Below are 52,118 nucleotides of genomic sequence, written 5' to 3'. Positions count from 1 at the left end.
CGGGCAGCGGGGAGCGGTCGCTGCCGGTAAGGGTGAGCGCGGGCAGGGTTGGGGGGGTGGTTTGCTCCCCTGCCCAGACAATGTGCAACAAGAAGCAGGCTTTGTTTGCCCCGTGATGCTGCTGGTGTTGCCTGTAGAACCGTTGTGCCAACAGTGAGTTGTCCTGATTGCTGCCGTCAGTTTTGTGGGTTATGGCTTGGGATCAGAAGTGAGTGAGGACATAATTTCTTGACTTTCTGTGCTTTCATAGCCAACATTGTCCTGTGAGAGGTGCTGACTGTTCACAACACAACTAGGTTGTCCACAACACAAACTCTAGGTGATGGGGAGAACAGCTGTCCAGTAGGTGTCTGTTAAGTTTTAGTCATAGGTGTCTTTAAGTTCCCTTCTTCTGCATGCCCTGTTACTACTCTTACTTGCAAATCTGGTCATTTTTAAGGGAAACAGTGTGGAACTATATTGGCAAGAACTTGGAAACTTTATTGCAGCAGTAGGTTTCCGCTTTGTAGGTGAAGCAGTCATACCTCCAGTCAGCCAGGTCCCTGAAATTCAGCATTTCTAGGACACAGAAATATTATAAACTTTGTTTTGTTTGTTCTTTTTTTAATCTATCTCCACATTCGTTCTTCATCTCTCTTCAGGGACTCCCAAACACAAGAAATTCATTTTTTCATTTGAAGATTTTCTTCACAGTGTAAAAAAAATCTGAACTCTGAAGGCCATTCTGTTTTAGGAGAGTGATGGTGTCCTTAGAACCTTTGGGGTTTTTTCCCCTAGCTGAGTAATCAGCTTGAGATTCAGCTCAAGTCTTCTATAGACAAAGGCAGAGTCTTTTCTTTCTTCTCTCAGCTGAGCTTCATGTTAATCAAGGTTGGTGTCCTCTGCCTGGCACAGAGTTCGGTAATCCAAGCTGTGATTTACAGTGTTGCAACCAGTGTCTGCACAGGGCGGAGCACTGTCCTCTCATCTTTGTGAACATGACAGTTGTCTTTTGGGAAAATGCATTCATCAAATCGCTTAATGTGCCTTGTGGGTCAGCAAAAATGGCTCGGCAAAGAAGTCGTTAACAGTAAACCCTACAAGTTTTGAAAGTCTGGACACCACAAACGGTTGTTCACTTGCTACATGTTCTAAAAAGGAATATTTTGTGTTCAGCTGGAGAAAGGATTTGAGTTTCAGGTCCCTGCTGGGTGCTGTCCTTGTTTTTATGAAATCATATACATGTCTTCTGGTCAAATTAGTGTAAAAGATCCAAAAAACATCTGTGATTTATTTATTTATTTTCCCTTTCTTTCTAGCACAAAAGCTTCAGTTTGGTTTAGTTAAGCTGGTACTTTATTGTAGTGAAGAACAGTGCTTTGTTCTGATAGTGCAGCTTGTTCTGTTTCAGTATAGCTTCATAAAATACATTTATGTTTGCTCCATGGATCCATCCATGCTGCATCTGACACTAGGATTATTGGAGCTTAACTCCCACCAGAAACAGCTGTTTGAGGTCCAGGATGTCTGTGAAGACAAACTAAAAGTTGCTTCTACAGGGTTAGCAGCTCAATTTTGGGGAGCAAATCCCAGGAAAGAAGAATGAGATGTGGCCTCCTCCAGATGGGCTGCCAGAATTCAGGAAGCGCCACTGGTCAGTTGCCTGGAGCATGCTGTGCTGGGCAGACACTGACGTGGGCTGGTCTTGGAGCGGGAAGGAGTGGGCTGTCATCTGTGTTTGGGAAAGGGTGCCTGGACAGGAGAATGCTGGCACAGCATGGAGCATTCCATGGCTGCCTATTCCACCTCTGGGAGAGATAATTTTTATTCTATTGTATATACAAGATGTGTAGAAAACGTAAGTAACACAGATAGGCATAAGGAAGATTGGATAATGTCTTCAGAGATGTCAGAATGGATTTCCTGCATTTAAAATTGTGCTGTTTAGGTAATACAGTGAGTACACTAACACTTAGGAGATCTCTGTTACCCATTTTTAGAAACAGATATGCCGTTTATTGGACAAGCATGTGGAATTCTCTGCAACCCTTTTCAAGATGGTGTTTGGAAGAGATGATGGCTACTTTGAAATTTCTGTAGTGGCTTTATTGAAGGAGAATTCCTAGTAAAAGGTATTATTCTGTCTGCAAGGATAACGCTTCTTGTTAGACTCAAATAATCAAATCTCTGCATATAGTCTGTTTAGGATCATTTATTGTAAAGCAGTGGCCTCTTTGAATTGAGTAACCAGTCTTTGTGTCTGCATTGGTGAAAATAAGTAAGTTAAGAAAACTACATATAAATACTTCTTTACTATGTGTAAGATGATAGACATATGGAAGTATAGATGTTATATGTAATAGAGCCTAAAAAAGAAAATAAATTCTATTGAAAACCTGAAAACTAAGGGAAAAGTGTGTTCTAGTGAAAGAAAATGTCTTAATTCAGTACAAACTTTGTTTCTTGCAGAGGCAGCAGGATTGTGACTTGCGCTTACACAATCAGCAACCAGAAAAATGCCTGAGCCTAAAAATAACCTGTCTTTACATGAGGATGTTATAAATGGTACTTCAGACTTGAGTGAAGTGAAAAAGCCAGATGGAAAAGAATCTGTTGTGAAAAGAACAATGACTCTGATTGAGAAGACTGGCTGTCACGACATCGTATACATAAACGCAGCTCAGATTTTCCAAGGCATTCACACTGAAAAGTCTAAGGATAGAATGCTGGTGCGGTATGCGGGCGGCTCGGCAGCGCCCGTGCTGCCTGTTAAAGATGTGTCTTCCCAGCGTCTGTCTTACGAACTGGCTTTCAATGCTCTAAAATGTAAGTACAAAACTTTTCCAAGAACTGCCAACAGAAACGATGCAGCAGAAGAAATACGGCAAAACGGTGTTTAGCTTCTGTCTGACAGCACAGATCTTTTGTTAAAGGGTTTTTGTTAACCACGCATTACTACTAGACTACTCATATCCCTCATATTTAAATAAGTATCAGCATGTTGTGAAATCAAACATTTAAACTCTGTACTTTCTCATATAAAAGAATTATGCTTATTTGGAGTTGCTGCTGTTTGTGATTGAATTTGCCCTTAATTTTCGTAATGTTTAAACGTTCAGCTTTTTATTTAATGATTTTCTATTTTTCTTTTCCTTCCACAGAATGTTGTAGATTTCACAGCATAACTTGTCAATGTTTTCATTTTTTTTTTTTTTTTTTTTTGCAGATCAAGAGCTCCTTGAAGAAATGCTGTTAGATAGTTGTGTCTACCCATGCCATTCAATAGTAAGTGAACATTTCTATGAGGAAGTATTTTTTTAAATGTAATTAGAATATTTTCTGAGAATTCTGCAACATTATTCAAAACACTTGTGTTGAACTATATGGTAGCCTCTGAGACAGAAATATTGGTGCTGTTGTTGTCTAAAGCATCAGTCTCCAAGGTACTAGGCACATTGTTTTTGAGTTTCTTGTTGCACCTTACTGCTTCAAATGGAGCAGCTCTGTGGAAAGGGACCTGGGGCTCCTGGTGGACAAGCAGCTCAATATACATGAACAGTGTGCAGCTGCAGCAGAGAAAACCAGCAGGCTGTATTAACAAGGGCACCACCAGCAGAGATAAAGGAGTTGTTATCTTGCTCTACTCAGTGCTTGTCAGGCCACACCTGGAATACTCTGTTCAGATTTGGTCCCCGCTATATAAAAAAGATGGGAACAGGCTGGAGAGGGTCCAGAGAAGGGCCACAAAGATGGTCAAAGGACTGGGAAGCTATATGGGGAAAGGCTGAAAGAATGGGGTTTGTTTAGCCTTGAGGAAAGAAGGCTCAGGAGACTTTATCACCATGTTCTGGTATTTAAAGGAACCAGGGGGTAATGGGTACAAGTTAATCCTGAGGAGATTCTGGTTGGACACAATGAGAACAATCAGCTGTTGGAATAATCTCCGTAGGGAAGTGGTGGATTTCCCAACATTGGGAGCTTTCAAGATTCAGCTGGACAGGGGGCTGGACCATCTTGTCTAGACCGTGCTTTTGCCAAGAAAGGTTGGACCAGATGATCCTTGAGGTCCCTTCCAAGCTGGTATTCTGTGATTCTTCAAAGAAAGAAGGTAGGAGAGTGAATCATAATGCTACTGCAGTGTAATACATGCTCACTGGTGGTGTATATGAGCCAGTGCATGTCCATGTTCTTTCATTCCCAGCTAAGTCCCCCTGTGAGTGGTGAAAAAAGTCATGTTCTCTTCCTGTCCCTGGGAGTTGGAAAGCATGAAGTGAACCCCATCAGACAAAAGAACGCATTGAACCTGTGTTTCATTTCCTAGGCAATGTACTGAACTCAAATATTGAACTGGCAAAAATTGGTCCAGTTTAGTCTCTCAACATGCTTTCCTGCTTTGACATGAAAAGAAAATCTAGAGCTAGCAGAGTAATCTGTTGCTATCCCTTCCAGTTTAGTCTTTGACGCCTTTGAAAATTGCAAGATGTTTGTGGAGATTGATGTGAGCAGGCAAATGATCTAACGTAATTTTTGGCTTGTTCTTGTAAGGAAGTAAGACTCATGTGGTAACATTTTGTTTGGTGGTATTCCCTGAATAACTTGAGTTTTCTAGCTAATTTCAGTCCTATTTGTGAGAGGGTAGGAATTTTTGAAGGCATGAGAACTATAGGAATTTCATGAAAAGAGAGAGACAAAAGTAACTTAATTACTGTCACTAACAGAGGAGATGCTCCCTGCTTTAAACAGTTAGAAGTGGGAAGGAGATTTTACATATGTCCCTACTGCAGAATGGTTGTTATAGCTGAGTTTATCGGTTGATACACACTGAACCATCCCACAAGAGACAAATTGATAGGCAAGAGGCTTTTGTTAGCATGGCTATTCAAAGAGCAACTATAGGAGGAGAAAATAATTTCAAGGTTTAAGTTCTGATAACATTAAAAGCTATTAAGATAGAGTGTATTATCTGTGTGTATGGAGAATGTTTTAATTTAGATAAGCTTAATGACTTTTAAATTGTATATTTGAGTTTTTAAAAAATTCTTCAGTGTTCTCCCAACTCTCCGTGAGGAACTATTCTTAGAAATCAGAGTTTCATTGGAGTTTTTAATGCCGCTCACATGGGAGACTGCTGTTCGGCCTGGATCGTTTTGCAGAAGTGTGGCATGCTTTGTGTCACTTTATCCAGTTGCTTTTCTGTTGCAGCCAGATGAATTAACCAGCTTACTGGTTGTGATGCTTTATGACCTACAAGACCGAAAGTTTCAAGCACGAGAGATTTCTGATGAAGATGAGCCTGTAGCAGACGTTCGGAAAGTAGAGCATTATCTATACAGGTATACCTGCAAAAACCTCTTTTTGTTGATATATATTAGCAGAAACACAGACTTGTATAACCAGTATCTTTGTTACAATAATTATTACAGAGGTCTTTGATCTTAATTATTACAGAGGTCTCTCATCTTCAAATTTTGCACCGTTTGTTTTTATTTTTAATGAGAACCTATTTTGGAGGGAAACTTTCATGTTCCTATAGTTAAGAAAAATGCAGCTAACCATCTTTTATTGTGGATTACTTTGCTAGAATCTTATTTTGGAGTTGCTGAAATTTTTTCATACAGTTTTAGAAAAGAAATTAAATACTCAGTATTTATAACATTCGTAACTCTGAGTGTAATAGTCAAGAGGCCGTGGAATGGAATAACATCCATTTGTTCAGCAAAACTTCTATTATGGAACTTGGTTCTAATTATCTAAAATAATAAACATTTAACAAAAAAAAAGAATGTATGTGAAATAAGCATTTTAAGTAGTGTTCAGGTATCTCTTTTGTCAGTCTGTTGATGAACTCAACAGGCATTTGTTGAACAGAATTGTGCTGCTGATGAATTTAGAATAGCCCCAAAAGTTCATAAGTGCAAGGTATTTCTGGAGGGCAGTAAGTAATATGCCTTGACATGTAAAGTAGTTCACCAGCAATTTGTATTTACTTTGAATTACCATCTATCAAGATTATGCAGAAAGATTGTGGAAAGAAAAGACTGGGAATATTTCTTCTGACATTTTCACATAATAATAATAGAACTGACTCCTGGTTGCCATCATGCTTGTATTGTTTCTGTACAGATTTAGAAGCCAGCTTTCATCAAGTGCTCATTCTGCACATATATGTGTTCATATCTTCAAACATGCCAAAAAATTTGATGATCGTATCCCACAGGTTGCAGTTCCAAAACATATTTGTGGCTTTTGCTTTTTTTTTTTTTTATTTTTTTGTAATAGTTGTCTGAGAAAACTGACATATTCACCTGTCATCATTCCAGTCCTGTGCATTTAGGTGAAACAGTCTTAGCTATGTGCTCTTACCTTGCATCTACTGTTGTCTGGGGTAGAAAATGTCCTATAACTTGTAGCAGCCTGCAAAACAAGGCCTCACTTTTGGTTTTGGTTTCTGAGCAAGATAGTAATATAATAGAAATGTTGCATGTTAATAGCTGATGTAAACACTTATAAAACTTACTAAACTTGTGACTATGTTTTTGTAGTTTTAAGACCAAATTGGCAGCTGCACTGGCAAGATATCGCATCAAACACGATGCTCCTTCAATTGAGCATGTGCTACCAGAAACCATACGGAAGCAGCACCAAAGGGCTTCTGCTTTACCATTGTGTGTTTGGATAAACACATTTAAAATCAGGTAAGGTCCTTTAAGTATTATCTAATATTGATGTTTTTACATGGGATGTGTTATAGTTTGCTACATGCTTGTTCTAGAATTTCCAGGTTATATTATTACCAGTAATTTAAGTTTCTTACATTAGATTCTGCCTAGTCCAGTGACATTGCATTATGTTTCTCTGTAGTTTTATACAGTGCAGTAATGGTATTCATGAACTGTAACAAAGTTGTGAAACAGTTTTTCTTACTATTCTGCTGCTTGTGTGGGTCTTTCACCAACTAAATAACGAAATAAAGTTAGAAAATACCATATGGGTGAGTAAATTCTGCAATGAAAAACAGAGAGAAAACTTCTTTAAAAGTGGGTGTGTTACTGTAAGCCATAACCTTGGGTAAGGGTGTTAAGACAGATACAAACCAAAATGTAAACTTGAAATAAAAATACCCTTTAATAATCCTTATATTCAGTGGTCTACTATATATGTTCCTAGTTCTGTAGTAACTGATGTGTGAACCATACCAGGTTATCCTGTTTTCTGTTTGGTTAGACAGGTAATCCATGGATATGGTTTTCAAGAATTTTTCTTCATACTCTTGTCTTGGACCAATGTTCTGTGTTTAGGTTACAGGCTCTTCAAGATAGAGAAGATGTCTTACTCTGGTTGTGATTTTGCAACCCTTAAATAAGACTGAACTAAAAGCTATTGCGTTGATCCTACATTTAATGTACCATATAAACTTGTGGTATTGTCTGAAACTGCGTTTCAGCAAACACATCTTGTATATGCGTTTAAATCTTTATGATATTTGATTTGCAAACCTCAGCATTTTTGCTTTAATTACACAAAGATTATTTCAATTATCAGCCATTAAATTCATTGGCAAGCTGGGCTAAATTGAAAGAACTAAATTATTCCAGCATAAATTTGCTACAGTGACTCCTGAGCAATGGACATATGTTTTGATGCTTGAATCATCCTCTGGAGACACATACCTCTTTCTTAATTTATCATCAAACTTGTTAACTTCATAGTTTCAAAACACGATTTAAATGCCTAAAATAGAGTGAATTCCCCTCTTGTATTAGGCAGTATTGCAATTATATATATGTGTATATATATATATATACACACACACTAAAAAAATATAAGGCAAAAATCCATGTAATCAGCGTGAACTGTATTGCTTAAGTACTGTTATACATTTAATGGTCTGAGTTGTATGTTAACAGCCTTGAAGATGTTTTCAGAGATTTGAAGGAGAAGGGGTTCACAAAAGTTGAGTCTGTGTCAGACTTGGACCATTATACGTACGGCGTGGACCAGCATTGCGGTGATGTGTTGTTTTTTCCTTCCTCTCTTAAAGAAGAACTGCTTAATTTAGATCTTTTTGCAGACTGCAAACTCTTACTGCAGGTGAGTTGATGTCACCCTTAAACCACAGGATCTGCAGACTAATCCTTTACATTAGAATTAGGTTATGTATTGTGTGTCTGTCCTATTACAGGTAGCAACATACTCATAAGGTTTTGGACGTTTTTAATAATTAGGAAGTTAAACTGTTTCGCTTACTAAATTTAGCGTGGAAATGTTAATGCTGATAATTGATAGCTATGTTGAAGTTAGTGGAATGTTATAAATTTAATCTTAAAAAATAAACATCAAAAGTTGTTAGAGGCAGTCTCACCGCTGAAAATGCAAGCAAAGTTTCTGTGTAAGCCCATCTGCATTACCCCAGTTAGCAGGTAACAGTGTGCCAGTATTATTTCTTCCTCTTCAACTGCTTATTCGTGATGGAATGATGACGCTTCTTTGTATTTTGTGCAGCATGGTTCCTAAACCCCCATCAGTTCCATTAGTCTTTTCCCTGACTTGCCATCATTAGACTCTCCAGGCAAGATTGGTCAGAGGTTCCTGTTGTAGAGTGGTGGTTTGGAGTAACAGTGCAACAACACACACTCACAAATAATCTGAAGTGTCTTGATGATTCTTGATTACCTAGCAGAAACATTTCAAAGGGCATTTTCACTTGAGGCTTAGCATATTCTGGAAATCCTAGCCTCAAAATATGTTACCCAACTTACAAAGTAATTCAGTATTCCATTTCAGTATGTATATTTTGAATAGAAGACATGCAGAAAAGAACTACAGATGAGAGCCCCATCGGTCACAGGGACAAATTCTGAGTATTACTACTTAAGAATATTCGAAGTGAGGTGAGCAGGATGGTACTTGAATGCTGTAAGTGTACACATAGACATGGACATGGATGTGAATGTAAAGGTTTAGTGCTCCCCCTTCCCCCGCTATCATCACTGTTTGCCAGGTTTAGTGCTAAACATATCTTCATTCTTTGACTTCTAAAGTAATTTGATGGGCATAATGTTTGGTTTATCTCTCTTTCTCTTCATCACTTGTAGTGTGAGATCATCTAGTCTTGTTGAGGTCCCTGTGCTTTCTGCATTCAAATTTGTCTCAGTGTTGCTCAGATTTCAGCAAAATCTTGGTCTTTGATCTGTAAGGGCTTAATTTCTTCCGTAATTATTGTCAAGAGCTATGTGAATAGTTTTGTATTTCTCTGTTAAGCTGCCTTTGAGGATGAGTTCTGCATAATGTGATCTACGTTTCTTCTGGAGTTGGCTCTTGCTAGAAGTTCCTCCTTATGAGGCTGATGCACACATTCTTTTCACCTATAGGTATTATGCTTTTATATGCGTTAGTTAGAATTAGATTGTTTAAATTTAGTGTGTGACTTCAGAAGGTGTTTGGGTTTATACTTTATTTAATTCTGTATTAGCAGCTATGCCTGATTAGTTTTTCTCCTGCCTTCTGTCCCATTTGTCATGAAAACAATGAAATACTTTCCTAACTTGGAAAAGAAGGTTGGCATTCACAGAAACCACACTAGTTGATGATACTTGACTTTTGTGTCATTATTTTCCAGGATAAGTCTCGCAGCCTTGCTGTACATGCTGCACAGGCACAGCTGAATTCAGGTGACGACATTATAGTGGCTCATGTAGGCTCCCATCTGACCATTGCCCATATGTCAGTGCTGACAAATCATAGCACATCCACAATTTTTGTTTGTGGTGTGAAATCTTCAGCAAAAGCAGCAGAACTGAGGAACTTTTTCAGTCACATGGAATGTACAAGTAGGTTTTAAAACAGTTGGTATACATAAAGTATTTTAATATAGACCTTTGTGATGCATATAAATATGGCATAAAGCTATCAAAAGTCAGAGAGCCATCCCTTGTTTAAGCACTTGGGAGGGCAGTAAGAATTTATTTTTTGTCACAAGGTGAACTGACAGCTCTTCAGCTACAATTAAGTTAATCAAAGGTTGCAGATTAACCCTGTCATAGGCTCCTGAAAAGTCAGGGTGAATTTTTCCGTATACGTAGTTACTGTATAGCAGTTGGTGTAGCTGTGTGTCTTCGAGTCAGTTTATTTGATGTCTTGGCTGTTGCTTTTGGTCTGATATCCAGCTGTTTGAGAGTGCTAATCCAAAACGCATGAACTTGTCCAGGTTACCTGAAGGACACAATCACAACAAAATGCAGCCAGACTCTGGAATCCCATTAGCAGTGTTTTCAGTGGAAGATGCTAAGGTCTAGGTAGTCCTTCCATCTGTCTGAAATCAGTGGGGCATACTTGGCAGCAGATGGGTCTAGCAGCTTCTAGCTCTATGAATGTCTGTGTAACATCAGTCTCTTCACCTTTTATTGCATTAAAATTAGGCAGCCTTGCTTGCATGTAGAACTGTAGAGTTTTTCCTTTTTTTTCAGATATTCAGTTGTTACATGAAGACTTTACTGAGACTGCACCAACAGACCCAAAACTTCAAAAGGCAAAAGTTATTTTGCTGCTACCACAGTGCTCTGGACTGGGTGCTGGTGACCCAATAGACTTTATTTTAAATGAGCATGGAGGTAACTTTTGATACAACAGCTAGCTCAAGCTTTCTGGTAGCAACAGTATTCAAGTATTGTGTTCTGGACATCGTAGCTGTTTCAGTAAATTGTATCATGTTATAAAAACCCCTGTCTTTATTTAAGTTACTGTAAGACATAACCATTAAATAACTTGGATAATTCTGTGTGTCTGCTTCACGTTGATAGTATGAAGTTTGAGGGTTATTCTGGGGATCAGAGTGTACACAGGCTCTCTTTTAAAGTAAAAAGACTGTAGGCAGAAAACTTATTTCAAGATACCAGTGTGAGTATAATTTTCCATTGATGACATGCCTTTATCGACTGTTTGTATAAGTCTACTCACTGTACAGTTCTCATTAAATAGAAGCAAGTAAGAGGCACTAGTAATCACAGGTAAAGCGGGAAGGAAGAATCACTTAGGCATTGTTGATTTGTAAAACCTTCCTTTCCACTGCACCAGGAATAACCAGGTCTGCTACCAAAGCATTTTTTGCAAACAGCTGTATTTAAGACACTAATACAAGTTGCAATAATATATCTACAACTCTTTGCATTTAGATGCAGGATTACTAAAAGACCTTTTCCGAGGAACTGTAGCCAAGGATAAACTCAGCGTTCTTTCTGAGAGGCAGCTTAATGAGTTGATTCATGCAATGAAATGTAAGTGTGCCAGCTCTCCAGTTTCTGGGAAGACCTTGTACTATCAATTCCATTGTGCTATCACCAGTTTCTCTGTAGTTAAAAATACACTGGTAATTCTATTAGTTAACAGTAAATCCATAACCAAAACCCCTAAATGATGGTCTCCTCCAGTCTGAAGGTGTTGCTGTGTCCTAGTGTTCACCAGCCATTAGTACAGGAATGTTTAGGATCGTGTAGAGAACCGGCTTGGTGGCTTGGTCATACCCTGCTTTGGAAAAGTTGTAAGTGTAGTCTGATTCCGTCTGCATGCTGCCACTTTCCTTTTCCCTCCTTTGGTAGCTGTGTGAAAAGCCTGGGTGCAGCTTGGAATTTGTGCTGAAATATGCAAATATTTGAGAAGAGTTTAATTATTAAAACCCACTAGAAATTGAATACTGATGTGTGCAGGAGGATGCATTTTATGTAGAAGTGCCTTCCAAGCATAAATTGTTGTCATGCTTTCAGTCCTCACTAACCCACTGTATGTATGGAGAATTTGAACAGTGGAAAAATCTTGTTTGTTTTGTAGTTAAGGAAGTACAAGCTATTGTTTACTGCACTTGTTCAATTTACCCAGAAGAAAATGAAAGAGTAGTGAAGAAAGCACTGGAATCTGGAGTCGAAGGAGATAAAGTACAACCATATAGGTATGGAATGAGTTCTGTCTGTGGAAAATTACAGTATCACTTTAAATTGTAGCATAATTCTTATCCTAGACTTAGCTGTCTTGCATAAGACTAACAATGTTTAAAATAGCTTTTCTGCCTCTCATTCCATTCCTTTTGATGTTATGTGTGTACTGAAGTAGCATTCTCTTGACTTTTCCATGTAATGTATTCGTTCATCTGAAATCAAGATGGGAGAAAAGCATCACTAGTTGGAAATAACATTGTGGTGAGCTTCTGCCAGAGCTATTGCTTTCATCCTATCAGTGTTCAGAGTAGGAAGCTAGTTTAAGGTAAAATGGAGACTAGAAGTCAGGCGACTTGCTAGCATGCTCTCAGCTTCTGACCCTGAATGGCCAGTTTCAAAGGAAAAAGACATTAAATCTTACAATGTGAGAGTAACATAGAAGAATGGGAACCTCTGCTGCAGGATAGTTCATCCCTGTATTTAGACAGAGGATTTTTTGGGAGGGGAAGGGAGACTGACATGTAACAAGTTACAAGAACATCCTGTGCAACCATAACAAATAGTAATATATATGAAAACATGTGATGTATGCTTTACGTGGAGTTAAAACCTGTGAGCTGCCACCCCTGTCAGCTGGAGCAGTTGTTAGAAGACTGATGGAAACTTCCTGTATTTTCCTGTCAGTCACAGCAGATAAACACAAAACAATTGGCACTTTCTTGCACATAGAGGTAACAGTCGATTACAGCATGCAGGTTAAGAGAGTTCTATGTTGCCAAAAGCACAGGAGAGCAATACTATGTATTTAGATTTTCTATTAGCTGATGTTAATGACCTGGCTATTGCAGGGAAAGGTTCCGTGGTTTGAGATACTGTTCAGTGCAGTCAAATTTTGCATGATTAAAATGGTAAATGTTAGCCATGGCCAGTCCAAAGAATTAGAGATGTTATGTGTGATGTTCAGATACAGTACAACAAAATGCATCTTTCTTGCAAATCACTGATAGGAAAGAGTAGCCTGTTTGAATTTTTATGCCAAATGGATGAAGTCAGGGTATGTCTTGCCAGTGATGCTACACTACTCCAAAAGCATTTATGGATTCTTGTTGTAAACTAGGTTTTCCTTTGGGATTTGAAATTTTGTCAAGTCTGTCACATCTTGACCTATGTGCAACTATTATTCTATGGGAAGAATTCAGGTGCCCTTGGAACAAAACGGTCTCTGAATTACTTGAACACAAATAATACATAAATTCATGACACATATAACAGTAAGTATATTTTAGAAAAAGAATAATCTGGGAATTTTTTTTCCTGGAGTTTTTATTTTTATTTTTTTTTTTTTTTCAGAAAAATTCCCCAATGTCTAAATGATCTCACCTCCCCCCAAAGCCAAACCAAAAATTTAGCCAGTGTTTTGCAGAAACAGCATGAAACTTGTCAAACCACCGAATGATACTTTTACTTTCAAATCAAGGCATTCTCAGATGGTAAGAAAGGGAGAATAAAACTACAGTAGGATTTTTGCAGACCTGAGCAGATTTGTGACTGAAGCCTCACTGACCTTCATAAATGACAATTCCAGATTCACTTCCTCCTTCACTGCTCTGCACATAGCTTGGATGTTCTCATGCATAGTTCTTGCTACAGTAAAGCTGCTGGTAACCAGCATAAACAGAGCAATAATAGAACACCATAAATATATCATGTGATTATGCTTAAGATGAAAGCTCAAGCTGTTTAAGATGCATGTACTGCTTATGACAGTTCCCTGTACGCTTTCCTTGGAGTTAATTAGATAAACTATTTGACTAAAAGCATGGAGGAGAGAATGAAAAACTCAGTTGCAGAGTGACAACCCCCTGCATTCACAGTAGTGTCTTTGAGAGGCAAGTTGCACTAATAAAACATCCTCTGTGGTCATCACGAAGCTACTTAATATTAATTTTCCAAGAAACTGGTGAGCTTTCAGGGAACTCTTATACCAATTGTGCTTATGTATATTATGTCTTTTGGAATTACTCTGCTGAGTGCTGAACAAAGTGGCGTTGAACAAAATAGGGCTGTGCTAGGGCGGGGTCATACAGCTGGCCTTTGGGGTGTGAAATTGTAAAGGCAATTTCAAACATACACACTAAAGCTGTGCTTACCTTAAAGATTCTGGCAAGCAGTTTATAGCAAAGGCTTTACCTTATGTAAAGGTGCACACTGCAAACAGGTGTGTGTAGAGGAGAATCTAAATCATTCATGCATTTCCCTTTGGCCTCTCCAATTTCCGCATCAATTTTCAGGGTCAGACCATCCGCTAAAGGGATTCCTGGTTAAGAGTAATTGGTTTACATCAATCAAAATAAAGAAAGATTATAACTTTCTTGCATTGAATCACCTCATCTAAAAGCAAAAAATCTCCTGTGTGTCCTTGGACACAGTGTTTTATATAAAATGCAAGAAGGATGTGAGCCTTGTAGTGTGTTTTATCAAGTTCTGAGGGACATACGCAAAATCAGGTTACGGTGAAAATTTGGGAACAGTTTTGAAGACTTCCCATTAGAAATGGATGAGCCAGCCAAGCCAGGGTATTGCTTACAAATACTGAATGTGTTTCTCTGAAACCGCCTTTGAATAAAGCTCTGTCTGAAGAGGATCAATGGAGCACTGGGGGGCTGTATAAAATCATAGAATGGTTTGGGTTGGAAAGGACCTTAAGATCATCTAGTTCCAACCCCCCTGCCACAGGCAGGGACACCTCACAGTCCTCAGCAATGTGAAGAGGAGGGAGTAGTAACATTCTGACAGCATTCTTCTGTACTGAAACAGCTTAGTACTAGTTTAGCTGCTTTATAGGCCAGGTCCTTGAGGCCTGTTTGTAACAGCTAGGGACTACTGAATACAGGGGAAACATGAGAGAAAGCTAGTGCTTCCTTCCTGACTGATGCACTGCAAAACTCAATTATCACAAATAGGCAAGTTTTCCTCACCTAAGATTTTTAGCTTAGGTAGATAGTTCTGATGAGCATATATATACTTAATAACTCTAAGTCAACACCTCCATAATTTCTTGTGTACTGCTTAGTGTTTTCAGAGCATTTCCCAGCTTCGTGAACAACTTGACAATGCAATAATTGCAGATCTGAGAAAGAACAAGGTTATTAATTATGTGCATACCTATTTATTATCTGGTGGTTAATACTTAGTTATGGCAAAAAGTTAAATGGCAATTATTGGAAAACATGGAAAAAAATCCCCAATTCTAAAAAGATGAGTTCTCATGTCTTTTTTGAATTGCAGTTTTTAAAATGAAGAGACGCTGTACAAGACTGTCATTGAAAGATCTAATTTGGAGATTAGTTTTACTATATCTTGTTTATTTCCTTATATATCTGTAAATATTATTTTATGGTCATTTGTTTATTTTTACAGGCTTATTCCTCCTGTTTTTGATACTTGCTCTGATTCAAATGTTTCCACTGAAACTTTTTTCAAAGCGGAGCCATCAGAGATTTCCAGTGGCTGTTTTCTGGCTGTTCTGGCAAGAAAGGTAAGCTGAGAAAATTACCACTTAAAGACTTCACAGAAGAAAAAGAATAGTACCATTTCCCACAAATGAATACATGAAATTGAACATAAAAAAAAAATTCCTGGCTGTTCTTTAGTTGTCTTAAGAACAAAGAATAGGTGAGCAGTTGAAATGTGCCACCTCTAAAGAGTTTTATGCTGAGCACAGCTTTCCAACATGTGCCTTTTCCTTCGGAGCTGTTCGTGAGCAGAGTTATCTCCTGATCAGCACTACAAACACCTAGAGGAAACATATGGTTGCTGTCACACCTTGGAAAGAAATACCCAGCTTGGTGAGACTCATGATAAATGGCATCTACTGAAGTTACTTGTTACGTCTATATGTGTCACCAAGCTCTTCCAGTATTCAAGCAGGCAGTGTCACCTGTAGGGATATATATAAAGACTTCATTGCAATTTGAATAACATAGGTATGAATATGTTTCCTTCCAAAACTGAGGCATATGCAAATCTGGCTTGAAAGGCAGGGGGCTTTTGCTGAGTAAATTTAAAAGCCTTGGCATGGTTCCTAAGGAAAGGCCTTAGAGGGCTAGTTTGCATCTTCAAGCATCACTATTTTCCTCTTGCATCTGAGAAAAGCAGGACTTTTTTTCACTGAAAGAGGAAGGGGGGCTAATTAAATGTCAGTAAAAATTAAAGATACGAGATCCTATTTAGTTGTTTGTACCACTTCCTGTCACGCTGCAATTACAGTGCTTGAAAGAAGCTTGTGTCTTGGGGGAAATTAGAAGATTCTATTAAGAGAATCAGACATGAAAAGCCTTTCAAGTTATCTGTTACTCACCTCTTTTCCAGGAAAAATAGTTTTTTTAACCTGGCTGAGCTAGTAAGTTGTTTCAGTTAATCATGCCAGGTACCTCTGTCTACCAGACTGCCTCCCTCCAGAGAAACACTTCTGTTTCAGGTAGCTAATTTGAATAGTTTTTTTTAGTCAAATTCTAGTGCACGGAAGCAGTTGCTCCTATGGCCAATTTTTAGGTGATTCTGGAAATGAACATTTTCTGCAAGGCAAAAACCATGTACTTAGAACTTAAGCTGAAATTTCTGGTTTACAGAAATCCTCTTCTTGGCTAGTTATAAATAGTTTCTTCCTCATTGCTTCTCTTTACACACTTGGATGTTGACCCGATTCCTAGCTAATCTAGTTCAAGAGTTCCTTGCTTTTGTATTATGTGCAAGGATTTTCATTATCATGAAAATTATTCACGTTTAATATTATTGGCAATATTTCTGTATTTTAGTAACTACTTCTGATACACACACCACTTATACGTACATGCATGTTATTACAGACACGTTACAGTAAAGGTCAATGTGGGAGACGTGTAGCAGGAAGTCCAGAATTCAGTTTCCCCTCTTCAGGCCTGTAGAGGGGGCAAGGTCTCTAAGAGCAATTGCTCAGACACCTCTTTACACAACAGTCACGTTCTTAATTTCCTGAATAAATAGTCTGGTTAGCATTTATCACGTGTCTTCCTGCTAGTTTCTCCTGGAGTTTGCAGTTCTGTGTTGTGGCTTAGATTCATTGTTTCCTTTGAATTTTCTAGAAAGATTCTTCAGAAAATATGTCTGCTGAAGACATTTTGGGTCAGGCTGCAGCAAAAGGACTACTAGAAGACATTCTTGTAGAAAAACCAAAGGAAGGGGAGAAAAAACAGAAAGTAACACAACTGACATGTAATATTGCTGGTGGTGTAAAGCCAAAGATTACAGAGCTCCTTCACCCTCAAACCGTGTCTAATATTAAGGCTGAAGTTGCTGTGTCTAAAGCAGTCAGTAACGTACAACAGAACGTGAGCCGAACAAAAGCCGGTGTTCAGCTGAAGAAATCCATCCGCCCCACTTCAGCCAGAGCTCTGCCTGAAGTGCTGAAGCACACACATCCGTTGTCACCTGTGGGCAAGGCCTATGGCAGGCAGACGCCCGCTAGAAAGGCACGTGCAGAGCACAAGCGGGTGGTACTGAAGCTTGCAAAAATTACATTCCCTCCAGAGGCAACACCGTACTTAAGTTCACAAGGAAACAAAGCTGGGATACCAGCTCATCACTGCTTCCACTGCTGGAGTGCAGCAGGGGGTTTCCGTGGCAGGGTACTTCCAGCACCTCGGCGTAAAACAGTCAGGCCAGCTGTGCTTCATCCTTGACCATGGATGTAGGAATCTCATACACTGCACTGCCTTTACACAGAAGGTAAAGATTACTGTAGGTATTAATCAATGCGCTTAGATTACAGGATACCTTTATGCAGCAGGACAATCTTGCTGTGGGAAGGATATATATTATGGGATACTTGCATAGAAATACCCATGTTAGTTGTTTTTAAACCAGTAATTACACTTCAAAGTGAATGGAGCTCAGCTGTGTAAGGCTGACTGATAGACTGTTGGGGGGTGTAAGGTCAAAAAACCTAGAGCTTTTTGCTATACACTTTAAAGTGGCAAGTCAAAACATACACCCCCCCCTCAGCTGCACAGATCTGTAGGAATACCCAGTTTCAAACTGATTTTTTAAAGCGAGACTGCATTTTTTAAGTGACTGTTTCTCATTACAAGTACTAGACACCATTTAGACTGACACATGGAAATTAAGGCTTGCATAGTGAGCCAGTTAGCTCACCTTTATTACTAAAACTAGATGTGAACTTTGGTACAGGCAACTGGCCAAGTGCACTAAAGCCCATGCACAGGTTTTCTAGTACTTTTTCTCTTGATGTCTACTCAGATGTGCCCCAAAATCCTAACACTGAAAACTGGATAAAATATTCTCATGCTAAAAATACAATTATAATAATCTCATGTCAGACTATATCATGTCTGATAACTGCTTTTCACAACTTAAGCATCTCTCAGTTGAAAAGAGCTGCTACTGTCAAAGTAGGTTATTTTTATAAGTGTTACTGCAAGCCAGCTGAATAATGACAACACAGAGTGGCTTTGAAAACAGCTGTGAGCTTCTAACCTGCTCCCTTTTGCTAGCAAATATAAAATACCTGTGAAATACTTACAATTGTCTTATAATCTGAGCAGGGGATAAAAGGGACACACAGAGATAGTTTTAACTATAATATGATTTAGTATTAAACATGGACAGTATAAAGAAGGAAAATGACAATCAATGATGGAATGACAGTAAGAGGAACCTCAGGAATTGTATTTAGAAGTGTAGAAATGAAACAAAGACAGCAGAGCAATATAGAAGGGCAGAAGTTGCTGTAGCCCAGAAAAGAAATGTTCCTCTAGGCAATCACTTAAGATAGTTGGTGGAAGTATTGCCGGTAGTGTCAGCGCTGCGGCATGGAATCTTAACCTGTGTGACATACGAGTCTGGATTTATACACATCCAGAGAAAATGTTTTAACATCTCTATTTTTCTCCCTCATCCACACCAGTCAATGTAGCTGGATCAGCTCTACCTTCAGAGGAAAGAATGTGAATGACACTATACCAGCAGCGTAACAGCTGCCTCTTGCTCCTCAGATACATATCTCTGCATTGCCAAACCAGTGAAAATTTCTTTTAGCATTTTAATCTGAGCTAGCTGTCCTATTCAGAGGCATCCATCACCTGCTGCATATCCCTGTGAGTATACCTGTGCTCTTTACCTGTTCCAGTAAAAGGATGAATCCTGCTCTTGTTTCCGAACAACTAACCATCTTAGAGGAGGAGAGATTCTGCATGTTGGATAACAGGAATGGGCAGCAAGATTTTGGTTTATTTTTTTCAATATGGTTGTTAAATGCTTAAAATATACTTAGACACTCTGCACTTAAGAGAACAAAACTATGGTTTTTTTTTTAATCGGAACCTGTATCGTTTGTTATTAAAAAGGATTGAAATTACTTGTAAAAGAACATACATGTGTCTGAAGACAGAGTTTCTGGGCTACTTACGTAATACGCGTCGTGACATCCCCCACTTGGCCTCCTCTTGCAACCACGAGTTTACATCTTTGAAATGTCCCAGAGGCTGAAGCCCTGAGTATCTTGATGTCGTCAAGAAGATCTGAGCGGGGCAGTGGAGATTTTGACTCTGCAGGTAAGCAGCTTGCTTTGCAAGCACCGAACATCACACAGGGCCAATGTCTGGTCCTGATGTGAGATGGCTTGTAGGCAGAAGCTTCTATGCTCAGTTAAATACTCGATGACTTTTTACAGCTAAACTGTATCTTGCATCACTATTATTCTGTAATCCAATTGTGTATTTGTTATTTTAAACTAGAAACTGTTGATTCAGCTTTCCAGAGACAAAAGTGTCCATTGCTCCGCCACTGCCTCTAAACCACTGGTGTGTTTTTCCCTCCCCTCAACCACAATTTGGAACCAGTAACAGTTGAGACCATTGTTTTATGCAGCTAAATTTATTCTCAGAACAGATTACATTTAGATGTGGAGAAGTGGGCAACAGCAGGGAAAATAGTCCTTTTTGCTGTCAGTCAAGTGCTTTACGTAAGACTGAGCTCTGCTAATAAACAATGGGTGCGTTTTCTTCTTTACCATTGTTAAAATAAACCAAACCTGCTTTCACTGACTGTACAGCACAAGTTTTAGCAATGTATTGATGAACCTGTCCAAGAAAGGAGTGCTGGGTTAATGGTAATGCTGAAAGGCTGAGCCCCTACTAGCTGTTGAAATAAGGAAGTTCTCTTTGCCATGGGTGACTTACGACAGTTTTAGATCCCTAGTTAAATGATCTATGAAATGCTTGGTAAAATTAAAAGGGATGTAGAACTTTTAGTGACACAGAACTGGTGTAAGGTATTGGGATACTCCATAGCATTTGGTCCTCTGTCATGGAGGGGCGTATTACTTCTGTGGGTACAGGCGACTCTGCCCACCAGGTACCTTACAAAACCCTCATTCTACTGAGAGTGGATTCTGTCCCCTTCCATGAAAGTTTTTGCTATTCCTGTTCCACCCTGCTGCAGGCGGCCTCTGCAGCCTTATGTCTCCCACACGCCCTTCAAACAGAACAGTAGGGGGCTTAAATAAAACCTACAGCCAGCACTGTGGATTTCAGAAGAATGACTTTTAGTCGTTGACTGTGAAGATGCATCCCCTTGCTTCTGCAAGGGAGCTCGTCATGACATGACTGACATGTGATACTTACCTCTAACTTACTACTTGCATTGAAAAAAATGAAGAAATTAGCTTTGCTTTACATGATTTTTCTACAGACTTCAATAAAAATGTGACTACAAATAATTACAAAGCCTGCCTTTTTTAGGCAACCTATAGTATACAGAGTGGAGAATGTTACAAGAGCACGTCCAGTAAAGACAATACATCAACATAACAATGCAGGGTATTCCAGTAAAAATAGAATAAATAAAATAAAAATATTTTAAGCTGTATTTAACAGGTTAATTTAGAATATGGCATCGGACATACAAGGCATAGTGAACACGGCTGCTGGCCTACGGAACCACTAAGGATTATAAAAAATGCATAGATAACTGAAGGGTCGCTGCAACATCAACTGAATCAGCGGCAGCTGCTCAAACATGCGCACCCCAGGCATACTTTTTTGGCCATGGTAAAGAGTGTTGTACTATATTGTTTGACAAAAGATAAGGGGCTTTGCAGTGTTAGGCTGGTTCTGCGAACACCTGGGTGTGTATTTAATCTGTTGGAGAGTATGGAGCTCTGCTGAAGCAAAAAGGCCACATACAGCCAGACGGTTAAGCATGCGACTGAAGTGTTGGCAAAATCAACAACGTTTTGTTAACAGACACAAAACTCAAAACATACATTGGCAGGTGACCTACAGCTTTTCAAATGCCCTTCTGCCTCCTCCTCAGCCCTTCCTGCTTCCGCACCCTTCGCCAGTGAAAGGCAATGGGATGATAGCAGCCTTGACAACCCCAATGCAGAACCACCTGTACATTGCGCTTTCTAAGTGTTGGTTTTGTTTAAAGACAGTCTGTATCTCAGCTGGGGAGAATCAGCTCGGTGCAGATGCAACTAGAGTTTAATTATATGGTTTAAAATTCACTGGTGTAGAACAGTTGCAAATCCCAAATCCTGGCTGGAATTTTAAAAGGACTCTGTCGAATTATTTTCTGTACTTTAAAATAAACTAAAGAAAAAGTTTGAATTACCGTCACAATGATAAATAAAGGAAGTTTTACCTCTCAACTTCATGGTCCTACCTAGAGGTATGGTGTTCAACAGCACATCTGGACATGCCAGGAAGTGAGTTTTTACCCTGCTCCCAGTAGGCGTCACTGGGATCAACACTAGAAACTGAACAAGCATTTGTGTAAGCTGCCATCTCTATGCTTCACGACCTGGCCTCATGGTCAGTTTAAACCTCTGGCACTGCTGAAAGGGGGTTGTTGGCATCCCCTCACCTCAGCTCTCCCTGCGTGGCATACACAGATGATCCTCCCCCCAGCTGCACCAGCAGTAAGTAGAGCCAGTGTGGAGGGGATAGAGGCAATGGGAGCCTTGGGCAGGGAAACAACTGCTTCAGTGCCGGGGGTGCAGAATCACGCTCATAAAGAGATGAGAGATGGTGGAGATCAGCTCTTCAGGGGGTGTTTTAGAGAGCTAAATGTAATTAGCACAGTTGCATAGCCTTAGCTGACACGTGCTCATACATCATGCTGAGCTTCGCTTAATGATTTTTCTGCATTTTTCAATGCAGAAATTTCTTGAGTCATCATTCTTTCCCCCTTGTGCTCCTAAGTTGCTTTGCCCAGTTGTTGCTGTTAGTTTTTTTAAACAAGGAAATAAAATGTTATTTTATATCAGTTTCTTGCATAGTAAAATAAAAAAAGAATTCTTGTAATTACAAACAACCTTGACAAGGTTCTTTTAAAATTACAGTGTGGTATGACCAGATTTGCAGACCTGGGAGGCAGTTACAGTCTGGAACATCTCTCTAGATGGAGGCAAAACAGTTTTAATGCTAGTTAAAAATATCTTTACTGTTCCATTTCCAAAATCTGTACCAATCTGCAGGTCGAGACAGAAAATGGTAAAGGGAGAGACTCAGGATGTGTGACTGCATTTGAACATCATTCTGAGGTATAATTTTAAGGGGTGGCTTTGTCAGGGCCTGCAGTAGGGTGTAAGTCAAAGCAATCAGAAGCAGCCTCTGGAGCAAAAGCATGGAGATCAAGTTGTGTGTACCACCTGAAGCACTATCTGGTTAGAAAACAATTCTCTTCTTCTTTTGTCACAAGAGCATTAAAAGTAAAAAGAAATTTCACTGAATTTTGTAATTGACAGAAACACAACTGATCTTTTTGGGGTGTGTTCAGTATTCAACAACAAACTGTGAGGGGAAGGGGAACTGTGCAACCAGACACTGAATTGAACATCTCATCAAACACTTGTATGGGAAAAGGGTTGGAATAGTTTAGTCTCTGTAAGAGTTGTAAGACAATAAAATTACGGACTATTTTTTTCTTACTCCTGATTGGTTTGAGCCCTGTATGAAACTTACGGTGTTTGTGATGAATTAATGGCAGAGTTAGGAGAATAAATTTAACAGCCAATGGTTGCATTTGTATGTTTAAAGCTGAAAAGCTTCAGTAGATCACCCTGCAACTCAGTTACTGAAACCTCTTCTGGATTTTTCAGCATTGCTTTAGTATTAAGCACAATTCTTCTCTAAGACCATAATGTATAACTGGGAGATGAAATAATGACGCCATGATTCAGAAGCATGTCGGGGAGTTATTAAAGTGGTTGCTAGACCAAAGCTGACAAACAATTTAAAACTAACAGGTGTAGTTCTGTAAAAAATAAAACTTGGCATTTAATCTACAGTAATGCAATGGTAGCTAACACTTGGTACCTACTCCAGTGTTGAAAACAGAGCAAGGTGCTGTAGGAGTTAAGATTGATTTGTGACAAATTCAGCTCAAGATGGTGAAACTAGCAATTTAGGCATCATTCACTCCAAGGACTTTAGCGTGAGTTCACTGGGAGGGACGTGGCCATATTCTTGTTTTTGTGTGAGTGTAAGTAACGTTCATGTATTTACAATCAAACAGACCTTCCATTGTTCATGGTGTAACTCACTGACAGCAAAAAAATTATTCATGCTTCTTTTCATTATCACACGATGGTGGCAAGAACGAGAACATGCTTGTCTAACATTGCTTCAATAAGGGTAAATTCTCTGAAGACAAAGCATCAGCAATTTGAAATGGAAGGCCAGACATTGTCAGTTCACTTTCCTTAGTGTAGCTAGTGTTGTCTTCAGCTAACAGATAGGAGGCTCTTCTCTCTGGCACAGCTATGGCATCTCAGTGACCGGGCGTTTCTGTTTCAAAGTGTCAATGAGGGACAACACTCCTCGTTTTACGTTGGTTGTAACTCTTCTGGTCACCGAGTCTGCAGGAGGTGGGGGTGGTCGCACTTTCTGTGAGGGAGGTCTGGCTACTAAGCACTTCTGATACCGCAACTGCAACAAAGCAGAAGCATTCTGCAGTGCTTACTGCATCCAATACTTTCACACAGCATTTAAAACACACTCTTACACTTCCTCATTATATGTAGTCAAATCTCCACTCTGGCTGTGACAAACAAGTTAAAAAAGTTAATGGGACACTACTCTATCAATCTGTGGGCAGAATGTGTTCCTTAGCACACAATGGATTCTAAGTCATAGAAACAGCCCTCAAAAATAAGTTTTCTGGGTTCAGCTATTCTTGAACAAGAATTATTTTTACTACATTGTTGCTGGATTGTATAACACAACTACAGATAAAATGTTCTTCCAGCATTAGATAACTGTGTAGTGAAAGAAAAGATTTCTCACTTATGCACATGTTGCAGAGGTTAGGAGGGAAGATGATTAAAGGAGCACTGTTCACTAAACTGACACTTCAAACTTAAAAATGTTTGGGTTTTAACTGATGAAATATATCAGAATCCCAATTCCTATTTTTATCTGTTTGTTCTCTGTCTTGAAATCGATGTAACTGCAAATTTGGAAAGCTGATTATTTATGGAGGCAGTGAAAAATCTAAGTGCTCTGAGGTGCCCTTGCAGAAGGTCACTTACCATACAAGCAGCCTGAACAGCTTCTGACACATTGCCTGCATTTGGTTCACACCAAAAAACGTGGCACTCAAAATGCTGGTTTCCTGTATCCATAATGAAGGCGAACGTGTGAATGTCCTTGCCTACCCCCATGAAGGACAGGAACCGCACACGACACTCCACCATGATCTCCTCTTCATTCTGGTTATGAATCAAATGATTGATCATGACTATTGGATACTCTGTGAACTTCACTGCCAGCCTTATGTTGATTAAACAGGTGGGGACACTCCTTTTTATCTATCTGCATGTACCCAGTGTGCTCAGGCCTGGGCTGGATCTCCCCTTCTACCACCAGAAGACCAAGGCTTTGAGCATTAGCACTGAGCATACTGTGTACTTTAAAAACTCCTTGTTTTGTGAAGCAACAAAACAACATGGCTACCATGACTCAAAAAGATGCTCCCCTATCACTGCCATGTTGTAGAGGTGTTGGTTTAGTACCTGATCAACAGACATAAATAAAAGACATTCTTTGGAAGTTTCAACATATTAATCTCAATGGAAAATGCTTTACAAAGGACAGCAACGTGAAACACAGATTTTAATATTACTCTTGGCTCCCATACCAAGAAAAAGGTAAACACATTTTAGAATTTAGGATTGCTACTAAGGGCTTAACCTACAACATTTTAGGCTCAACATTTTGAGAAAGGATAACACTGAATTTAAGTATCTAATGCATACTTGTAATAATTTATTTTTGAGAACATGCTTGGAATACTAAACCAAGCTGAAGCTGAAACAAGCAGTAAGAGCCTCTGCAGGTTCTGGAAAGAAAAAAAATGCAAAATAAGCAAATGAATTCTAGCATAAATTAATTCCCTCTACTAGTGTTCCTGTGTTCCTGGTTTCCAACACTCATATTGTTAAGTTAAATGAGTTTTGAACAAGACAGTTTGCCTTACTCTTTCACTGATGACTGTGACAGTAGCATCAGCAACATTCATAGTAACTGGCATCCAGTCTTCTTTGCTAGAGGAAGTCATTAGACTTTCAATGGCACTGTTCAGAGTATCCATTCCTAAAAGAGAAGAAAATGCAATAGTGAAAAATAAATACATGAGTATAAGTAAGCAGCAACAACAACATTTTCATTTACACATAGCAGTACAGAAAACATTGTTTTCGATTCCTTATTAAACTTAATTTGATAATGGAAAGAAGGGTTGTAAAGTTGGTTTTCTTAGTCTGCAAAAACAAAACAGGTGCCTCTGGCTTAGTTAAAAACAGGATAGCATCATGTTTAGCTGCTGCACAGTTCCAGTTCTCTACGGCCCTTCTCATTAGTAGCAGAGAAAGCAGTAGAAAAGAACTTCGCCTTCTTTGCAGCTCCCAAAATACTCTGGTTGCAAAATACATGTTCAAATGAGGCCCTGAACATGGCCTGTATGGCTGAAACACAAGAGTTGCTACCCTTCGAAACCAGGTATTTACACTTGGCTGGCCAAGAGTCCAGCCATTAGAATTACTAAGTAACATGTGAGGTATTTTGGAATTCACTCAAGTGTCACCTACCCACAGGTTTAGCTACAGGCAGCATGCCCAGGTACTGGACGTGGAACTTCTGTACCAGTTCTGTCTTTGGTGTTGGGAAATCTACTGCATGGGAACAAAAATCAATTTCTGTTAATCAGCATTCACAGCAGGGAAAACCATTTTTATTTCATCAACAACATGAAACAGTTTACCCAGTAATTATGCTAAAGATATTGTATTGATTGCAACTACTTTTTACTCCTTCTGACAAGAACAATGGTCAATAATTTCTAAAGGAATTATGGACAACTTTGCACCACCTAATTCTTGACCTATGTTAAGAACAAGGTCATGTTATATTGCTGGCATATTAAACCCCAGAAAAGAGAGATGAATGTGTCTCTGAGACGAACAGACCTAAGATTCACTGCATAACTGTGCAGTATCTGGAATGTGTTTTAAATGCCATCCTTGTTAATATGTTAAACAGAGTCCTCAAGTAATCAATAGTACTGTCTGAGCAGACAATTACACAAGTTGATGTATGGATTAGGAGTAAGATATTCAGTATAAACTGGTGGATCTAGAAGCATGTAATTTCCTGCAAAGCTAACACAAAGTGTGTTTGTTCTCCTGGAATACTTTCCGAATAGCAACTATTAAGCAATGACTAATAAAGGCTTGCAACAGTAACTTTCTTTGGCCATGCACTAGAGTGTGCAGAAGATCCTTAAGTTGGATGACAAAAGACCCTTAAGTTGGATGACAATCCACTTGTACCCCTTGCCTTGGAAACTGCTGAAATAGATGCTGAAACCTAGGAAGAGTGCTCCTACAGCTTCTCTGAATCCAAGTGATGACCTGGAGTATACTGTGTTTTTAAGGAAGATTTGGCCAATTTCTGCAGTCTCAAGTCAGGACGTATTTTGATTTGAAAAGGACAATACGTACAAGTAGCCACTAATAAGTAAGGCTGTATTTGCCACATTTGCATTTCAAAATAAAAGAGGAAACGCACAAGTTGCCATAGCTGAGCAGGACTGCATTACTGCCAACACAGCCAATAAAAATGCTTAACGTCACACAGTAAGAGGTTACAGTCAGATGCAGTAATTAAAAGATAGGATTACTCCGGACTTCTGCATCCAACCTGCTCCATTTTGGTCAGAAGCAGCATCAGAAACATATCTAACACAAGCCCACCCTGAGGATATGAGCTGTAACACACGATACCTTGCAGAGGAACATCAAGGTTGATATTTGTTCCCCCTTGCAATGAGCCGCAAGCCATGGCTTTAGCATTCTTCCGTTCGGCCATTATCTGAAGATGACAGTGATAATACAGCATTTATTGTTTTTTTAACATAGTACAGTAGCATCTACAGGTATAAACTTACTCCTATTACAGCCCTCATTTCTGAAATCTGAAGTCAGAAGCCACATGACTAAACAGGTTATTCTTTCTAAATAACAACTTTAATTTTCCTCCAGTTTATTCACCATTCCTTAACTGTAGTAAGAATGTAAGTGGTGCCCAAGCCTACATGAAAGATCGATGGAGAAGGGAAAAAACCTCCAGCCATTTTTATCAACAGCAAAATTACAGTGAGCAGCAATATAGCAAAAATATAAATATTTAACACACACAAAGAGTGTTCATTATTCATGTTCCTCTCTGATCTGTCTAATGCTCTGAGTAATTTCTCCCTCCATTTTTATGATTTCTTCTGGAATTAAAAATCCCATGCAATCACAACCTGTTCTTCCCCCAAAATGTAGAATATTAGCAAAAGAGAAAAAAATACACCAATGAAACACTTCATAATAACCACTTTGGATGATTATTCCCCACAAATATATGTCTGAAAAGGGACCCAGGGAGGCTAATAGAGGTTTTCCAAAGCTCACACATGAAGCTTTGCTATGTGCTTCTTTATGCTATGACTGTTAATTGTAATTAAACTAGAAAGATAACTGGTGTTCCAGCAGATGTCACTTGGTCTGAAGATGCTCCTAGTAAATTACACACACACTCACACACCCACACACCCTTTTCTTTTAGGTTTCATATTTTGAAAGTATTTTCTGTTTCAGGGACACATAATAATATTCCCCCCACAGATGAAAAATAACACACACTAGCTTAGGAAGGAGCCCTGACTCAGCCAAGAGGTTCAGTATGTCAGTCAGCACATGCCAAGTGCTTCTCTGAATCAGGATTACATCTATTGCTGAATTATGAAGGAACGCGCTCTACTTAACAACACTATTCTATTTTATCTGTGTTACTTTAGTTACGATTTTAAATGCTTAGTTGCTTTCTAACCCAAAATTAACTGCCAGGAGTTTCATGTTATAGTTACATATGTGACAGTTCTGCTCCCCTTCTGATACCCATGAGTATAGCTACCATGGCATCTACTTGGTGTTGACCTTACTGGATAAAAGCAGCTGTGATAGGGCTTGTGTAGCATGTTTTTCCTTTGCTGGCAAAGTGTGAGAATTGGGAGCTGTAGGAGAAAAAGGAGGGACATAACAGGTCTAGGCTTCTCCAGCCAGTCACTGCTGCAGCTCCTGGTGTTAACCTTCACCAGACACAGCCTGCAGCTCCTTGGCCACCGTGAGCGGCTCCCTTTGTCCTGCCACCTGCATCTCCTCAGGCACCCAAGCCTGGACAGACCCGGCAGGCTCTGCACAGTTGCTGGGCTACCTTCTGCCTCAGGCAAAACTCTGCTGCCCAGGAGGTTACAGTAACGCACGGGGTAAATGCTCACATTGTTCGCATGAAGCATCTCAAGTTCAGTAGCCACGGCTGCAGCATTGCAAAAACGTTTACTCTATACAACTGGCTGCAAAGGGGAATCTGACATCACTGATTCTGTTCATTACCGTGAAGTCAAAATGTAAAAAGCAAATGACAGGCATACAGTAAATGAGCAGAACTTTAAACCCCAAAGGTTTCCTAACAAGCTTTTTAAAAAGAGCCATGACTCATGAGGAGGGACAAGTCACACCAGGTAACTGATAAGGTTATTCATCCCCACAGCCTACTTCGCCTGGATTGCAAACTGACATGTTTTCAGGGAAACCAAAATGAGCAGCATGGCATTTTTTAAAACGGGAATGCCGCCACGCATGCACCACAGCTCAATAAATGAATAAAGAAAGAGGTTCAAGTAGATTGGTTTAACTGCCTCTCTACAAAGAGTTTCAATCAGATTTGCCTGCTGTAAAGGACGTGCTGCCTTGCTACAGCTGCATGAAATGACCATGCAGAGGTCACTCGTGCACTGATCATGCAAGAAGATGAAAATTAATAACCAGGGAATGGCGGCAAGTCTGTAAGACAAAAATGACTGAACAGTCCTCTCCAGTATAACAGACAACATTAGCACAAGCAGGAGCTAAGATCCTTTACTATTTGTAACTAGAGAATCTTAAACTCTCTCTTCTCTCCCTCCCCACCTTTTTTTTAAGTGGGCAGACTTATATTAGCAACTCTTTTCCTGTCTGTCCTGCAGGACAATACCACTGAATAATAGCGTTCAAACAAGACCTGATTTATTTACAGAGTTTAACATCACCATTTATTATTAATTAAAGCTGTGTGTTCTTTTTCCCTTTTGAATCCACAGCTTCTTTATTATCCGAGAAAACCTTCGGTCTCCATACACACATCAAATCAAAAGCATATCTCATGCTCCTCAAATCTCAATGCTCACAACCCCCACCCCCATTATTCCATGCATTCACATCCTTTCCTTTACAAATTCTCTACACTGTTTCTCGTTGCCTTTGATGTAAACTAAACTAACAATGTGTACAATTGCTGATTGTATACATCAGGCTCAGTGACCTCTAAACAGAGGAATGCATGTGACTTTAAATCCACTTGCCTTGGAACAGATTTCGTGTAAACTTGTGGCAATGGCTTTTGCCGGTGTGTCACATCGAAATACATGACATTTCAGAATCCTTGTGTCTTTGTCTCTTGCCACATACGCAAAGTCTCTGTGTAAACAAAATAAACAGACACATGAGAAACAAATTAAGGCATTAGAATCAGTAGTATCTCCAAAACAACAAGTCCTACTTCAATTTAACAGAAGGCTGTCAAAGAATAAAACACATGCTTTTGACAAAGCAAATCCACAAATGTAATAAGCTGCATACCCATGAAACACGTATCTGAAGTTTGGTGCTTAATGTGTATCATTAAAGAGCTCATTATAGTTTCCTAACCTGGGCAAATGCCAACCCATAATTCTAACTGCAATTGGAAATGCATGGGAAAAATTACTCAGGTATTTTACTGAAGATGAAGTGGGGAAGAGAATTACAAATGAAGACAGAAAACACATGCAGCTCTTAAATGCTAAAAAACCTGAGAAACGGCATACAAGATTCTAGTTAGAGAAAAAAAACATGTTTCAAAGGACTATAGAAAGTGTTTAAAATATGCAGATAGTTAATTAGAGATGTGGTTGCGTAAAGGAAATGTGAACCTGCTGAGCTCTGCTCACACTAATTGGCCTAAATTTCTGACCTTATTTTTTTCAAGTTAAATAAAGCTGCCCTACAAAAGAGATTTTTGCCCTGCACTAGCTGGTCACCACAGCACAGCACAGCTTTCTAGCAAGAGCGACAGAAGTGCCAGGATTATGTTTATTTGTCCTCAGGCTATTTAAGAATTGGAGCTCTTCTGACAAAGCCCAAGTGGTATATACTGAGTCGGGAATAAGCTTGGCTTTGTCTGGTTGCTACCCTTGCTACATTTGGCTCTGCTCCATGATCTTGCACCTCTGCTTCTTCATGTCCTCCAAGCAACCACAGCCCAGTCCTACTTTAAGACCCTTCTGCTATCTCCAGATTTCTCTGGGACTTTGCATGCCTATACCGAGTAGCTAACTAGAATTAGACCAGAGAAGAGAGGCTGGAGCTCCCAACAGCCCTTTATACCTGAAGTCTTTTTTCAGTGTCTTTCCTCTTTCCTGTTCTTGGCAGCAACATTCTAACTGGTGAAGAGATAGGACAGATATTCCTAAGCCACAGGTTTTATATATGGGAATACTTCAGTTTATACTAAAGTCTGTAGCAGGGTTTAATGTAGCATGGATTGCCAATTTCTTTGTTCATCATAGATGCCCAGTGAATTGAAGAATTTTGTACTGAAGTTATCCAGGGAGAACCAGAGAGTGTGGCAGATGGGTAGCCAGACTTCCAGCTCTGTATGAGATATGAACATTGGCCTGCAGTTAAGTACCTTACCTGTACCTAATTCAGCAGCACTAGGTTTTGTCATTAATGAGCCCTTGCAATGAAAAGGGCAGTTGCCCACAGCCCAGGCTGCTCAGTGACAGGTACAGGTTCCTCTGTTTAACTGCTTTGCAACCTGAAGCCTGGTGAATAGTACTTAAACACCCAAAAAACTATCAGGAGCTGAGATTTGGAAACAATTCCACATGACAGAACCATGCAGAAACATAGTGAAGCACACCCCAAGCACCTCAGCCACAATCTGCAAGAGCCTTTTGGCATGTTGTTCCCTTTTGCTGCACTGCAATTTCATGAGATGCTGAGTTCCAGCTGGAATCTTGCTCCTGGAAAACAGATGATGTTTTTTGGCTCATCTGTACACGTACCAAGCCGTGCTTTAGAAAGGGTTTCTCCTAGCTTAATGTTTCAAAAGCAAATTACAGACTCCCAGCTAGACTCTAGTAATAAGACTAAGAGAAGGGGGTATGGCTCAGCTATGGCCTATAAGCTGAAAAATTAGCAGCTATGGGGAAAAAAGTGAAACTAAGTGCCACATAAAAAACCTTTGAGATTTCTGCCTTTTGAAGTAAGCTAAGCAGGTTTTTCAAAATGCCAGGCTCACAGAAGTCCCACATAGAATATCCTGAGCTCTGAAGAGACCTTGCCTGGTTTGAGAGCAGTAAGTGAGAGATTTCCAGACATCCTAAGCATTTAGGAGTTCTGTTTTCTCTGTGTTTGGGTTTAGCTGCCATCTTTTAAATGCCCTAAGTTTCAGATTTCACATTTTGGAGTCCAAATACCTTCCCTTACAAATGTTCTAACTGCAATATGAAAACATAGTTCATCTAACAGACATGGATTTCCTACCATAGCTTCATTAAGATTTCTCTCTTCTCCTTTACATGCAAGAAAAACTTGCTGGCAGTGGCTATCACTGCAGGGTAGCAAAGATGCAGGGTAGCAAAGATGCATAAACAAACAGAATGCTGCACAAACTGTATTACTGGATCAAGGTCTGTTCTTTTGGAGTGCAGACGTAAGAGCTGAAACCTGTGTTTGCACTGAAAGCTATCAATGTGACCATTACATGGCTATTTATTAGCATTTTTCTGCCAAAGGGCAGATACTGCCTACAAAGGTTTTTAGTCAAAATGCAATGTGTTGATTTTCTGACAGAGCTGGTAGAGCCCTATGTACAGGCCACCTCATGCTCTCCTCCACAGACTGCTGAACAATTTTTTTTTAAACGTTTGGTTGGGAAGGGACCTTTAAAGATCATCTAGTGCAACTCCTCTGCGCTGAGCAAGAGCATCTTCCACTAAATCAGGTTGCTCAGAGCCCTGTCCAACCTGACGTTAAATATTTCCAGGGATGAGGCATCCACAACCTCTCTGTGCAACCTGTTCCAGCATTCCACCACCTCATTGTAAAAAATTCCTTCCTTGCAGCTAGTCTGAATCTACCCTCCTTTAGTTTAAAACCATTATCCCTTGTCCTGTCACAACAGGTCCTACTTAAAAACGTGTCCCCATCTTTCTTCTAAGTCCCTTTAAGTACTGGAAGGCTGCTAATAAGGTCTTCCTGGAGCCTTCTCTTCTCCAGGCTGAACTACCCCAACTCTCTCAGTCTTTCCTCATAGGAGAGGGTCTCCAGCCCTCTGAGCATCTTCATGGCCTTCTCTGGACTTGCTCCAACAGCTCCATGTCCTTCTTGTGTTGGGGGTCCCAGAACTGCACACAGTACTCCAGGTGGGGTCTCACTAGAGCAGAGTAGGGGGGCAGGATCGCCTCCCTTGACCTGCTGGTCCCATTCTTTTCGATGCAGCTCAGGACAGGACTGGCTTTCTGGGCTGTGAGCGCACACTGCCAGGTCATGTCCATTTTTTCCTCCACCAGTACCCCCAAGTCCTCTGCAGGGCTGTTCTCAATGCCTCCGTCCCCAGCTGGTATTGATACCGGGGGTTCTTCTTGAAGAAACATTGATACCTCTGCTGCTTGCAGCAAGTCTCTCTCTGGGTGTGTATTCTGGAAAGCCCCTGATGCTGCATGAGATGTCTCATTTTTGTCCTGTGAAATTCCACTTGTGTTGAGTCACCTTGAAGAAGTGCCAAAACCACTACCTCCTTCCTGTGAGGGTGTTGGGGAGTGCCGGGAAGGTGCTGCCAGGGCACCTGGCCCATGCCTGGGCTCAAGCAAGTGCTGCCTCAGTACTGCAGTGGTGCACGTAACACTAAGTCAGCCTCTCCAGCACCTGGCACTGCAGCTTCTGTAAATACTTCTGCTTGTAATGGTATGTATTCATAAACAAGGCGGTACACCACACAATTACAGGAGAACACGAAACACCAGGCAGTACATCAGTTTCAACTACTGAGAGCTAATAAAACCCTTGTGGTGGTGTTTCAGACTCACACAGCAGTGTTTCATCTTACAAGTACCTGAACAGCTTGAACAAAGTAAATCAGCTAATTACATGCATGGATTGTAAGTATACATAAACCTTTAGATGATCAGGGCCTGCATCTGTAAATCTGACAAGACAGAGCTGGAAATCTGAGTTCTTCAAAATCTGTGGTACTGCATCATGCATAACCCTACCAACACCATCTGTATTCAAATCATCAATCAAAATTAGCACACAAACCATCCTTCTCCATTCTGACAGCGCACAAACAGTGATACTGATCAATGATACTCTGTTGAAGAAAAAAGCTGTATATTCTTAAAACTTTATAACACCACTTCTGTTGATACAGGATTATAGAGAAGAGGTACTGCATAGTGGGTTGCTTGGGTCTTTGTATTAAATTATCTTCCCAGTTACAGGAACTGGATATAAATCATCACTCTGAAAAAGAGTGAGAAAACCAGAAAAATAAGTAAGAGAATTATTTTGCTGGACAAGTGGGTGAGGCTGGTTCTGTTCAACAGTTAAAAATTCAGTAGAAATTTCTGTATTTTGAAAGATTAGAGGACCAGAGACAGGCATTTATAAAGCAATTTAGAGAACTGCAAAGACAATGTAAGGTGCTAAGTAGAAAGGAATTTCATTTTTATTTGCTCTTTTAAGCTCCTCAATTGGCAATGTCTACAGTAATTGACTAAACCTTAGATAGCCATACCTATTTAACACGTGGCTAAGCATCATTTAGCTGCTCAACCTTGGATGAACAGAAAGACATTAAATGCAATTTATGTTAATGTTGTCCTGTTTGAGTAGCAGTCATTACCATTTACCACTATTAGGCTGAAGTCCTAGGGAGGCATCGCAATTAAGCCTGAAAGAGCAGCACAGTCTCCATTACCTTATTACTATGAACTTATTTCTTCAAAGGAGTGTAGAGCTGTGGTTGGTTTGGGTTTTTTTCAGTTAACAAAACCCCAAGGCCCTACCCTTGAAGTCTGAAATATTTTTTTTTTTTACTCTTATCAATCAAAATTAAATTGCTGCTATTCAAAACAACTGTATTAAAATGATAGGCAGGAAAATGTAAATTGCTTTACAGATTTATGTATTACAAATTGTAACAAGAATCCTTGAACCAGAAAATGATATCCTCTGGGCTTGGCTTAAAATTGACTGAAATTCATCCAGAATAGCCTACAGAAGATGACTGCTGATTTCAATGTACCGGTATACAGACTCCTGCGACTACTGCAGGGTCACGGACCACACACTGCTGGGCTGTGGGGAAACCATCTCCCGGGTCTATAACCTTCAGGCTTCCAAACAGCTGACCAGTGATTTGTGAAAGCAGGAAGAAAAAAAGGGGGGAGCAGCCATCGCTACAGCAGAGAGGGGTCAGAAGGCACCTGGCAGGAGGCTGCCATTCACCAGCAGAGAAGGAGAAAAGAAAGAGAGAAGATGCATGAGAAGAAAAGCAGATAATTTAAGACCAATCAGACCACGCTCTGATGGGGTTTTTCCATGACACACAAATATTCTCATATCACAACCAGCTGAGAAGACGAGGCGCAGAAATCCCGCTGTAATGTGTATGACAGAAATTACAGACCTTCCGGATTAACACTTTATGGGTTTTTTAGTAAGTCTGCTCTTTCACATGGGAGAAAGAGGAACGATTTACAGCTGAAACGAAGCCTGGGACTCTGTTCAGTTCACTTGTCTTTTTATTAGGGTCACACCAAGGAGTTTGTGAAGTTAGGGAGAAAAACCTGAAGGTAACAAACTAGAACTAGATGAATCAAGCAGCATTCACACAAGCTGCAAAACTGGTTTGTAGAAGATTTACTGTGAGGACCTTTCAACTTCCATTTCACCTACTAGATACGAGACAGACACTGAAACAAACCATTGCTTCTCTTCCACACCCTCCAAAGAAAACCCACAGCCCCTTCTCCAGGTGACTATACCAACCACTCTGGAATCAAATCCTGCAGGAGGAGGAAGAAAGTAACTACTCCCATGAGTCTTCTCCTTTCTATTTCTCCCAGGTAGTCATGGTGCATTTAATCACAAGTACTCCTCCTCAGTGATTAGAGCTGGGAGAGGTGTGGGAGAGTATGACTTCTCCTTACATCTCTGACAGTTGCTGGCAATCCTAAAAACATACAAAAGCCTTGCAATTGCTTCACTGCAAACACTTCACCCCACAGAACTCCTGGCTTTCTTTGGCTGCTCCCCAGCTACAACCCAGAACGGCAGATCTGGGCATCACTACGCTACCCTGGTCATTAATTTTTGATCTAAGTAGTTAAAATGCTTTCCCAAGCAGAGACTTCTGGAAGACTTTTCTTATTTCATCCCTCACACAACTTGAAAATAGGCTTCCTTGCAGCAAAATTAGTTCTGCATTTACGAAATTCTTCTAAAATGGGCTGGCACTGACACAGCTAGCTTGTTTTTCTAATTCATGCATGAAGTTTGTAGGGCAAATTATCCCCTGCTGAAAGGCTGTTTGCTTCATTCCTTGATAGCGTCACTTGCTAACTCTCAAGGAGGAGCAATGGCTACTTTGTATGATACTCCGAGGCTTTAATCTGGCAGCCCTGAAACACACACAAGCCTGATGGTTTTTCTTTGATGTCTTATCATTGCCACAGTTCTGTGCGCTTCCAAAATGTGTTAAAACCCTCACAGAGCTGATAGGTCTGATACCCAGCACAGCTCTTCAGAGCCCAGCACTTCCCAGCGTGAAAGCATTTGCACGACTTTCACTCCAATTTCCTTCCCTCAGCCTGATCCTTGTGAAGCTGCAGAAGCCGTTTCCCATGCACTTCCCGTGTTTCAATGCCACCCACCACCTCCTCTTGTGGGGAGGGAACAGGACTCCTGTCAGCCTTGCCACCGCTGCCTCACTAGCCAGAAAGATGGTTCTGAAATGCTACAAGTCATTTTCCTTTCTACTACCAAGGGCTATATTCCACCCCTGCAAAGGGCCACTGATTGATGTAGGTGAAACCATGTCAAAGCACAATTCAGTATCTAAGCTCTCCAGATCCATGAGCTGGAGACATAGTGACGTAGCGACACCGTGACATATTAACATAGTGGCAACAGTACAGATTGTATTAAGGTTTATGTTCCATGCTGGTCCTCATTCCCAGCCTCACCTCACAATCATATGGTTGAAGTACTACTGTCAGGGCAAGGAAGACAATCTATTGTAGATTCATAGAATGGTTTGGGTTGGAAGCGACCTTCAAGATCATCTAATTCCAACCCCTTCCATGGGCAAGGACACCTCACACTAGACCAAGTTGCTCAAAGCCCCATCCAACCTGGCCTTGAACACTTCCAGGGATAGGGCAGCCACAGCTTCTCTGGGTACCCTGTGCCAGTGTCTCACCACCCTCACAGGGAAGAACTTCTTCCTTATATCTGATCTAAATCTTCCCTTAGTCCGCTTAAAACCATCACATGTGCCGTGGTCACCACCAAGACTGCTGTGGGGACTCTGCGCTCCTACAGCAATGGCAGCATGAGGTGTCCCAGCTAACAGTGTGCCACATCCAGCTGGTGGCTGGGAGTCAGATGAGGCTTACTGCTGCTCACCAACTGCTAGACAGACATGACAAGCTGGAAAGCCAAGCAGCAGCTTAGACCTCAGCTTGTTTTATAAAAGGACTTAAAGGAAGACAGAACTTCTGCGACAGATCCTGTGAAAACCACTGACCACTGACTATATCGCTACAAACTTTTCATGGTGATTGTTCTTTGTTTCAAATGTTTCACAACATTTATGAAATGTGCACAGCCAGGGGGCTGCTTTCCAAAGAAAAGGCACACAAATGAGGTAGGTTCTCAAGACGATTGTAGTTGCTGCTTCTCCTCTGTAGCATCACACAGTGGTGGTAGTTTAACTCCTCAGGATGGCCAGTCTAGCATTTTTGATGAATGCTGAATTTCCTTTAAGTAAATGAGTGTGTTGTTATTCCTGTGAACATCTGAACAGCTCTTTGCAGCAAATCCTATAAATTTCATTTTGACAACAAAGTACTTAATATTTTTAACAATGCTTCAATCTTCCAGATGTAACTGGAAGATGTGGGCCTTTGTTTATACGGAATATTTGAAGATTTAATAAAGAAATACATTGAGTTGAGATGCTTAAAGCACTACTACAGATTTAACTGAAGAAGACAGACTAGACTAGACCAGTTAATCTCTAGAATGTGATTTGTTTTATAAGCAATGCTGACTAGTTCTCCTTTGTTCTTTATTATTCAGACAGAGAACACAGCAACTGTGCAAAGACATTACCCACAAATCTGCTTGCAGCACACTTTTGCTAGTGTTAGTCTGAGAGGATCATCGCTTCCCACATGCATGAAATCTACATTAGATTGCAAAGCCATAATCTAGAAAGTTCAAACATTTCCCTAGGCCAACACTGCCTAAAGAATTGATTAAAACCCAGTGAAGCCTGGAAACGGTTCTCATTATATTCCACAAAGCAAATGCAAGGAATGGTCCACATCTCTAAAACACATTCCTTCTGCCCACTCCCACTTTCAAGCCCCTGCAATTTAGAAGAGCAAACAAACCCTGAATCTCATCTGAGGGATGCAATTCTCTCAGCAAGAGCCTTTGGTGTGGCTGCAGCCCTTGTGCTGCAAAGCACCTGACTACAATGCCTTACTGTCTGCGCTCCCATGAAACGGGAAGCATTGTAGAGAATCCCAAACGATTCCTTTGTACATCTAAACAAATCAAACATACTGGGGACAACTTTTCTTCGAACTCAAAAGACAAGCAACCAACCCAGGCGGATCTGAAACAAATACCAAAAATAGGAAATAAACATTTCCAACTCTTGCTAAACATAGCTCTGAAATTCCCTGCTGGAGGGGTAAGAAAAACAACCGAACCCAACTAACCAAACACCACCACAAACTGTCGTGTCTCCCCCCCCCCAGCAAAAAAACCCCAAATAACCACCAGTTTCACTTTTTTTTTCATTTTTTAAATAAAAGGTGGGAATGCAATATTTTAATACAACTTTCTTGCACTTCAGATTGCAGAGAACAACAACATCTAAATTTTAAACTCAAACACTAGAAGCAAATATCAAGCCTCACTGCACTGCATGATTTTAAACTGTTCTAGTACTAGAGGGTTTGGGATCTGGAAAAAAACCCAACAGGCAATACCAACTTGACAATACTGTTAATAGCAAAATGACAGAGACATATGAATTTACTCACTGAAGTTTAGCTTCTGTTGATCAATACAAGCAAACTGATACAACATTGTTTGATGCATGTCAGAAGGATAAACATGAAAATGGAAAAACGAAAATCATTTACCTCTCTCTGAATCCAGGGAAGCATGGAAAAATAGAAAGAGCAAGTTAGAAAGCATTCACAGAGTCCAAGCTCCAGCATATGATGAGACAGGGTAGCTGAAAGTGCTGCACATTTAACATTCACTGTTTGTTTGTAGCACAGTGTATCTAAGCATACTGACACTATTTCCTTTAGACACTTATTTTCCTTGTATCCTGTTGCTCCGAAGTTCGTACTTTTGGAAAGATCCAATGAAGCCAACAGGCATCAGCTGAACTTAAGAGTTGACAGCACAGACATATCAACAGTGGGAGGTAATCAAGCTTAAAATACCACACACAAGTCCGGGAAGTAGTATGCAGAAAACATAAATAGACACAGAAAGTGCATGAACCGTCCTTCTTCCAAAATAATGCTATTTAAAGCAAACACTTTAAAGCAGATACAGATGAAACAAACAAGAACAATTCTTCAGGCTGTGAATAACATTGTTTAAACTGAAAGAGTAGAAAGATTGTAATGATTTTGTTTGATGCCTTTTCCAAAAGCTCATGGTCCAAGGTCACTTGGGCTCCTCTGAAAGCTGCACCCTGAAGAAGTGGCAGTGTGGGGAGCAACTTCACACGAACACTGAGCTGAAGCCAGGATGTATAAAATCACTACATACCTTAACTTCTGAAGCACTTCTGCAACCACAACTTAACCATCATTCCTTTCCCCTTCCCTGAAGAGCTGCTGTGCCCTGCTCCCTGCCTGAGCCCCAGCTGGCTGCTTTTTAGCTCATACCAGGCACCATGGAACACCAGCAATTTGAACTTTTAGGTACACGTGCACTTCTGGCACCATCACATGAAGAAAGCATGCAGTTTCCCATCATGTTACCACAAGGGGTTACCTGTGCTGGGAATGGGGTGGGTTGCTGTCTGCTTCTACCCACCCTTCCTTAAAAACAGGACTCCACTTTTTGCAATGTACAGTGTCTCTACACAGTTAATAACCATTTCCCAGAAGAGAATTGCTTAGTCCTAGTCCGGCTTTCCTGCCCCTGCATGCATCCCAAAACTCCCCTCTTTTAAGAAAGTCTCACCTTCAGAGACCATCCAAGCAAGGTTCATGCACAGTGCACAAAAATGTGGGACCCTGCATCATCCTAGTTTGTAACTGACTGAGAAAAAAGAAGTGGAGTGGAAAAATCATCCCATCCCAAGTAATAAGGGCAGGATTAACGACAGAGCATGCTGAAGGGAAGGGATCCAATTCCCATTAGACATCTCACTTTACCAAGCTTGCAAAGCTTACAGGGATTGATCTGTTGCTTAAAAATGGCTTACTGAGTAGATCTGGAATAAATATAGACTTTCTAACCCAGGTTCTTAACTAAACCTGCATATGGTAAGGTGATTCTTCTGTCCAACACTGAAATGTAAGCCATACATTGATGCATATGTACATAGCTAGAGATTTAATTTCTTTCTTATTTTGAGATGAAACCTCTCCTGGTGCAACTTTTACCTGTTGCCCCTTTTAATCTCCATGTGGCTCCTTGTGAAGAACAGTAATTCACTGGAACAACTTTTCCAGGGATATTGTAGAGTCACCATCAAAGGACGGTTTCAGGAAGTGACTGGAGAGGGTGCTAGACAGTCTCATCTAGGCTCCCTTTCCCATGAAAGGTTGGATCACATGGTCTTCTCATTTTTCCAGCCTGGGCTGTTCTACGAAAGCAGCCAAGTTTGAAAGAAGATCCATATTTAACAAATGTAATGGACATTCCCAGAAATTTTACAATGGAAGTGTTAGCCCTATTGTAAAGAAGAAATACAGGCTGCTCTGTTCCACTTCCTTCCATGCAGTGAACTGGGAGTTTCCCTATTTCAATATCCAGTGGTGACCTGTATGGATCTCCCCAGCCAAAACCCTACTCATTCCTTTGCTTTGGGCTTTCTACTGGGCTTTGCAGAATCAACAAGTACTTCACCATGCTTATTGCTAACATTTTATATATTAAAAGGTTAAAATTAGATCTCAGTATTGCAAATATTGGAAGTTTTTCAAGCCTAAATGGCCCTTGGCTCTGTATTTCAGTGCCAATTTGATAATTGGAATTGAAAAGTAGTATCACTTTTACTTTCCCGAAAGTACAATGTTTCTTAATATGAGAAGCAAAATATCCATCATTTTCTTCATGCCTTAATCACCGGCTTTATACGAGGTGCACAAACAGAGATTACCTCTCAGAAAAAGCTTTATATTGGAAATATATTCCAGCAATTTAGAGACTATGCTCTGGGATGTGTGAGGGTTAGGGGAAAGACATTTTGGATCTAGCAGATTTTGAATACAGTACAGTTAGATACAAAACATGACCTGCTGGTGCAGACTCTTAAAGGGAGATCTGTTTATTCCCCTATTGTTATGCACGATACAATTGTACAGAGCAATCACCACTGCAGCTGCCAGCACAGACAAAGAAAAGAGCACAGGAGGAAATTCAGGAAGGCCAGAGAAAAATACAAGCAGTTGGGTTGCTGGTGTTTGCTGGGCAGCAAGGAACTAGTGGGGCTCCCACACCACGGGGTGCATGAGAATCAAGGGGGGCTGCATCCTGTTTCTATCTAGCCAGTTAATTACAGCTTTCTAATTAACCTAAAACCTCCTCACAGAGTGCTTGTAATTTATGAATTATTTTCACACAAAAGACAATTTCATTTCACATTTTGGTAGCTCAAATATGAGTGACTAATTTACCTTTAAACTTAAATAAACAAATAAAAATCACCCCAAGGCTAGAAAGCAGACAAAGAAAGTTGCAGTTCAAACAGCAGATTTTGCTGATGGCTCTAAGTGCCAGAAATGCTGCAAGAGCAGCTGTGCAAGTGCTTTGGTATGGTGCTCTACAACCCTTTTCCAAGCTGACCGAGTTAAAAGAGGTCAAGCCAGAGCCTGCTAGTAACATGGGAAGATAATACGCAGAAAATTGTGTCAGGGCTGCTGCACAGTATTTCAGGTTCATTTCTGAGGGGAAAAGGCCAAGACCTGCAAGGAAAACAGCCCATGACCTTCCAGCCAGCAGAGGTGTGCAAAAGGAGCCCCTGTCCCAGAGCGAACCCTGAGGGGACGTTGCCTCCCCGGGAAAGGGGTGACAGTCCCCTCCTCCCCACCACTTCTGCCAGGCTCATTATGGCAGGTTGTTTTCGAATTCCACCTTCGGAGGCAGCACATTACAGCACTGCCAAGGGTGCCTGCATCCCTGCTAACCTCCACACTCCTTTCCCAGAGGGTTGTACCTGGCCCAGGGATACAGTGGAGGCCAGACAGTTGCAAGGAGTGGTGTAACTGATGGGGCACCATCGTGTGGGAGAGAGGTCTGCACAGTATGTGGCAGTGCTTGAGTATAAGACAAGGTCTCCTTCCAGCCCCATCTTTTGCACATCAGTGACTGATGGAAGTTGCATTATGGAGGCTGATTACTGATATACAATGCCCACCCCACAAGCTGAAGGGTAATTGAGATTTCACTGGCAGGTGAATAAACTGAGAGACATAGTGCTAACACCCTTGTCCTCCCAAAAACACCTTCCATGTGGCACTCATGAGGCCACATCTGGATTTCTGCATCTAGGTTTGAGCCTACCAGTACACGGGAGAGACTGGTGCGAGTCCAGCTGAGGGCCACCAAGGCTGCTGGAACCATGCTTGTTTAGCCTGGAGATGAGGATCTAACTGGTATGTCCCACTCGCTCATGGAAGGCTTTAAAAAAATAGAGCTAACCCAAGTTTCTATGCCAAGAGAATGGGTAAGCCCACAGAGATACTCCAGGAGGCTGTGCAGCTTCTGTTCTTGGAGGTTTTAAAATATATCAACCAAAAATGGCCCTGACATAATCCTGAACCATGCTCCACTTCGGGCAGAGGCTCATCTAAAATGACCTGCTGCGGTCCTTTCCAGGTCAACTTTTACCTGCGACTGTAACAGAAACACCTCAATGTACAGGATAGATGTGCTGTGCAGCTGGATGTGCTTATGCAGAGGACCAGCTACATGCCTGTCTCAGCGCTGGGCAAAGCGTAGCTGGCAAGGACAAAATGGCATGCCTGAGAGCCACAGCTTCTCAGATCCCCCAGTGCCCATCCATCCCTGTGACCAGGACAGACACCCTGGGCTCCAAACACTCCAGGGTGGCTACTGTTGTGTCTTCTACTTCAAGAAGGGCCAGTGTAAGACTACAATGTGACAGAGAGCAAACCACACCAACAAACCCAACAGGTTTTGCTCTTGTTGGTGTCTCTGATAAGGTATTTAAAGATCAAGGTGATGTTCCCATGCTCAGCTAGTGTTTTAGTGGGGCACTGCACTGCATGAGCCTGGGAGAGCATAAGGAGTCCAATCCTGTGTAGGCAGAGTTAATTTCACTCTGCAGCCCAACCATTTTTGTGACTGAGCATTCAGCTAATAGGTTGAAGAGGTTAACACTTCACACCTCTTCTTTCCTCTAGCTTCCCCTGGAGGCTGGATGACTGCAACCTCTCCAGTTGTCTTTTTTGAGCGGATGAGAGAAAAATCAGGCTGCCACGTGTCACCTACACCCTGATCAAGTACAGGGGTCTGCCCTCCGACCTCCACGGGCTTTGAACACGTTCACATGGGACTACATCCATCAGCAGCAGCCCAGACCATCTCTTCCTAAGAGATAACAACCAGCTGAATTGTCTTTGCTTTCAATTACCGTACGGTTTCAGTGAAGTAGAATGTTTCACTTGATTAAGAATAATGATGCATGTCACGAGCCTTTCGTCTTTATTTACAGTTAGAAGTACTTGCCCAAGCATATCCACTGAGGCCCTACTCTGGTTTTCTAATTTGCAATTATGAAGTCTAGTAGCACTTAATGCAGCAAATGTTTATGTAAAATGTATTTACACCTCAACAACACAACATGAACAAGTAAAGGAAACAACCTTCATTTCTGTGCATTTGGAAGCCTCTCTGTCGCTTAGCGAATGATTATGTCCTTCACTTATGTATGCCATTAGAGAAATATAGTTGCTTTCCCTGAAAGACAAACAGCTGTGGTTTAGAATTTTTCTAAGGGGTTGGTAGTTTTATAACTTTTTCCTTTTTTAAAAAATAGTCTTTAAGCCTTTTGTCTTCCAGCAAGTATCAGACTATTCCAGCAGACTAGCCTTGAGCTTCTGAGTCCCTGCTACCACCAGCATGAAGACTGAGTAATAGTACAACCAAGGCTTTTCTGCAGAAGTCCCCTGTTCACTGTGGACGAGATTGTGCCATCAATTTTTAAGCAATTCTCCACTGGTAGCAAAAAGATTTCTGCTTAAAAATTGATGGCTTGATCTAGCCTTCTGTTGCTTATCATATATTATGAAGTCTATTATAACCCAGCCAGATCATATTTTTTAACTAAAAAGAAAACATGAGGTAGCCTGGCACACCATATGAATCCACATTTTTTAAAGACTGAATTGTGCTCTTAAGACCAGAAGCTCTGAATCAGAAAGTCCCCCTGACAATCTGGGTGCTAGACATCACAGTGGTATCTGACGGGCAAGCTGGTTCCTTGTTATTCCTCAGGTCCTCTCCATAAATAAGCAACTTCAGGTCACCATTTCTTCAGGGTTTCTCTCATCTCCATGCACTGAATGACAATGACTGAAGACCTGAGATGAAGAGTGGGTGCAGTTACAGCTCCCTGAAGGACACAGCCACCCCAGGCACCTCCATTCCTGATGTAAGCTAGCGGCATCTTTTATAATCCACTGCAGACCTCCTCTCCTTAGGAAATGTTGTATTTGGCTTGTTAGGGAAAACAGGAACATTTCTGGAAGCATGACAAGAACTTTGAAGAGCAGACCACTTTTTCCCCAGATCAGTAGCCCACCATTTTAGGTGGATCAGTTGGATATGATCTTTTATTGTATTTTTTTTAAGAATTATTAAATTCAGCAATGAAGATATTTCCAATTTGGAAACTTCTTAAAGCATATAGAGAAGGCTTTAATATCACATTAAAACACCAGAACAGCAACAAAAAACAAAAAACAACAAAAAAAAAGAAAAGAAGAAAAAAAAGAAAAAAAAAAAGAAGAGGATCTTGTTTTCTTTGGCAGATACCAAACCAGATACATGCCAGTTATTTTCTAATACGGGCAAATTAAACTGAAAGTAACTTACTGACTTTATATTCCCCCTCATTTAGAACTGTTAAATGTCAGGTTTTGACCTGGATTAACTTCACCCAGAGAATAAGCTTATCTCAGCCTATCTCAAACTACACTGGAGCAAAGTCTGCACTCTAACACAAATTAAAGCTATACAGCACAGTTGAATCAATACTACCACTCTAATATCGATTAGAATAGAATTTTGTCCCAAATAACAGTTTTACTTCACATCATGAAACACAGCAAAATCCAAACAGCAAACCAGAAAACCTTGCCCAACAGGATGCCCAACAGTCTATAGCAACACCTTAATTACCTAAAATACCACTTCACACAGTTTGATCCTCATCTGTATTCTAACTCATCAGTATTTAAAATATCTTTATCGATAGGGTTATTTACTTTCATACATTCACTGTTGCAGAAGGGAAAACTATCAAGTACTTAAAAAAAAAAAAAATAATCTAACTGGTACTACATAATAAAATCCCACTATCTTTCTTCTCCTCTAACTCCTTATGAAAATAAATAAGCCAATTTTACTAAGAAGTGCTCCAGGGCTAAATAATATCCTTTTCCTCACTCACAAGTTGTTATAATTACATTAACTGCAAGGCAACAGCTACAAAGACCTAATTAAAGCCATAGTTTTAAGAGATTAAACACTTCACATATTTCCCTGATAGAGATCAAGACTCAGCAATGTTTGCTATCCTTTCAGAAAGAAAAAATTACTGCACAGAACAGGGAGAGCAATGAGGTTCCATAACATGCGAGAAACTTAAGAGTGAAGCTGCTGAGTTTAAAGACAAAGATGAATGTGCTTGTCACTCTTCCCTCCCCCCTGTACCCAGAGTAATGAGGATTTGAAGCTACATATCAATTAACAAATCAACGACATTTCTCCTGCTGCAAATACTTTATGAATATAGATAGGATTAAGCAAGCATAGAGATCTCAAAGCAATATATTACATTTAAATCATGAAGTTTCCTCTTCTGTCAAAAGAGCCATTAACCATTTCACTTCAACTAAATATATTTTTACATGCATGTATGCCCCCCTCCCAGTGCAATACTTCTGTCTTTAAACATGTTTACTTCTTTTGGAGCTCTACAAAGATTTCAAATTGCACAATCTCCATTGTCAATTATGGGCTGAAAGAAGACAGCCCAGACAGGCTAGCTAGAAGTTAGCTGGGAATTACACATAAATTACTATACAGGTGCTGTATGTTTGGGGGAAAACACAGGGAGGTTTCTTCTCTTCAGTAAATGAGGTTGCTACTGTTCCTAACTACAGCATCTTTTTATCCATTAACACAACATTATCAGTAAAAACAAATTATGATCATCCTCTGTAGAATCATGCTGGTCAATATGCAGCCAGTAACCACAGCCAGTTTAGGAACGTGTAATGCTGAGGTGAACACAGTCCCCCAAACCTATTAATCATCAGGATCCATTAGTTAGCTTACTGCCCAAATGAGCAACATCAGAAGAGATAAAGGAGAGGGAGAATGGCATCAAATACTCACCGCTCAGCACACAGTCCAGCATTTCTGCTACAGTGCTCTCCTGAAGGTTGTTAAGTGTCAGCTTTGGAGAAAAGAAATCCGACTTGCCTTTGTCACACTAGGAGCTGTAATTTGCCTTGCAGGCATCCACACAGAAGCTTTAGACTAATGGACTATAGCTTTGAAAATACAGCTCGAGACAAAGGGTATTCCTAACGTGAGACTGCAGTCTGGGGGGGAGGCTGACGGTTTTCTCTTGTCACTTTTTAAGTTTCTTACCTTTTTGTTGCAGCAAACACGAATTTAATGCCAAGCACGTCATACACAAGCACCCAACTCAGTGCTCTGCCTGGTCCCCGTCAGCATGTAACTAGGCACCAGATGATGCAAAGTGCACTTGATGCAGCCGCGTACTTGCACTTCAACGACTTGCACTTCAATGACGGGGGCGGAAAAGCCCCCGAGAACAGCAGCTCATTCATTTTGCATTGAGTTGAAGCACATCATGTCAGCTCCCACTCTCCTCACGGACTGTGCACGCTTGTGTTCGCCGGCTCCAGCTGTGAGACAGTGGGTGCTGCTTTCTCCCTGGAAGGCACCGCTCCGTCAGGGGTGTGTCTTCTCCTCCCTTCCCATGGCTTTTACTATTTGCCCGCTCCCCGCGCTCTGACCTGCAGAAGAGGCGCCTCTCCTCCCCCTTGAACAAATCGCCGCCGCTATGCGTTGTGTTTCTAGCCTGTAAACTTCCAAGATTAATCTGCTGTGACAGAAGCAATCTTTCGGGGAAAGCTGAAGTGCGCAGGGCTTCTTCTCCTTCCAGTTTTCCAAAACCAGTACAATGCTTTCACAGCATGACTCTGAGCAACAGTGAAAGCAAGTCTCTAAAAGGCAGCAAAGACTTAGAGCCAAATCCAAAAATTCAGACAGAAGTGCAACTGCCTTCACTTCAATGAAATTACACCTGCTTATGCTAGAAGTGAGATTTATCCTTGAGCTATAAAAAGAAACATACCAAATAATTTGATTTTCCAGGACTGGCACATGCAATAACAGTAAATCTAATTTAGAGACTTGTGCTAAAGGTGGTGGTAAACACAATGCTCCTGGAGCTCTGGCTTTCATTTCGCAGAATTCCCCATCAAATCTACTCAATGATCAATAAAGACCTGCTCCCTCAGGGACTCTGCTCTGAAAGTGGCAGGGCTTAAACCCCTTCCCAAGGCATTCAGTTTTCACAGCTACCTATGGCATTGCACATCACTCCTCCCGGATGCAGGGGAGGACTGGGGGGAGGCAAACTCCAACCAAAGAACAACCGCAATGGTTTGAGGACATGTGTCACCACCCTCCATATGACTCTTCTCCATCCAAGGGAGCTGCTCGTGGGATCAGACCTTGCCCTCCTCAAGGAAAACGAGCCAACACAGCAAATGCCCACCAACCAGTCTCTTTAAACTAGGTGAGCTCAACGCAAGCAAAAGCAGGGCAGGGAATGTGACCATGGATCTCTCCACCAGCAGGTTTCAGAGGGTGAAAAGCAGTTAAGGACAGTCTTCTGGCAGTCACTTCCTCCAGCCACACAGATGCATTTTGAGCAGGATGTTTGTTCACCACCTAAATATACCCTGAGTATCTGGTGAGGTTCCTTCCTTCCTTCCCTCCCGCATGTCATCAACAGGGTTTGGCAGGACCAGTTATGCTCAAGCAACAACCTGTGCCATCCTGAAAACTTTCCACTGATTTCCACAGGAGTAACAGGCTGAAATTTCATAAACAAATCTGTTGATGCTGCCTAAGAAAAAACAGATCCAACTCTTCCTTTCTTGGATGTGCTGGATGCCCAGTGCTAACAAGAATTCAAAGCCATGTAATAGTTTCTGCACTGAAGCAAACAAGTAAATTCTTAAAAGCCCTGACACAAATGTGGAACTCACTTGTGGGGAAAGCAAGAGGCATTTTTATGGACAAGCAAAATGGCAACCTGCAACTGGTTAAATGCAGTAAAATACACATGCAATACATTTTTAATCCAGGTTCCAATATGCATTTAACATAACTGATTTAAATTTGCAAATGAAGACACAGTTAACCTGATATCTATGACAACTACCCTCTTTCTTTGCTGTTCTCTTTTACTCTCAACAAGTAGCATGCAACAGTATATGGTAGCCTTTCAGCTGGCCAAACAACAGCACTTGTGAGAACAATGTCAGACTGACTTAAAAGGCTTCTAAGGATAGAAGCCAGACTTTGCCATTTTAATATGCTGGAACAGTCTGTGGGAGAGAAACACTTTCCTCTGAACATTCTTCAGTATAAGAAAAGAGATTCAGCAGAATTTTGGAAACCTGTAAAAAGAAGTGTAATTAAAACTACATCCTAGTCTTCAAGTTCTTCGCTGGCTACCCAGTAAATGAACTGGAACTGACTTCTAATCCTGTGTGATTTTGATATTTTGGTATGTGATAGATGCAGCACTTACTGCCTGTGCAGCTTTCAGTAATGGTATGGCTGGATGCAAACATGCTGCCCTTGTTGAGAAAAAACTTGCCCTTATGTCAGCATTTCAGCTTCCCTTTCCCTTGCCTCACACTCTTAGCTCCTCTAAATTTGTTGCTTCTAGTTGCTGACTATGAAAAGGGCAGCAGATTTACCTTTACCACCAGCAACAGGAAAACTTCCCAGCGCTTGGCCAGCAGGCAGTTTCTAAAAATGAGAACCAATTTGGGCCCAATGTCTTCCCATTTGTGCACATACAATTTGCTTAGTAGCTACAACTGTGCTTTGTGGTTTTTGTTCTGGCAAAACTTAGCTTTACTAAACCTCCATCCCACCCAAAAATGTGAATTCAAACATGAATGTAAAATTTTAGGTATAGACTTCGGGGGTGAGTGGTGTCTGATTTCTCATTCCTTAGAGTTACTTGGCCAAATATACGTACCCTGAAAATGAAACGGGAAACTTGCACAGAAATCTTCTTTCATGAACTGTGTTCTAAAGAATAATCATCAATAACTTAAGTTTTGAGAGCAGTCGTGGAACCTGCAGCACTCAGCATCTGGCTGACAGGCTCTTCCCAGCAACAACTGCTACCATAAACCACGTGAAAGAATTTCCAGTGCAAACACTGCCCCGAGTCCCATTTCCCACTGCCAGCCAGAGCTTGCAGCCATATCACTAGGCAGGAGGGATATCTGTACTGCAGCTTACCTACAGGCTGCAAAAGAAATGAGCTTGCAGGAGGTAATGGGTCAAATTTACACTGACAAAAACACCACAGGCAGACAGCCCTGGCAAGATGGAAACTGCCCTTTGTGAGTTCTCAGCTCACAAAGACCTGAGAAATCCAACCCTTGCACTGCCAAAAGTGCCAAATTCAAGGCAGCAGGGATGTTTTCAGGCATGCCTCCTGCATTAATGCAACACATATTGTTCAAGCCTCTCCCAGCTACCACATGCTGCCCTCTCATGGGTACCCAGCTGGGTTGTATGTCCTGAAGCTGCTGTGTTCTTCACTGGAGATAAGGTTCAGCCAAGCTCATTGCCAGGGAGTGAATATTTAACACCATAAGGAATCTGGGCAGATCTCCACTCTCTCAGCAGTGATAGTGTGCCTAATTCTCTGGTTAAACTGCCAGTGAACAGCAGGACATTCCAGTAAATGAAATTAGCTTATACTCTAGACACAGGGGTGGGACCATGTTCTTCCCAAATTGATCAAATATTCCTACTGCATGGCCAGAAGCTAATCACAGTATCAGATCACACAGCTCTGGTTAATACCAGCAGAGCTGTGGCTGAACTGAAGAAATAAAAACACTATCAGTGGCTGATATCCTCATATTCAATCTGAGCATGTGCAAGGACTGGATCCAAGGGTTTCACATACAGAAAATTTGGACAAGAAAAGAAAATGAGTTTATGAGTAAGGAACCTGGACTCAGGTTGCTGTTTATTTCATTTTGAACAAAAGGAAAATGATGTAATATCAACAAATCCATGTTGTAAGGCCAAGAATGCATTTTTGAGGTGGAGAGGTAGTTAGCCCTAGCAGGTGCACTCACACTGCTGGCTCACACTTGTAGACCTGTAGACTTGTAGTCCTACACTCAAGATAAAAACAGAAGCTGGCTTGCATCCCAGCTCCTTCACCTGCAGCACTCAAAGCTCCTCCTCTGCCCTACAGGGAGAGAGACAAACACTTCCCAAGCTTGCCCTGCTTTTTGCTATTCCAAGGCATCCATCCTATTTCTGAAGCAAAAAATTCTGACATTTCCAGGAAACAAAACCCCTCCCACTGTTGTGACCATCTACTTTCATCACAAATTATAAAGCAGCAACAGGAGTGCCAAATCTTCTACTTTATCTGAAATTTCATATTATCTTTGAGGACAGAAGGGAGAAGGTGACGGACAAGTAAGAAAGTATTTAATAAAGCTTAAATCCTGGATTCAGGTATATGAGAATCTCACACAAAACAAGTTTGCAGCATCCATGGACAGATGGAGGAAATTTGAAATACTACCTTGAATCCTAAAGGCTCAAAAGTGACAAAATGAATATACCAGTTATGAATGCCTGGGTTGGAAATATCCTAGAAGAGCTTTTTTTGTTTTTTAAACTAAGGCCCTTGCAGCCACATATGTACTTTGTAAATGAATACAGGGCAAAAGCCATTAATAAGTTTGCCTTGTCTAATTCATCTCATTATGTTCCTGATGATAGCTGAGCAAAAGCAGAGATGAAAAGCAATTTTCTTTATAAAATACACGACTGTCCCCCCAAAAGAAAATATCATCGTTAGAGCATTTTTTTTATTTTGTGAGAGTAGGTACTTCTTATCTTAAATGTGTATCTATGTTGTTGGAGACATACATGTGAAGTTTATTTAGATTCCTTGACATCATGAGAAGGAACAGGCAGAAAATAAACTTCTTAATGAAGAAAGACAGACCTATGATACAAAACTACAAAGCAAAAGCCATTCAATACATCTTTAGCAAACTGAACCACATCTATGACCAGCTTGCCAAAGAAGGACCTTAACTGCTATGAGATTGTCTGCAATTGGAGAACACTGGCCATAAGAACCCAGGTGGATCTTTCCCATCTGAGCTACTGAAAAATTATTCTTTAAGTAATCTACAGCTCCCCTTTCTGCATCTTTTTGACAAGTACAGCATCATTTCAAACACTGCCACATGTAACAGATATCCCAGATCACAGGCAAGCTCATTGTTACAAGTTCTTGTCTGAAGTAGAAAAGTCACTTACTTGAATGATGTTAAACATAAGATCAGCAGGACAGCAAGGCCCACCTTGCCTGACCCTGCAGACTTCAAACTCCTTCAGACCCTTCTAAAATTCATAGTAGGCTTGTCCTGGGTTCAGCTACAGCAGTC

The 52,118-nt window shown here is 40.7% G+C and overlaps 2 protein-coding genes across 2 annotated transcripts; one reads left to right on the top strand and one right to left on the bottom strand.

Annotated features, from left to right (window-relative positions):
* Positions 1 to 2,495: 2,495 nt before the first annotated feature.
* Positions 2,496 to 17,626, top strand: NSUN7 (NOP2/Sun domain family, member 7). Its single transcript, XM_010010686.1, has 11 exons — positions 2,496 to 2,805; positions 3,206 to 3,264; positions 5,182 to 5,312; positions 6,522 to 6,674; positions 7,887 to 8,070; positions 9,599 to 9,809; positions 10,446 to 10,589; positions 11,151 to 11,252; positions 11,803 to 11,920; positions 15,327 to 15,444; positions 17,030 to 17,626. Exons 1-11 carry the CDS (start codon positions 2,496 to 2,498, stop codon positions 17,624 to 17,626), a joined length of 2,127 nt encoding a protein of 708 aa, XP_010008988.1.
* Positions 17,627 to 23,385: 5,759 nt separating this feature from the next.
* On the bottom strand, positions 23,386 to 47,259 carry LOC104402731 (amyloid beta A4 precursor protein-binding family B member 2-like). Its single transcript, XM_010010685.1, has 8 exons — positions 46,996 to 47,259; positions 39,042 to 39,047; positions 29,913 to 30,027; positions 27,250 to 27,337; positions 26,056 to 26,139; positions 25,446 to 25,561; positions 24,499 to 24,678; positions 23,386 to 23,896 (listed from the first exon to the last, which is right to left on the bottom strand). The coding sequence occupies exons 4-8, from the start codon at positions 27,332 to 27,334 to the stop codon at positions 23,729 to 23,731; spliced, it is 633 nt and encodes a 210-aa protein (XP_010008987.1). The 5' UTR covers positions 27,335 to 27,337; positions 29,913 to 30,027; positions 39,042 to 39,047; positions 46,996 to 47,259; the 3' UTR covers positions 23,386 to 23,728.
* Positions 47,260 to 52,118: the final 4,859 nt, after the last annotated feature.

The sequence above is a fragment of the Nestor notabilis genome, unplaced genomic scaffold (genome assembly GCF_000696875.1).
Source record: "Nestor notabilis isolate BGI_N333 unplaced genomic scaffold, ASM69687v1 scaffold5913, whole genome shotgun sequence".
NCBI classification, from domain to species: Eukaryota; Metazoa; Chordata; class Aves; order Psittaciformes; family Psittacidae; genus Nestor; species Nestor notabilis.
This window is presented reverse-complemented; position numbering and strand designations above follow the sequence as displayed.

Excerpts from the sequence above, each read along its gene's own strand:
- NSUN7 (XM_010010686.1), top strand. The coding sequence starts at position 2,496 with ATGCCTGAGCCTAAAAATAACCTGTCTTTACATGAGGATGTTATAAAT. Across the intron at positions 6,675-7,886 it reads ATAAACACATTTAAAATCAG|CCTTGAAGATGTTTTCAGAG; the intron begins GTAAGGTCCTTT and ends GTATGTTAACAG. Across the intron at positions 8,071-9,598 it reads ACTGCAAACTCTTACTGCAG|GATAAGTCTCGCAGCCTTGC; the intron begins GTGAGTTGATGT and ends ATTATTTTCCAG.
- LOC104402731 (XM_010010685.1), bottom strand. The coding sequence starts at position 27,334 with ATGGCCGAACGGAAGAATGCTAAAGCCATGGCTTGCGGCTCATTGCAA. Across the intron at positions 26,140-27,249 it reads CCTTGATGTTCCTCTGCAAG|TAGATTTCCCAACACCAAAG; the intron begins GTATCGTGTGTT and ends GTTCCCATGCAG. Across the intron at positions 23,897-24,498 it reads CTGTTCAGGCTGCTTGTATG|TTGCGGTATCAGAAGTGCTT; the intron begins GTAAGTGACCTT and ends GCTTTGTTGCAG.